The sequence below is a fragment of the Protomyctophum bolini genome, assembly GCF_963924005.1.
Source record: "Protomyctophum bolini genome assembly, chromosome: 17".
Taxonomy (NCBI): Eukaryota; Metazoa; Chordata; class Actinopteri; order Myctophiformes; family Myctophidae; genus Protomyctophum; species Protomyctophum bolini.
Window position 1 is genome coordinate 38,451,447 of NC_137878.1, and position 57,500 is coordinate 38,508,946.

Below are 57,500 nucleotides of genomic sequence, written 5' to 3' on the forward strand. Positions count from 1 at the left end.
CTCGCAGGTCTTCTGCTACATTGAATTGTATTGTCACTCTACCATTCGATGTCGTAGAACTTAAGACCTGCGAGTTTACACCTGCAGATATGTCGTCTCCGCCTACAGGAAATACCATGAGACCCGTTTCTGAATTCGTCTAGGCTTTGAAGAGTCCATAATACTCACCGATGAGGAGACACAGCATTCGGAGGTTGGCCATGTTGTTGACGGGTCAAAAGCTGAACAGTCGATGTATTCGTCCTGCTTCAAACCACGATCTTATATATATTAGTCCCGCTTATATAACACTGTTTGAGCTCAAACCGTCAGCATTGCACCGTCCTTAACACAATGTTTGAGCTTTGTAAAGAATAATGTTTTGCCTGTGGGCGCCCAATGCCGAGTGAAACGTTGCATTAAAAAGAAAGATACTCTTGTACTGAGCAAATATACAGTGTGGGAACACACCTTCTTTTACAATGGAAAACTATTTCTTATCATACACGCTCTCAAGATTATTTGATGCTTAAGTTGAGACCATACATGCCTCCACTACATCTGGAAAATCTGCCTTCAAGTGTGCTGCCCCGCACACTTGGAACACGTACCTTACAGACTTCACTAAAGTGAAGTCTTTTGTATAGGAAGGAAGAAAATGAACTTTTTGATTCTACTTTTTTGAGAAGGAGCTGTTATGATCACATTAGGTTCCATATCGCCTCAGGTGTGTCTACTGTAAGGAGATCCACCGTGTGAAATCAAATATGTACACTTCTCTGTAGGCATTACTTTAGGATTATTGACTTTACCCCTCAGGAATAGCACGAACACACACAGCAACATCTCTCACATGAATCATCTCTCGGTCCAAGACCTGCTTTTTGCAACAATATAGATCGCATTTACTATGAAAACCTGCATTTCTGTGTGTCACGGAGGTATATGGTCACGCCTCGTGACATCACGCCTCCATCTCCATATATGGAGCTGACCTGTTCTGACATTCCATATGTTGATCCTTCCCAACCCGTCCTTCCTCTTCGATGTCTCCTTTTTGACTGATGCCTGTGCATTCAAACTCTAGACGGGCCCGCCTCAAAGTTATTAGTGCAGCCGGCGAAGACTATAGAGTTCTCAACAGGCCCGAAACTTAAGGCCCGGCCCTACCTGGGCCCTCATCAAACCCTGTACACTCAAGACACTGCCCCTGCTGCCACCCTTAGATCAAGATGCGCCGTCCGAAACCATGAACTATAGTATGCTACAATTACAAACACAGGAAGTGACACCTTCCCATAGGTGAGATAACTTGGTCTGTACCATGTGATCAAACATGACTACATAGCCAACATGTACCAAAAGTGCAACCTTAAACCAATTCAGACACATAATAAATACTAGACATCAGAGTCCTTGAATACATTTACATGCATATTACATAATATCAGAATATCAGGGTCATTTGTTCCATGAAAAGGTTCAAAAAGTATAGAAAAAATATATCATATACACTGAGGCACTCAAACCCCCTATTCAGACCTAGCTTCATGGTCCCTTAATAAAACAATACGCACAAACATGACAAACAATAAGCAATAAATGAGGTATACGGTGCCTTGGTATCAATAGATCGCTGAATGTGAGGCATTTAAACCTCAGGGTTTTAAATCTGTGGGTGCAACAGATCTAATCTGACTGAGTTAATTAATACCTCATGCAGTATTTAAACCAGTTCAGTATTCGCCAGTGCGTAATAACCTTAATCCAAAAAAATACAAACACTTCACATTTACAATAACCAGGACAGTAAATCAAAACACATTAACATTAATAAACCCATACAACACTTTAGTGGCCATAAAAACATAGTTGTAAAAATATGTAGCACTGTGTTGTACTGTATGTTGTGCGTCTGTTTTCATCAGTAGGTCAAGTTGTGAACGAGCAGCAGGTGTGTGTGTGTGTGTGTGTGTGTGTGTGTGTGTGTGTGTGTGTGTGTGTCATGTGATCTTGCAGGCCGAAGGACACTGAATGATTTAACAAGCAGACATCCATTCATCTAAATAACACACACACGTACACAAACGCATGTACGCACCCCCCCCCCCCCCCCCCCCCACACACACACACACACACACACACACAAACAAACACAGTGAGAGAGAGGAAGAGAAGAGAAGAGAAGAGAAGAGAAGAGAAGAGAAGAGAAGAGAAGAGGTTATATTAAGAAAAGTGACCTCGCTTTTTACTGTACTTGTAAGTCTCTCTGGCTGAAGAGCATCCGCTGAATGCCTGAATTGTGTCCAACGACGTCTCGGCCCTGCAGTCTCCCTCAAGTTGTGACCCATATTACGCCTGGACCGAGGGTTATAGGGTTGACACGCGCCTCACCTGTCCCTGAGCCGGGACCAACTGGACACCTGGACCTTCTGACCAGAACCCCACACAGAACCCCTGGACCAAACGCCTGCTAGAGGGCACACGTCACGTTGTCCACAGAGAGGAGACCACCTCATAACATTTAAACCTCCTCATGGCCTTATGAGAGGTGAGTTCATTTTATCAAGTTATAATTAGCCTGTTTTTCTTGTGTGCTGGTTTGGGCTGAATAACACTTCAAATAAATCAAGGCAGGAAAGAATACACACACACACAGGTGTGGGCCTGTAAATAATTGCGCGCACACATGAATGCACGCACGCACGCACGCACGCACGCACACATACACACACAGATTTGGTGTAGATGGAAAAAGTAGCGGACCTAGTATAGAGCCTTGGGGGACCCCAGTCATATATGTGCAAATAAAAGTAGGGTTGAAATGTTTAGTTTAGTTTCAAATCTATGTAATTTGTTGCATGTGAAGCATTACACGGAAGCGGGGATTGAACTGCTCCCGCTCACCATACCAACTCGCAAACCTATACCGTGCCAATTATAGGGCTGAGCCTGATTGGCAGGGCTGCTGTGGGCTGGGTCTCGGCTGCATGGGGGCTACAATCACCCCCACGGTCTTTGAAGCGCGTCCTCGCGCTTCTCACTTCACACCGCAGACCTCCACAGTGTGGATATCACGCTCCACGCAGTGTGGATATCACACAGGAGGATATCACGCAGCTCCACGTCCGGCCCACTACGCCAGATTGTAGTATTTCGCATGAAGCGGGGATTGAACACCGGGGGCTGCATTCTGCGTGTCTTAAGTACCAGGTCTTATTACCTATAACTTGAGTAAACTAAAGACCTGGAGGCATGGTCAATGCTCTTTGGCCACTCAGAATAGCCAAATGGCATTGATGATCACGCCTCCAGGTCTTTAGTTTACTCAAGTTAGGTAATAAGACCTGGTACTTAAGACACGCAAAATACAGCCCTGGCCTGAACCCCTAATTGCTCCTGATGTGCTGTTCGGTGTGTGAACGGGTGAATGTAATGCACAATCTATGTAAAGGTGTGTGTGAATGGGTGAATGTAATGCACAATCTATGTAAAGGTGTGTGTGAATGGGTGAATGTAATGCACAATCTATGTAAAGGTGTGTGTGAATGGGTGAATGTAATACACGATCTATGTAAAGGTGTGTGTGAACGGGTGAATGTAATGCACAATCTATGTAAAGCGCCTTGGATGAAGGCACTATATAAATGCACCATTTACCATATTATTTAGAGACATTTGTTGAAATGTGAACTGAAGTTTAGTAAGAACAGATTGGCAAGACATAAATATAATAATGTAGGCCTATAGTAAAGCATTATATGATATGATACTATAAGATAAACTATAAAATATACAATATAAATCACTTTACAGTTCTCTCAAAACGACACTAGGAACGGAGAAAAGATACCATACTGATGGGTACGCTTAAAGGCAATCTGGGAAACCATTAGGTGTACACACGCGCACACACACACACACACACACACACACTCACACTCTCACACTATCACACTCTCTCTCACACACACACACACACACACACACACACACACAGGGGGTCCCTGGAACAAAACATTTTCAGATGGGCCAAATACACCTCATTCTGTGGGTTCGTGACATGAAATAGTTTGAACCACTGACATAGAAACATATACGTAGGTTTTTCAGAAATCTGGTCAGTCCTAAATGGGTTAACGTTAACTGAATGAAATATACATGATACCTACAGTAGCCTATATATGAGTCTATTTATGTGCTAATGGGACATACATTATGCACCAACCCTCCAGGAGCAGATCAGGTCAGGTCACATGTTTAAAGTCCTCTTATAACCAGGATTCATGATTCAAAATGAGACATTGAAGAGGATCAACATGTGGAATGTCAGAACAGGCCAGCTCCATATATGGAGACCCCAATGGGTTTGAGGTCAGATGTAGAGATTTATTAATAGCCAACCAGAAAAAAAATATATATAATGAATTGCATTTTTATAGTGCTCAAAGCGCTTTACAATGGTTCATTCTTTCATATATATATATATATATATATATGAAATGAAATCTAAAATGACGCAGATCCTTTCCCGGTTTTAATGGGTTAACCACTTGAACCCTGGGGGGGAACATTTGCCAGAACTAAACGATCTACAAGAGTTTTGTCGAAGGGGCAGAGGGTGAGGCAGAGACCAAATACAGAGCCAGAGGTCAAGTTTATCCATCTATGAATCTATGACTAAAGCACAGAGTTACTGTAGGAATGTTTAGCAGTAATGGCAGCAGTGTTGTCGGTTGACCTGGTTAGCGCCTGCTTAATATTTAAAACTCTTCTTCCACCCCTCGGTATAGGCAGTGTCTTTGCTTACAGTTTATAAAATATACAGGAAGTGATGTCACCACCCCTGTTGTTGTTTTCTCCAGCGGGATATCATGCTACATTCTGTCTGTCCGTCTCATTCAGCTGACCGCCTGTCTGTCTGTCTCATTCAGCTGACCGCCTCTCTGTCTGTCTGTCTGTCTGTCCGTCTCATTCAGCTGACCGCCTGTCTGTCTGTCTGTCTGTCTGTCCGTCTCATTCAGCTGACCGCCTGTCTGTCTGTCTGTCTGTCTGTCCGTCTCATTCAGCTGACCGCCTGTCTGTCTGTCTCATTCAGCTGACCGCCTGTCTGTCTGTCTGTCTGTCTGTCTGTCCGTCTCATTCAGCTGACTGTCTGTCTGTCCGTCTGACTTGGAGATACATGTGGCCGATGTTGACGGATCGTGTTACGTACTCTGATTATCCCAACCAGGCCAGAGCCATCGAAGGCGAGGGATTATGTTGTCACTCCTGTGAGTCCCTCCCAGGGGTCATCATCAACCACACCGCCCATTCCCTCTATAGGCCGAGGAAGAAATGCCTCCCCTTTTCACATGTTATAGCGTCACCACCAGCAGGCACATTTTTCCAATAGCCAATTTACAAGCTCAACAATGGTGCGCAGCGCGAGGCATTGTGAGCTTGTAGATCAGCATTTTTTCCCCCCAAATTCTCCTCTCAGAATAGGGTTTAATGCTTATATAGAAATAATATTATAATAATACGATATTGGTGGGCCACCAGTAACACTACACTATAGCAACTGTATTTAGGGTTTGTGTGTGAACACAATGTGATTTGAGACAATGTTTTGAGACAATGTTCAGGCGATGAGGTTACATTTTCAAGAAATGCATCCAAGCAGAGAACAGCATTTGTCTGTTTCCCTTGAATTTCCGTCTGTCTGTCTGTCTGTCTAGCAGTTGTTGGCCTACAGAACTACAGGAACCACATTACCCACAAATCCCTGCAAGATGTTCAGTGACAAACGGTCAGTAACACTGATGTTGATGAAGCAAACATAGGAAACTGTCTGAAACTTCTCTAACAACATTCTCCCTTCCCTAAAACACCCTGGACAACGCTCCACCCGTCCTAGACTCTTCTCCCTTCCCTAAAACACCCTGGACAACACTCCACACGTCCTAGACTCTTCTCCCTTCCCTAAAACACCATGGACAACACTCCATACATCGTAGAATCTTCTCCCTTCTCTAAAACACCATGGACAACGCTCCACACGTACTAGACTCTTCTCCATTCCCTAAAACATCCTAGACAATGCTCCACACGAGAGCATTAGAGTTGACATAGTACACATAGTGCATGCATAAACTTTCCTTAATAATTATGTGGTTTCAGTATTAATTTATGATATATTTTCTCTGTTATTTAGGTTATTCTTGCAATCTGTTTGTATTGATGGTGGGGAAAGGGGTCGGGGGTCGCGAGACATGGCCAAAGCATTTGGCCATGCTTCTCAACAAAAATGTTGAGAACCCCTGGCCTAAAACACCCTGAACAATGCTCCACACATCCTAGACTCTTCTCCCTTACCTGGTATAGTTTCAAACGTTTGTGTGTGCATGTTTAAAGGTTAAAGGAGAGGTCTATATCGGTAGAGATCGGCATCATGCCTCCCTTGCCCGTTACCAAGACAACGCATAGTGTGGTCGTCGAGACAACACCCGAAGAGCCGGAGAACCACTCCACCAATCAGAAGCTCCGAAACTGGCGGAGGGCGATGTTCAAGAGGGCCTTCACCATCGGTAAGTGTGTGTGTGTGTGTGTGTGTGTGTGTGTGTGTGTGTGTGTGTGTGAGCTTCAGCTCGTACAGTTACAGTATAGATGGGCTATATATTCAGCATGCAACCAGATCTAAAATCAGCCATTACAACGACATCAAGGCCCCACATTTCAGTCGACTAAATCAACTGTAGATTCAGTCAACAAAAATCTAACGATAGGACTATTTAGTCAAATAAAACTAGACCAACGCTAAAATATTTCAGATGACTATAAAATGTGACTATAAATGAAAATGTATTCAAAAGACTATGAGTAAAACAAAATCCAAATTTGCTGTCAAGTCCAACCAGGGAAACTCCCCCCTGTCAGGTTGTAAAGGAGCAACTTGGACACTCATGCATGAAGGAAGCACGAGTTCAAGTCCCTTGCTCTCCCCAGATCGGGTTGTGCTTATAATCTGTGGCCAACGTTAGACTAAATTACTCTATGGACTGTAGACCGCGACGGAGAGGCCTGCCGTGTCAAGCGAACTTGAGCCACGCGAGACGCCACCGAGCGAGCTGTCTCAGGGTAATGATGGAGGACGTGTCTGTCCTGGCTGTAACGTCTTGTCCGGTGCTTTGCTTTCGCCAGACGTGGGCTTGGGGACTCACGTGGAGAAAGAGACGGACAGAAAGACAGACAAACAGAAAGAGAGAAAAGACGGAAAACGGACCTCCTTCCAGCGGCCGGAAGGGACCATGGAGTACAACGTGAGTGCCAATGGTGTAAAGTAACAATAAGTGTACTGTAAATTTACTCAAATAATGTACTTAATGTACAATTTTTTTTTACTCTACTACAATGATTTGGAAACTTTCGTTACTAGTTACTTTGTATATTTGTATTATTACAAAACCACTACAGCCGAGTATTCTTGGCCTTTTGAAAATAACAACTTAGCCGAACACTGCTTTGAAAGGACTCTGCTGAGAGTGGTTGTCGTTGTCACGTTGACCCCCAGGTGGCGCCAAACGACACGCTGAACAGCATCGCCCTGAGGTTCAACACCACGCCCAACCAACTGGTGACCCTGAACAAGCTGTTCACTAGATCTGTGGTGCCTGGGAAGGTACGCACGCACACGCGCACGCTGGCACACGCACGCACGCACGCACACACACACACACACACACACACACACACACACACACTGGTGACCCTGAACAAGCTGTTCTCTAGATCCACCATAGATCTGGAGGTAACACGTACACACGCACGCATGCACGCACGCTACAATAATACTACTACTAATAATAAAGTGTGTGTGTGTGTGTGTGTGTGCGTGTGTGTGCGTGTGTGTGTGCGCGTGCAGATTCTCTTTGTTCCAGATCCAGAATATGTGTGCGCAGCTCCCCCCTCCCCCGAGCCTGACCAGGTCAAGGTAAAGTGAGCTTACACACTAAAATGGCACAATACGTCTTGTCACCACCTGGGCATAGGAGGGCGCTGCTTGTATAAATACTGTATGCCTGGTGGTGACGACGACACACACGCCTGCATTTCTGCGTGTCTGTCTGCAGCCACACCCCCGTCTGACCAGAGTGGCGTCGTCCCCTCACCCCCGTGTGTCCAGCCTGGCGCCGTCCCCATCAGAGGAGGACGAGGTCCCAACGGAGAAGTTCCTGAAGGTCGACTGCAAGTACATCACCGATGGCAAGGTAACAAACAATGTTGTACTACTAGTATACAATATACATCACTGATGGCAAGGTAACAGACAATGTTGTACTACTAGTATACAATATACATCACTGATGCATAGGTAACAAACAATGTTGTACTACTAGAATACAATATACATCACTGATGGCAAGGTAACAGACAATGTTGTACTACTAGTATACAATATACATCACTGATGCATAGGTAACAAACAATGTTGTACTACTAGAATACAATATACATCACTGATGGCAAGGTAACAGACAATGTTGTACTACTAGTATACAATACATCACCGATGGCAAGGTAACAGACAATGTTGTACTACTAGAATACAATATACATCACCGATGGCAAGGTAACAGACAATGTTGTACTAGTAGAATACAATATACATCACTGATGGTAAGGTAACAGACAATGCTGTACTACATTGGTTGGACCACAACGCTTATATGAAACGATTTTAAGATCACCCCCATGTTATTCTCCATAGAGAAATGACTTCCGTGAACCATGCAGGGGAATCGAAGGGATGAGCGAGTTACGTCAGGACTTTGGTGCTCTATTGTATTCAAAAAGGATATGACTAAATCAAAATGTGCTGTATAAACTGTAACGAGCACTGCTTCAAATGTCTTACAGTCTTAACAATAATTACTGTAGGCTACATCACACGTGGTGTGTGTGTGTGTGTGTGTGTGTGTGTGTGTGTGTGTGTGTTCAGGGTACGGTCGGCGGGGTGCTACTGGTCACTCCCAGCTTCTTGATGTTCGACCCGGATCGGTCCGACCGATTGGTCCAGCAGATGGGATGCGAGGAGTTTGGCGTCATGTGTTCCCTGGAGGAAGTGATGTCGGCGTGCGCGTGCACAGAGGTCACCGACCCCCAGATCAGACTGCAGCTGCCGAGGTGAGCCTCCCGTTTGATTTGATATGGTTATAATGTGGTTATATTCATGTAGAAAACAGAAGAAGACACGTGGGCTCTTCGCACTGGGAGGAGACCCCGGGGCAGACCAAGGACCACGTCCCACTGGGAGGAGACCCCCGGGGCAGACCAAGGACCACGTCCCACTGGGAGGAGACCCCGGGAGCAGACCAAGGACCACGTCCCACTGGGAGGAGACCCCCGGGGCAGACCAAGGATCACGTCCCACTGGGAGGAGACCCCGGGAGCAGACCAAGGACCACGTCCCACTGGGAGGAGACCCCCGGGGCAGACAAAGGACCACGCCCCACTGGGAGGAGACCCCCGGGAGCAGACCAAGGACGACGTCACACTGGGAGGAGACCCCGGGGCAGACCAAGGACCACGTCCCACTGGGAGGAGACCCCGGGGCAGACAAAGGACCACGCCCCACTGGGAGGAGACCCCCGGGGCAGACAAAGGACCACGCCCCACTGGGAGGAGACCCCCGGGGCAGACCAAGGCGCAGATGGAGGGATTACATCGCCTCACTGGCCTTGGAACGTCTCGGGATTCCCCCCAGGAGGAAGTCACTAATGCTGCTCTGGAGAGTGAAGTCTGGAGCACTCTGGTGGAGCTGTTGCCCCCGCGACCCGACTACGGATAAGTGGTTGAAGATGGATGGATGGCCCTCTTCGCCAACGTATGAATGGTTCTAGGTTGCTAAGCAACGGATACAACCGTAAATGAACCGGAAAGGTTCAGTGTATGTTTGCAATGACACACACACACACACTAAACTACACACTGTCTGTGCGTCTCCATAGCAACCTGGACCTGCCCACGCCAAGTGTTTCCCAAAGCAACGACAGCGCTAGCCCCGCCCAGTCCTGCTCCGAGTCAAAACAAACACTCCCACAAGACCTGACAGAGTAAATATATGCCACACGCAACCCCTATTGATTGAGTGACTGATTGATTGATTGGGTACTTAATTAGGCAGACATGTAAACACCACACCTGCTGGGGAGCCAGACAAGATTTCATTATCAAATGAGTGGGAAAAAACATACCTATATTAAATTGTTTATAGTGGAAGTAAATTAATATACGATAACCCTTCCACAGGAGTAGCTTTTTCATATATATATCACACATTTTCTTATTTTTTTACCACATTGATAGGTGAATAGGATGAAAACTAAATTGTTATCACTATGAACCTTCCCCAGTTGATTACTTACATCTATCTGATATCATCATCATATCATATCTGATATCATATCATATCATATCTGATATCATAACATCAAAGCTTGACTATGGTCTTGAACCTTGAGATTGTTAGTGGCAGGTGGTGATTTTTTTTAACTGTTTGTTTTTGTTTGTTTGTTGGTTTTACTGTTGGTACTTTAAGTACATTGATGTCAATAGTGTGATGTCTTTAGTATTTTATTTTTTACGCATGTACATTTTGAATGCAGGACATTTACTCGTAACAGAATATTTCTACATTGTGGTATTTTTGGGTGCTTTTACTTAAGTAATAAACAAAGTGCTCGTTGTTCTGACGCCATAGGTCAACGAGGGATGGTCCAGAACCTGACCCCAGGTCAGCCCCGGCATCCCGGGAGGACGACCAATCAGACTGTCAGGATGCCCCGGCCCCGCCCCCATCCCAGGAGGATGACCAATCGGAGATGGACGAGCTGAGGAAGCTGTGGAAGGCCAATGAGGAGCAAGCTGAGGAGCAACCAGGAAGTGAAGGTAAACGTCTCTGGGAGGCTATAGTGCCGAATAATGGCCTTCGCGTTTGAGTAAGGACGCGCTGTGATTGGCCAGTGCACTTGTGCACATACACGCTGTGATTGGCCAGTCGGCTACATTGTAGCAGTGCAGTGCATTAATAGAGTTTGTTATTATTCACATTGTAGCGGTGCAGTGCATTCATTGAGTTTGCGTGAATTCAAGCATAATAAAATGAAAAATGTTTGCTAGGCCAAGTCCTAATATGTAATAAGTTGTGAAACAACATGAAAGGAGCCACTACACACTAGCCACCACACACTAGCCACCACACACTAGCCACGACACACTAGCCTCCACACACTAGCGCCGTGTGTCCTACACACTTTATACAATAGATTATTTGTATTTTTCCGTCGTAGCGGTGCAGGGCAGCGCGGCAGCCGAGCGGGGCGGGGCTTCAGACATGCGCTTCCTGTGCGTGCGCGTCCTGAAGCCGATGAGGAAGACCTTCGTGTCTCTGGCCTGCTCGTCCATGCAGCAGTACGCCATGAGAGAGAGAGTCAAACACCAGTACTGGTTCTGTGTTCCACGAGAGAGGTACGCACGCACGCACACACACACACACACACACACACACACACACACACACACACACACACACACACACACACACACACACACACACACACACACACACACACACACACACACACACACACACACACACACACACACACACACACACACAGGGCCTCGTGCAGCAGTATGCACTGAGAGAGCACAGCAAAGACCTTACTGGTTCTGTAGCCTGGGCACCATTTCATTTAGGGTATATGATCCTGTCGGGAGCGGATGATATCGTTACGTCTTGTTGTAGTATTGTTTTGTGTAGTCGACAGGCAGGAACAACAGGCGGCAACTTCCTTTTCCCTCAAACCGATTTTTCTCAATAAAAGCTACAGGCTACGAGAGCTTTTATTGAGAGGGAAAAGGAAGGAACCTTCCTTTTCCCTCAATAAAGTTGACGCCTGTTGTTCCTGCCTGACCTGTCGACTACAAAACAATACTACAACATGAGGTAACGATATCATCCGCTCCCGACAGGATCATACAGACTTTTGAAACAGAGACCAGGCTTTCCTCCTCCGAGGTGGTGGAAAGCCTGGTGAGGCGAGGTTACTGGTTCTGTGTTCCGAGACAAAGGTGCACTCAAACACGCACGCACAAAATACAAACGCACACGCACACACACACACACACACACACACACACACACACACACACACACACACACACCACTATTATAAACTGTTAGGGAGGGACTAGTGGAGAAGAGATCTGCGCAGCACGCACACATATTAACTGTTTGTCTCCCTCTCTCTCTCTCTGTCAGATCACATCACATCCTGTTGTTTTTTCTCGGAGAGGGGGAGGGGAGGGGCAGTGGGCGTGGCTTCCTGGTGGTCAAGAGGAAGGGGGGGTCGGAGCCTGGCTCTGACCAACCACCTGTCGCTGATATCTCCACCAAGGACTGGGAGGTAAGAGAACGTCTGTGTGTGTGTGCACACATGCGATGGCTTAGATCTGACGCCAGAGTCAGCACAACAGTAACAGTTACAGACTATAGAAGTGCAATAGGTACAGATGAAAAACTGCACAGGTCTCCACCATGCCTGCAGGTCAGGTTGTGGCCTCCTGCTGGCGCTATAATAGGCCAATCGAGGGTGCCATTTCTTCATACGCCATTGATGGCAATTGGATGATTTGAGGCATTTTGTTCCAAAAATGCATTTAGCAAAACCCCACCTTGGTTGGTGGTGCTATAACAGCCCAATGTGAAAAGCGTGGGATATATATTCCTCAGCCTAGTTAGGAAAGTGTGAAAGATTTCACGTAAATGTCACGCTGCATTCATGATTTGAGGCTTTTTGTTCAAAACGGGCCAATCCTGCAAACTTTGAAAGCCAATGTTCTGGAGGAGTAAAAATTGCATTGTAAATGGCATTGTGTGTGTGTTTACATGCCTGTCGTGTTGGATACAGCATAAAATCCAAGCAGTGCAGCCAGGTGTGCTCTGTTGGTGCGTTCACACGGGACAGATGGAACGATGAAAAGACAGATGCATGGTTTAATCTGCCCCGTGTGTGAACACAACATGAGTCTTTGATTAGACAGCGGTCTGTTATAGAGCGGTCATTATGCAGAAATAACACACCGCTGAACTCAGCCATTGACCAATCAGAATCAAGCTTGAACCAAGCCGTGTGATGAATAGATACGCCATATACAGTACAATCCCCTCCCTGATGCAGACCATGACAGAGTGGCAAGGTAAAGCACATCGGCATAGACAACAGGTAACGTTACGCGTGTGTGTGTGTGTGTGTGTGTGTGTGTGTGTGTGTGTGTGTGTGTGTGTGTGTGTGTGTGTGTGCGTGCATGCGTGCATGTGTAGGTTGTATCTCAAGCAGAGTACCAGCGGAGGGTTGATGCGTTGAAGAGTGACGACCTGCGATCGCTCTGCAAGAGACTACAGGTATACCTGCTCACATAGAACCCCTTTAATACACCCCTACCATGGCATGCAGTCAAAAGTAAAAAAAAAAAAAAACATACATCTACTTCCTCTCGGGTGCTTCTGTATGCATTCCTACTAACAACAACACTACAGTAGGGCAGTGGTGGCGACAGATTTAGCTGTTAGCAGAATTGTATCACGGAGCTCTAGGATAATCCTATAGGCAAGGGTTCCCAAACCATTCAGGCCAAAATAACTGTCCGTCTGTCTGTCTGTCTGTCTGTCTCTCTCTGGCTGTCTGTCTGTCTCTCTCTCTGTCTCTCTCTCCAGATCAGTACAGCAGAGGTGGAGTCAGAACCCTTCAGACCCACTCTGAGCCAGACCAGCAACCTGCTGACCCAGGAGCATGTGCACAAGGTGTGTGTGTGTGTGTGTGTGTCTATTTGAATGTCAAATAGTCTATAGTCCCTGAATATAATACGTCGTTTCTTATTGGAAAAAAGACGTAGTCTTATATTCAGGCCAATAGGGTACATATTCTTTAGCAAATGAATGCCCGACTTTGTCATACTACACAAAAGTATAGCACAAATAGCATCGGCGCCTCTTTCCTGTCCTACAGCTGGGTAAACACCTCCCCCCGCGCACGATTGGCTACCCCTGGTCGCTGGCGTTCAGCACAGCCACTCACGGCATGAGCATCAACACGCTGTACCGAACCATGAGGACCCTGGAGACCCCCGTCCTGCTGGTGCTGAGGGACACCGAGGGACAGGTATACGCACACGCACGCACGCACGCACGGACGCACGCACACCCCAAACTACCCAAAACTACAGAAAACAGTAAGATACGGTAACGGCATCAAGGGAGAATATCTACCATGCCAGCAATACAGACTGTTTCCGATTATCTATGAAGAAGCGGACAGCTGCATCATGTCATATAATCACCGCCTGTCCCCTGCATTGACCTAGCGTAGCCAGCCAGCCTTTATCGCAACGCAAGGCTATAGAATAGACCTCCTTCAGAGGACAGCCTCTTTCTTGTTGGACCAGAGACGAGGGTGTGGCTACTGGCTGCAATATAAGAATAAGAAGAAGAGGCTCCAATGCTTGAAACAACAACTGATTGACGGGTGACACTGATGGACAGGTGACACTGATGGAAAGGTGACACTGATTGACAGGTGACAAAGATGGACACTGATTGACAGGTGACACTGATGGACAGGTGGCATTGATGTGCAGGTGACACTGATTAACAGCTGAGACAGACACAGTGAGAGCCACAAACGCATGCAATAGAAGTTGTAACTTGTTCCCAATGTGCTTACATGTATTGTGTGTGTGTGTGTGTGTGTGTGTGTGTGTGTGTCTCTCTCAGGTGTTTGGAGCACTGGCGTCAGAGCCTCTGAAAGTCAGTGATAGTTTCTTTGGAACTGGAGAGACCTTCCTGTTCACTTTCTGTCCTGAGTTTGAGGTGAGGTAGACCTACAGGTCCAACTCGGCTGGTGGTGACAACTCACGACAAATAAACACAATTGTTTGGGCCGGACAAATAATTAGAAAGAAGAAAAACTAAAAAAATATAAAAAGTGTTACCCTGCCCTTTTTTTTCTTCTTTCTAATTATTTGTCCAGCCCAAAAAAAAACATGTTTTTATTGTCATTAATGTATTGTCACCAGCTGAGTTGGCTTTGTCTGAGGCGTAAAAGGTCTTTAAATAAATACTTTTTGAAACGTCTATGGAAAAACGTAATGGGAAATTCTCTTCCTCAAAGGGGGCGGGACGCACTATAGATGGGTGGCAACCTTTCAGCCAATCAGCATAAAGTACCCATTGACCAGCTTCAATTGTATAGTGTTTCAGTTTGTTTAATTACAATTGGTATTTCCGACCGGAAATTTTATTTTCTGTTTATTAAAGAGCTGGAGAGACAGGGAGAACCTGTTACTGAACAAACGCTACATACCAATATATAACAAGAATATAAAGCAACTTATTTTAAAACGAGAAATATCACTTACCCTACCTTTAAATTATTATAAAATCGCCCCAGTGTATTAGGATTTAGGTATTAGGTATGCTAAATGGGTTATATCTCAGTTTTGAGACTGTGTGTGTGTGTGTGTGTGTGTGTGTTCCAGGTGTTTAAGTGGACAGGAGACAACATGTTTTTCCTGAAAGGAGACATGGACTCATTTACCTTTGGAGGAGGAGGGTGAGACACACTCTACTGTCCTACTGTACTGTCTGTTATAATGTTCACGTCCGTTTACAATTCTACCATCTTGTTTACACTATGCTTATAGTACATTTTAAGGTCAGCCATTCTTCTAGGTCAGTTTAGACGAGTGGAAAACGGAAGTACTTGAGTAGTAAGCTCCCCAATTCCGACCCCGCGCAAGCTATTTATCACTTTTGGCCACATACGACCGCAGTGATGCAGATTTATTCTTCGTTCTTTTGGTTAAAAAAATAAGGTTTCCAAAAATTGTTCACAAAAAAAGGTAATTAAACAATAAACTTACAAGCCTCAAATTCAAGCCCATGTCTATTGCTGTAGCTTTTACTGAGGGTGTTCTTGAAACAACACAACAGTCTAGCTATGAACTGAGCTGCTGACTGGTTTCCAAGGGCAGAGCTATCTAGGCATTATTGTGCCCTTCCCTCTATGAAAATGTCTGGAATCTTAACCCATTTTGGGGCGGGAACCCATTTTGTGCTTTAGCTATTGAAAAATAGCAGATCTACAAGCTCATAGCGCGCCACCGAGTGGCGCGCTAAGAGCTTGTAGGTCTGCTATTTTTTGAAAAATCGAAGAGCGACTGACATAGAATATTTTTTTTAAATCTGATCTCAGGTCAGAATGAAAACTGTCAGGAATGGATGTAGAAGACATTTTTTGAATCTGATCTCAGGTCAGAATGAAAACTGTCAGGATGTAGACAGTTTCTCAGGTCAGAATGGGTTAAGTGTTAACCACGGTGCTCTAACAGCCCGTCTCTCTCTCTCTCCCCACAGAGGCGACTCTGCCCTCTGGCTGGACGGGGATCTGTACCACGGACGCTCCAACCCCTGCAAGACCTTCGGAAACCCAAGTCTGTCCAAGAAGGAGGACTTTGTGCTCCAGGACATCGAGGTCTGGAGCTTCCAGTAGACCCAGATATAGCCCTCCAACCCAGCTAGGCTGCTCTGTCTGACCCGTTGAAGATGGACAGTCTGGCGTATGGTGTTGGGTGAAATCAACCCTCAGCTATATCTCCGAGAAATATGGGAGGGGGGGATGGGGGAGGGAAGCCTCGCCCTACAGGGGCGAGGTTTCCCTCCCCCAACCCCTCCCCTACTGGGCGGGATTTTCCCTTTTCTTTTACATGACTTGGGCGTTCAACCGCGTGTATAACTACAGTATCTAGTCTCTAGTCTCTCGAGACAGACTGTTGACTCACGTCAAGGAAAATAGGGTGCCGTTTTTCCTGATTTCTTTTTTTTTTGTTGCTGACGGGTTCTCAGATTGGCATATCTGTTATAATAAAAGACTTTTCAGTATACCAACAGACAGAAGAGAGACAGACACAGAGACAGAAACTCCAAAACAGTTACATTTTCTCCTGGTTTGTGTGGAAAAAAAATATATATTTTAGTGTCAGAATGTTCTATAGATATACTGTGAATGTGAATTGTGTAAAACAAAAACTAACAAAAGATCACACGCGTGTGAAGTGAGGGGCGCTCTTCATACGTCATCATACATCATCGCATTCCGGCCAATCACGATTTGCGTCCTCACTTTTGTCTTCAATGTCTGTGTAATACTTGTGTTTGCACAAACACTCAAAACTGGCCATTCATTATCAATGGCATTCAATGCTTGAGTTAGGACAATGTTTGTGTTTGCACACACCCTCAAAACTGGACATAGGAGGGGCTAGAGCCCCTCGAAAATAGTCGCAGCGTGCTGCTAGTCTCCGGAAGCGCCAGTTTTCAAAGTGGGGTCCTGGGGCCCTGCACGGGTCCTTGAGGGGATTCCAGGGGTCCCCAGCTACTTAATAGGAACCAAACGGACCCTTAAGGGTGCCATTTGTACCTTTAAATGGGTCCAATTGTACACTCTCATAGTTACAAGGATTCTGATGAAGGAATGATACGAAGGAAAGGATTTTAAAGTGTCTTGTCAGTAGCGCTCTGCTGCTCTCTGGTGGTTGTATAGGAATGCTGCAGGTAAACCGAGTACAAAATGCACTTACTATATTTTTCATTAATAGGAACAAAAGGAATATAATGAAGATGATATATCCATAAACATATATATATATATATCAGTTCTATATTTTATCACTGTAGAAAATAGACACCTCTAATAATAGCATTTGCTGGTGTGCTGTGCCCTGATGTTACTGATGATCAGTTCTGGTGTTGGGTGTTTTTATGTTCCTTTTATGTTTTAATGTTTCAATATATAATGCTACACCTGACATCACTTCCTTTACTGATGATGACCGGCCAGTTTCGGTGTCTCTGATGGGCGGGGTTTAATCATTCTGGGGACGATGTGATTGGCGGAGGGAAGAGAAGAGGATGAAGGAAATAAATAATTCAATACAAATGCAAACGTCGACCTACACGTGTGTGAATATTGTATGTTATGTTGTGTTTTCTTGTGTGACTACAAATTCAGATTAGGTGTGTGGATTTCAATGTAGACAACTAGACATGATGTGTACAGATCTTATCTTATCTAATCTCAATCAAATCTACAAGCTCTCAAATGTTGCATTTTGCACCATAGGCACCGCCCCAAACCCTTCTCTCTGTTTTTACTCACCACTGCTCAACGTTATTTCAGCTAGGGTGGTCACCTCACCACCGGAGCGGTGGTCACCTCACCACCGGAGCGGTGGTCAGCTCACCACCGGAGCGGTGGTCAGCTCACCACCGAAAATCCAGACTATGAATGAGCCTTAAGGCTCATTCATGACATGTCATGACAAAAATGAAAATGAACAAGTCCTAAATGTGCCATTTATGAGACGGCATGAAAGGAGCCGCCACACACACTAGCGCCGATTCCTAAACAATCAACACAATAATGTAAAATAAATGACGATGTTTTATTAATATTGTAAAGAAATCACAGATTGAGGCTTTAACCTCTGCATGATTTCATATGAGATATCCGACCAAGACTATTACAGATTTTATGGAAGATGATTCAACAAATTGCTAGTTAGGGTAGGGTTAGGGCTAGGGTAATGGCGGTTTTATGGTGTTATTTAACACTAAACGGTAAAGTCTGGGGAAACACTGTTATAAGGAGATGTATAGAGCAGCTATGGGAGTATATAGCAGCTGCATGTCTCTCAGTGCAGTGACATTCTATGATCATTTGCCATAATCATATTAAAAAAAATTATAATTCTCGGCCAAATGCAACGAGACATAGCGTTGGGACTGGGAGGTGCGTCAGCTAGGTCAGGAGGTAACAGGGCATGCACGGCCAAAAACGTTTGGGGACCGTCTATGTGAACAAACAAAGAGGTAGGAGCGCACGCCAACAGCGGGGAGGTGCTGACCATGGGAGACAGACTTGAACAAAGGAAGGAGAGGTCGCACAGCTCGTAGTCACGATGCAACAGAAACCTTTATTATAAGGCCAACGTTTCAGCAACAAAATGCCTTCGTCAGGGTATGATGACTATACTGTATGTACTGTAACAATGTTCTGCAGAATATGAACTTTGTAACTATTGTCTGAGGGCACTGCCAGTGTTCGTCCTTCGTACTGTACAAGGTGTTCCTGTACTTCTGATTATGTGGACATAAATAATCATTTCAAGTGTGTGTGTGTGTGTGTGTGTGTGTGTGTGTGTGTGTGTGTGTGTGTGTGTGTGTGTTATGTATGTGTGTAATGTTGTATAAAGTTCGACAGGGTGAATATTTGACCAGATCCTACGTTGGAGTCCATGCTGATGAAATCATCCAGATTCATTGTGCAGTCTGAGGAACGCGCACGCACACACACACACACACACACACACACACACACACACACACACACACACACACACACACACACACACACACACACACACACACACACACACACACACACACACACACACACACACACACACACACACACACACACACACACACACACACACACACACACACACACGTTATGTTTTTGGTATTATCAATCTAGTAACTAGTAATGTTCCTACTTCCTATACCCTTCTCTACATACAGCAAGCCAGTTGTAAACATCACAGATTGAGGCTTAAAACCTTTGCTTTTATTAAACTACACCGGTGTCCGGCTGTAGAGCACCGAGTCGGTAACGATGGAACCGACTCGCCGGCAGATGCCTTTTCTGGTGTGGGTCTGACCGACTCGACACCGGGCACTGCACAGTGTGGAACGCGTGTGTCGAATTTGAAGTCGGTGGGGCGAACGGTTCTCGAGTTACGTGCATTACAGAGGTACACACACACACACACACACACACGTACAGAGACTTGGTGCATTTATAGACAGATTAGTCTCACGTAGTAACTATTCCACTAGCCTCGGTAGTCGGTAGTACCCAGGCTTTCATTTATAGATAGATTAGTCTCATGTAGTAACTATTCCACTAGCCTCGGTAGTCGGTAGTACCCAGGCTTTCATTTATAGATAGATTAGTCTCACGTAGTAACTATTCAACTAGCCTCGGTAGTCGGTACCCAGGCTGGGGGCTGACGGACAGACCGGTGAACCAATCAGGGCGTGAGCAAATGTCACACGTGACCCACCCCCCTAGACCCTGACATTGAGGACCACTATATTTCCACACTCACCCCAGAGGGCCACACACTGCATATACTGTACATACTGTCTGGCAGCAACCTCCTATCTCCATATTTAAATGGAGTAATTAATGCCTATTTCACACAAATAAAAACAAACAAAAACAGATCTACAACTGCGACGCATTTTGAGCTAATATATCCGTATTCCAATATTAACCTGTGGGCCGCATTAAGTGAAGGTGGAGGCTTCATGTGCCCACACATGTGTGTGTGTGTGTGTGTGTGTGTGTGCGTGTGTGTGTGTGTGTGTGTGTGTACCTGCTGTGCGTATACAGGGGTAGGGAGGCGGGGGCATGCGCCACGCCCCCTCATCGTCCTTCATGTGGGAGCGGTCCGACGCAAACCTCAACAGGAAGCTGTCAGCGGGGTTGACTCGAAACTTCCTGTTTGAAAAAGAAGCAATCAGTGATGCAAATAGCCTGCATCCTGCATCCTTAGACTTAGACTCACTAAATTGAGGAAAGTATTTCTCAACATCCATTCCTGGGATGCAATACTGTACTGTACATTAAAGTAGGACTCATCAAATGTCCCTGGGACCATTACATTGAAAACATATTTGCATCACTAAAATGTATCTGTACCGTTACATTATAGAATAGAAATTAACATATAAATACTATGATATAGGGGGGGGGGGAACCGCCCTCTAGTTTACATTCTATGTGATAAATACGGTACCTGTGGTAGGAGGGTTTGAGGTCTCGTTTATATTCTATGTGATAAATACGGTACCTGTGGTAGGAGGGTTTGAGCTCTAGTTTACATTCTATGTGATAAATACGGTACCTGTGGTAGGAGGGTTTGAGCTCTAGTTTATATTCTATGTGATAAATACGGTACCTGTGGTAGGAGGGTTTGAGCTCTAGTTTATATTCTATGTGATAAATACGGTACCTGTGGTAGGAGGGTTTGAGCTCTAGTTTACATCCTACGTGATAAATACGGTACCTGTGGTAGGAGGGTTTGAGCTCTAGTTTACATCCTACGTGATAAATACGGTACCTGTGGTAGGAGGGTTTGAGCTCTAGTTTATATTCTATGTGATAAATACGGTACCTGTGGTAGGAGGGTTTGAGCTCTAGTTTATATTCTACGTGATAAATACGGTACCTGTGGTAGGAGGGTTTGAGCTCTAGTATATATTCTACGTGATAAATACGGTACCTGTGGTAGGAGGGTTTGAGCTCTAGTTTATATTCTATGTGATAAATACGGTACCTGTGGTAGGAGGGTTTGAGCTCTAGTTTATATTCTATGTGATAAATACGGTACCTGTGGTAGGAGGGTTTGAGCTCTAGTTTATATCCTATGTGATAAATACGGTACCTGTGATAGGAGGGTTTGAGGTCTCGTTTATATACTATGTGATAAATACGGTACCTGTGGTAGGAGGGTTTGAGGTCTCGTTCGGAGCGGAAGGCCAGTTTAGCGTACTGCGTCAGCGGGCAGGGGAACGGCAGCTCCGTGTCCAGGTCATAGACCCAACTCTGACCCCTGCTGGCATGGAGGAGAATCACATGGTAGTCCTGCAAACCGTGGGTGGAAAAACAAGTCAAGGTGGCTCGCAGCAACTCACTTTAAAAGTCTTTATTCAGTAACGGCAGCGGCAAATACAGTAACATTTCCACCTGATTTTGTCGACTACCTTTTTTCACTGACAAAAACTAAATGGAAACTAAATGAAAACTAAGCTACAGTATGATGACTAAATACTTAAATAATATATTGATAATTCCATCAACAAATAAAAGCTAGCCAAGAAATTGCCGATCTTAAGCCAATAATGATGCTGCTCTGACTAAACTAATCAGCACAACTGATGATATTTCTAATGTGATTAATCCGTTCTCAAATCTTCTATTAACGGCTAGGTGTGCAGTCATGCTCAGTTCAGCACGGCTGGATAGCCTAATTCAATCAATTTCCAGGTCATAAGAACTACCAGTAGTAGTAGTGTGTGTGTGTGTGTGTGTGTGTGTGTGTGTGAGAGAGAGATACCAACCCAGACTACAGGCTGATCCCCATGGCCTGACTTCTGTTTCCACAGAGGGATCTGTTGAAAGACAAACACACATTATTATTTTATTCTAGTATACATTCTTTCAGCGCTAGGTCTATGTGTGTTTCTGTTACTATTATGAAACCCACCATTCTGTTGTCGTTGGAGATGAAAACGGCGTGAACGTCCCCCAACGTGTCTGGTTTCTCTGCCTTGATGAACTCGCACAACTTCCACACGTTTTCTTCACTGCGTGACAAACAATTATACAGAATATGTTAATGTAAATGTTGCATTTATATATAGCACCTTTATCCGGCGGCGGCGGTGGTGGCGGCGGCGGTGGCTCAGGGGTAGAGTGCCTGGATGGGAACCGCAAGGTTGCCAGTTCGAACCCGGGCTCCCCCAGAGCTACTGTCGAAGTGTCCTTGAGCAAGACACTGAACCCCTAATTGCTCCCGATGTGCTAGTTGGTGCCTTGCATGGTTTCCGCTGCCATCGGTGTGTGAATGGGTGAATGTAATGCACAATCTATGTAAAGCGCCTTGGATAAAGGCGCTATATAAATGCACCATTTACCATTTACCATTTATCCAAGGCACTTTATTCACACACACATTCATACACCGATAGTGGAGGAAACCATGCGAGGCACCAACCTGCACATCAGGAGCAATTAGGGGTTCAGAGTCTTGCTGACAAGGACACTTCGACACTAACTCTGGGGGAGCCCACAGGGATCGAACTGGCAACCTCACGGTTGCCGTCCGGCTGTTCTACCGGCGGCCACTCTACCCCTGAGCCACTGCCGCAGAATCTCCCATTTAAAGTTTCCAAATGCATACAACATAATCTTTTGAAAATAGCAGATCTACAACCGCACAATGCGTCGCATCGTGATTCGCGACGCGTTGTGATTTGTGAGCTTGTAGATCAGCAATTTAAAATGGCCAAATATATATAAGTAACTAAAGTTTTCAAATAAATGTAGTCGAGTAAAAGTTAAATATTTGCCTTTGAGATGTAGTAGATTAGAAGTAAATATTGAAAATGTACTAAAAGTACAACAGAATTGTAGTACAGTACTTGAGAGAATGTACTTAATTACTAGTTTACATCCACTGCTAATTTACTTAGCTCTAGAATCTCTCATATCATATGATTCATATCACATCACACACAGTACAATAGGCCTACATGTATTCCATAATAGCACTGGCTGATATTCCATACTCATATTCCATGTATTATATTATATACCTCAGCAGCCATAACACAATAATAGAACACGCATACTATGGCTCTATAGTCTAGAATGTCTGAACGAACTTGTGCAAGAAAGAAGCAGAAGGTAATTTACATCATTATTATACATCAAAAACGTGGATCTTGTTGCTTGTGTCACAGGCATTCTAGGTCTAGACAGTCTAGTGCTGTATTAGCCCCTCTCGGAACCCTCCGTAAAGCTTTTCTGGGTCTAAAAAATGTCAGAAACTTCAGTAGCATTGGGTTCTGCTTGTAGGGCTAGTGCTGTATCTATGTCATTGTCTGTACAGTGTGGAATTTGTATGGAATAGAATCCGTTCTACGCCATGCATTTGACTTTGCAGTAGCCCTGGCTACAAGTCAGAACCCAATGCTACTGAAGTTTCTGACATTTTTGAGACCCAGCGGGTAGCCCGGTTCGGCACGAATCGATTGGGCTGACCCAGGGGGTTACGAGAAGAACTTTGCAGGTGATTTACACAGTAAACTCCTAGTCCTCAGTACTACATTTGCTAATACAACAAGACTAAAACGTCAAATATGATTATATTTATGGTACCAGTAGCAACTCGTGTAAACGCATTCCTCCCTCGACGGCGTGATGTTTGTGTAGTCGTCTTCATTCATTATGATTTTTTAAACTAAATACAACAACATAAAGCAGTGGAGCTACAACAACATAAACACAACTAAACAACCGTTCCGCTTGCTTGGTGTTACAGTAAACGTGCTCCGGCGGATGCCAACACGTTGCATAAGGTACTTTTTGGCCTTGTAGAGAAGTTTCAGCCACCATTCTGTTTGTGTGTGTGTGTAGTACTACTAAAAAAATATATATGTATATTTTAAATATATCTTTTAAATATACTTTCAATTAAATATCTTAACACTTGATAGTCAATGTTTTCACCAATAATATACATAATGTTTAGAAATCTCTCTGAGCTGGGTTGGTCTCTCTCAGTCTCTCTATCTCTCAGAAACCCGGAAATGGCTTTCTGGCCGACACGGCATTTGGCATCTTTGTGACGTGTAGAATCGACCACAGCCCCACACAGTTCTCAACCAGCCCGGAAATTAAGGCTTGCCTCGGCCCTACCTGGGCCCTCATCAAACCCTGCACACTCAAGACACAGCGCTACTGCCTGCCACCCTTAGATCTTCATGTATGGATGGAGCTGACCTGTTCCGACATTCCATGTTGATCTGACCTCATCAAACCCTGTACACTCAAGACACGCCCCATATATGGCCAGACCGACATCAAACCCTGTACACTCAAGGCACTGCCCCCGCTGCCACCCTTAGATCTCCATATATGGAGCTGACCTGTTCTGACATTCCATATGTTGATCTGACCTCATCAAACCCTGTACACTCAAAACACGCTCCATATATGGCCAGTAGATAATTCATTGCATGTTGATCTGACCCCCCCCCCCCCCCCCCCCATGCCAAAGCGCCAGCGCTCGCCCAGCAGTCTGCCGTCACCCAGGCGGATGCGTGCACGCGACTTCTCTCCCTCAGGGTGACGGGGGCGTCTTTACTGGTAAATATCAGACCATTTAAAAGCAAACTGAATGTTTTCAGCTCAGTTCAAAGTTTATTATCACAGACAACAGAATTTTTCAACATTTATGCCACATTTACTTTACAGTTTTCGTTCATTTTTTTCCTTTTTTTTTTTAAGAAGTTAACGGAAGAAACAGAAACATTCTTTGTTTCAACATCCTTTCCCCCATAAATAAAAAGTATATATATATATTTTTTCATTCTGTTGATAACGTCGCGGTGACGTCGTCATTGCATCATCCTTACTTTATAACAGGCAGCGTTAGTTTAACGCCTTTATCATCACTTAACAAAATAATAATGACAATAACAGTAATAATATAGAGCACAAGACAACTGGGACATGCATCTCAGGTACCAGCTACTGAAATTAATATCAATAATAATAATAATAGTAATAAATATACACACTCACACCAGGCTCATCAGAGTACCAAAAGATTTAACAAACCAAATAAATAGAACGTCTGGATTACTAGACCACTGGGCCGGTTGGGTTGACCAGTGAGCAACTAGTAGTAGACCAGTGGTCTACTGGTCTGGACTATTGACTAGTTAGTCCAGTGAACAAGTACCATTAACCCATTAAAGCCGGGTGTCATTTTAGATTTAAGCTATATATATATATAGCAAATTAGCAACATACGTTTTTCAGAAAACGCTAAGGATTTAGAACAGTAGTTCTAAAAAAACAAAACAAACAAAAATAAAACTGATATACAAGCTCACAGCGCATCACTTCGTGCCGCGCTGAGAGCTTGTATATCTGCTATTTTGGAACATTTTGGAAAAATCTGGGGTTGTAATAAAAAAATAAAATTAAAAAGAAGAAGAATGCAGCGGAATAATTTCAGAATAAAACATAAATATAAAAATAAACCGTAAGAAATGGTGAAAATAGCAAAAAAAAAGGCTATTTTCACCATTAAAACAGGCTTAAGTTCAGTGGTTCATTCAGGATAATACATTTTATTTGTAAGCTCCAAGAAGAGAGGAAACACTGGACTAAGTAGACCAGCAGGACTAGCTCAGTGGTTCTCAACCTGTGGGTCTAATAAGACCTTTTTAAAACCTCAAAAAAGGAAAGAAAGAAAAGACAAAAAACATTAACTGCATCAAAAGCAATTGACAAACTATATACTATAAAAACTGGATGAAACATTGGTCAAATTGTCAAATACTATGAGTAAGGGGGGGGGGGGATGGGAAAATAGGAGATCTACAAGCTCACAACGCCTCGCAATGCAAGGCGTTGTGAGCTTGTAGATCTGCTGTTTTCACCATATTCAAAATAAATAAATTAAATTGTAATACTTCAACTCAAGTGCTTCGCAGGGTGGGTATGGGTAGGTCCCCAGTTCAAATGTGATTATCCTGGGAGTCCCCACCGGAAAAGGTTGAGAACCACTGGACTAGTAGCTCACCACCACTCTGACTAGTTGACCAGGACCAGTTTCATTAGGGACGGTTCAGTAAAGAGGCAGTAGGCCTGTCACGATGATTACATCGCCGTCTAATTGCCCTTCGCTAAAACCCCACCACCCCAAAAAGCGTCTATTATTATTATTTTGCAGGGCAGTGTTGTTGTTGAAACACATACACAGCTTAACTTTGGGGTTAAGTTACACGACTCAGCCACCCTCCTACTAATTATTACCGTAGTCTTCCAATGCATTACATGTAAACGATCGTAAGAGTTGCATACCGTTGCACCCTACATTTCTAGTTTATTGAAATAATGCCATGCACATTCTGTCCAGTGCAAAGCCTACTGCAGGCCTGGTTGACTACATTTTGAAGCTCTTGCTACTGAAACGAGTCATTTACCATGCGTCTCAATGGGTGAGAAGAACAGCTTGCCGTGAATCCTTCTCTTGCCAATATTGGACAAGGACAGGGTTGAGGAAGGACTTAGCAAAGGGCTAAATTATTTGAGATAATTACTTTTGCATAATCGTCAATCATTTCCATGTTGAAAAATGTCCATAGACAGTGTTGTTGTTGTGCAACTATTTCCGCTTTGTTTTGTCACGACTATTGTATATTTAAGTTATTTCTGCCCTATGTAATTTGTGATTACGAAGCCTAAGCAGAAATACAAATTGTAACGTTCCAATGTTGAATGCAAAAAAACAACAACACCACACAATTAAATCGCAATCGTTTGTGTGAGAATGAATCGTCAACTTAAATGTGTAATCGTGACAGGCCTAGGAACCAATAGACCAGTAAACGGTACCAGCTAACCCATTTTGGGGGCGGGAACTCCTTTTGGTGCATTAAGCATCATGTTATGCTTTAGCTATGGGAAAATAGCAGATCTAGACGCTTGTAGATCTGATGTGGCGTAATATATCTTTGAATGTATATTCTTTCAGAGCGAATGTGTAAGCTGTCGTGGTCCCTGGAACAACATATTTTCAGATGGGGTTTTGGTGGCCAATTTACATTTCTGGAGTTTCTTGACATGGAATAGTTATGAGAAGAGAACCACTGACATTAGAAACATATTAAAGGTTTTTCAGAAAACTGTCAGGATTTTGAATTCATTTGTAGAATAAAATGGGTTAACACTAACAGGTCCAAATGCATTGTTGTGTTGTTCAGTGTTCGTTCGTACCAGTCCCCAGGGAGACGTCATGTATGACTGTAGTGTCACCGTGTTACACATGTGATCGTACCGCGTTGGGGAGGAGTCACTGATGGTACCGGGGGGGGGAGGGGGGGGGGCAATTAAAAGGACGGACCAGCAGGGAAATAAATGACCGTGTTTGTGTCGCCGTACCGAAGTTAGTTTTGTCCATCGTTCATCCAGAGTTGCAGGAAAAAAACAAGCCAGAAGCAGAGCCCGAGTTGAGTTGAACAGAACTCGTCAAGTCAAGTGAACAGAAGCCAGTCTTTCCATTCAACCTGTGGGATTGTTTTTTTTCTTTCTTTAGGTCGTCTGGTTCCCAACTCTGTGACCAAATGGACCCTTGAAATCCTTGAGGTCCTTGAAATGAAAAAAGGTTGATTTTAGCTTTTCGTACCGACTACCGAGAGATGGAACCGTAGTTGAAGTCATAATGGTTCCACTCTCCGGGGAGGGGGGGGGAGGGGGAACCACATTGTGTTTCAGTTCGTTAGTTAATAAAAGGTGGTGTTAATTAAGTTTTCTTTTTAAATCAGTCTTAATTAGCAGAGCAGCAGCAGCTCGTCATCGCTGCTGGCGGCCTCCAGACACTGGTCGGGGATCTGCGCCGTGTGGACCTTCCCACAGCGCTCACACGGCCCGTCCCTGTTGCTGCCGCGGTGGTGGTGGTGCTGGTGGTGGTGGTGGTGATGATGCCGCTGGGGGGTGTGGCCTAAGGAGGAGGAGGAGGCGGGGCGAGGCAGCAGGGGCCGGCAGATCTCGGCCACGCCCCCCAGCGAGGAGGAGGAGGCGGAGTCGGAGTCGGACGGCGGGATGAGGAGCTCCACGTCGTCCTCCTCGTCTCGGCTGCCTCTCCTCTCCGCCGCGGCCACCGAGGCGCCGCCGCCGCTGTCCACCAGGTGGCGCAGCGGGCTGCTGGCGTTCTGCTGGACGTGGTGGTGGTTCTGGACGGGCCGCAGCCTGCAGCGAGCCCAGGCCAGGCTGCGGGCCAGCCGGCCCAGCGCCGAGCTCAGCTGCCCACTGCCGCCGCCCGCCCCCGCCGCCGCTGTGTTGTGGTGGAGCTGTGAGGAGGAGGCGTGGCCCGCGGTGGTGACATCAGAGGAGGCGGGGCCGCGGGGGGACGCCGCCGCCGGTCCGACCGCCGCGGTCACGGCGGCGGGAGAAGACCCGGCCGGGTCCCTGGTGGCGGCGGTCGACGTCACCGAGACGATGGCGGCTTCCACCGCCACGGCCGGGGGCGTTTTCTGGGGGAGCGGGGGCGCCACCGGTCCCCCTCCTACCGACGACGCTGCGCCCCCTCCTCCCCCTCCTCCTCTCTCCCTCTCTCCGTCCCTCGCCCCTCCTCCTCGGTCGCTCTCGGTGTCCGTGTCGTCGGAGTCCAGCGGCAGCGGGCCGCGCCGGCTCCCGGTGCTGCTCCCGGTGGTGGCGGTGGTGACTCCGGCGCCGCTGCCATCCTCCGGGTCGCCCGAGGAGACCAGCGCCAGGGAGCCCGAGCGGCGGGAGCGGGACAGGCGGAACAGACGCCTCCAGAGGTTACCGCCACCGCCACGGCGGCTGGACGAGGAGGAGGATGACGAGGGGAGGCGGAGGGAGGTGAAGCCCAGCTGGGAGCGGACGGCCAGACGAAGGTTCTCCAACACGGACGCCTGGACGGACAAAACGTTTAGCATTAAGACCTCTGGACGGACAGACGGACACACAACAGTTAGCATTAAGACCTCTGGACGGACAGACGGACACTGCTATGGGAGCAGTAGGCAAAATAGTAGCACAGGATATGAAAGAAATTGTGGTGTGCATTGATTGATTTTTTTAATGGCGATTAAACTCAGGATTGCAAAATGGCTCATTTGAACTCTGCCAAAGGCATTGAAAATATGTGTGTGCTACCTAAATAATGACCAGAAGAAAGTAAAACTGTTCACAGTGTTGCCAAGTCTAGTATAAGCTACTTTGACGGTCAGCACTATAGTTGCTTATTTTAGAATAAGGATCCCATTTGAGCACCTTTTTAGTACCATTATCACCTTTTTACATCTCTGGTGAGCACCTGGATATCCCCTCTTTTTCTCATACACAACTAAAGCAGCTGTGTATTGTTGTTGTGTAATTAACGTGTGAATAGACATATAAAGGTAGACGCTTCTTCCGGCTCTGGGCCGTCTGTATCTCAACAGAAGGCAACGGGATGCATTGGCAAGCTTTCCCGAGATTCCTTGCGAAGCATATAGTGGAAGCAAAATGGAAGAACGATTATAGGCCAATCAGAAGCGGCGCGTTCCTTCAAGATTCCACCTGACTTCCTCCTCCCGTTGCAGACACGTTGCTCCAATGAACTGCAGCCACCGATGAGGCATCTGTATTTTTATTTTGTATCTATGGGTGTGTGTGTTTACCTGGTTTAATCTATGGGTGTGTGTGTTTACCTGGTTTAATCTATGGGTGTGTGTTTACCTGGTTTAATCTATGGGTGTGTGTTTACCTGGTTTAATCTATGGGTGTGTGTTTACCTGGTTTAATCTATGGGTGTGTGTTTACCTGGTTTAATCTATGGGTGTGTGTTTACCTGGTTTAATCTATGGGTGTGTGTTTACCTGGTTTAATCTATGGGTGTGTGTGTGTTTACCTGGTTTAATCTATGGGTGTGTGTGTGTTTACCTGGTTTCCAGAACACACGGGGAAGTCCTCTACGGGCGGGATGAGTCCCTGGGCGATCAGCTGACCATAAGAAGGCGGGGCCTCCCGCCGCAGTAACTCCGCCTCCACGCGTGACAGCTGGGTCTCGAATGACCTGAAACGACCAATCATCATCAGTCACAGGGCCAGAGATTAAGCGGAGCCGCTAAGCAAGGTCCAATCACAGATTTAGATGACCTGTCATTGCAGTAATACTGTGGTAATACATCCATGTTGCAGGTTAGGGGTTAGGACGGTTGAGTTAAGGTCTAAAGCTAGTATAAGTTTAGATTTAAGATAGTATTAGTTGGGTTTACGTTTTAAGTAAGTATAGGTGAGAGAGGGTTATACACATCTTAAATCTGAGGGGGGTTTTCTATACTATTTAAATAGTCTTGCTGCTATTTGTCCCAAAGTGACAAAGCCTTATACCCTGTATAACTTCAACGATGCAATGTGACATATCTCTGTTTACAAAATGCTGTACCCCCTCCAACTGTACATACTTTCCCGTTTTCAACAGTTTTTGTTTTATATTTTGACACTAAAAGGTGGGTGCACACTGGAAAAAAACGCGTCCAGTGTGCAGCCACCTTTACTTTGGACATGTAAACGTATGTTTTCTCATGCCAACAAAGCTCAATTGTATGGGTTTAGGTTAAAGCTAGTAGTGTATGGGTTTAGGTTAAAGCTGGTATTGTATGGGTTTAGGTTAAAGCTGGTATTGTATGGGTTTAGGTTAAAGCTGGTATTGTATGGGTTTAGGTTAAAGCTGGTATGAGATGGGTTTAGGTTAAAGCTAGTATTGTATGGATTTAGGTTAAAGCTAATATTCTATGGGTTTAGGTTAAACCTGGTATGAGATGGGTTTAGGTTAAAGCTAGCAATAGATATGTTTAGGTTAGAGATTATTGTATGAGATGGTTAGGTCATCGTACCTGCGTTCGAACATGCGTAGGGAGTAGAGCTTGCAGGTGCAGCCCAGAGCGATGACCAGCAGTAAGCCACAGATGAGGCTTCCGATCACGGCGGCCGTGATCACTCTGGTGGGGACGATGACGGGACAGTTGTCCTCGTCACTGCCGTCGCCACAGTCGTCCTGGGCGTCACACACCCACGACTCAAACACACAGCGGTTGTTCTGAAGACAAGACAAGAGAAGAGGAATGAGCCCACAGCTCATCCTTTGACTGTACATGCATCTATTGTTAACGTATCAATCAATCAATACCGTACAGTGGACGTTGGGGACTATAGATCACCTTCTAGTTCTCAACCTTTTCAGGCTGTTTTCTGTTTACTAAACTAAAAAATACTAGAGCGGTGCCAGTTGGGCACAGGCCTACTTGGAACGATGCCAAGTTGGAAATGCAAGCTTGCCCCACTCAGATATTATGTCTGTGTCCCTTTTATGGCCAAATATGGAGTTCTTTGTCAGGCATGCCCAAATATGGAGTATAAGCCGACGTCAGAATCATGTCAGAACAAGCCAGCTCCCTATGCCCTCTGCCCTGTCCAGAGCCCGGGCAGAGGTTTTTTTGGGGCGGTTCTGGACAACTGTGGGTCTGACCGGACACTGGGTCACCCCCTGTGGTAGTGTGGAAAACGTGTGTCGAATTTGAAGTCGGTCGGGCGAACTGTTCTGTCTGTACACACAGATGTACAGAGAGACAGAGACTGCATTTATAGATAGATATTATTTCAAAAGAAAAAGGTTTAATGTAACAAAAAATTCACAATTTGTCATCAATTAAAAACAACTCCAAGATTTTTCTATAATCTAATCATTTCCTTAAATAAACACAACAACAAAACATAGTGAAAATAGCAGATCTAAAAGCTTCGTGCCCCGTTGTGACTGTGAGCTTGTAGACGTGCTATTTTCACCAATTTGGGTGCCCTCTTTTGGGTCTTGATCTTAAAACGTTTAAGAGGGAACCGCCGCCACCGGGCCTAGTACAAGTGGTCACCTTGCAGTGGAAGTTCCCCGGCTGGCAGAAGAAGCAGTTCTTCTCGTCGGAGCCGTTGGGGCAGCGGTTCTGGTAGTTGCAGCGGTCCGAGCGGGGGTAGCAGGCCCCGTTCCGGGAGCAGGGGAACTCGTCCTCCTGGCAGGACGAGCAGTTGAGCTCGTCGCGGCCGTTGGGGCAGTGCCAGTAGCCGTCGCAGCGCTGCTGCTCCGTGTAGCAGCCCCAGTTCCCCCCGCACGGGACCTCCCACGGCAGGCAGAACCCGTCCACCTGGACCACACACGCACAGACGCAGACAATGAGTCATTTTAAACTTGGTTGCATGCTGAAAATAGCAGATCTACAAGCTCTACAACGCGTCGCACTGCGACGCGTTGTGAGCTTGTAGATTGGCTATTACGACGGCATCAAGGCCCGCCAAAATACATTTTAGGTGACTAAATCAACTGTAGATGTAGTCGACTAAAACTAGACTAACTCTAAAACATTCTAGGTGACTAAAATGTCACTAAAACTAAATGAAAACTGTTCAAAAAACAAAACAAAAGACTAAGGGCCGATTCATACTCCTATTTTACCGCTGTTTCAGCGCTGTAGTGCCGAAATGATTTCGGCTCGTCAGAAATTTTCAGTAGCACCGAAGAGCCGACTTTAGGACGGTACCCGCCCCCCCCCCCCCACCCCCCTGAACCTCAAATGACGTCACATTGTAGGCTCTGGGTTAGGGTTAGGCCGAACCGACTTTTATTCGGCTCTAAAATAGGAGTATGAATCGGCCCTAATATATGACTAAAACTAAATTTTGCTGCCAAAAACAACACTGTCTCACACACACCAGGGCTCGAAATAGCGACCATTTTGGTCGCAAATGCGCCTGAATTTTAATCTGTGCGATCTCAAAATATAACTGGGCGCACCAGTGCTACTGCATATAATTACTGTAGTGCGACCAAAACGATCGCGACCGAAAGTGTCGCGGGCCGGTTCCCTCCCGCGAGATGATTTAAACTTGTAGAGCATAAAGATCTGAGCATGTAAAAAAAAAAGTAAGTTCCTAGTCCATTCCTGTCCAGAGTTATGATTGTTTAAAGAAATATCTCCTTGGCTTCTTCTACTTCCTCTAACCTCCCGTCAGTTCGTGGACTGATTGGGTGATCAACATCAGCTGGACCTGAGGTCCTCAGCTGTGAGAGACAACAAAAGGGCTCAATTGAATGGAATGTGTGGAGTCACACACACATTTATGATGACGTTATGAAAATAACTTCTCATAAATATATACAGTAGGCCTATATATATATATATATATATATATATATTTTTTTTACTTCAATCAAAAAGCAGGCCTACATAAAACAAAGGGTTTTGTAGCCATTTACAAATTCAGAAATTATAGCAGAGACAGTATTTAGAATTTAATTATATTTTCAACTGGTTTATTGCCACAAAAATAGCATCTCATACCAACTGGCTTGTAGGCCAGTGGTTCCCAAAGTGGGGTCCGGGGATCCCTAGGGGTCCTCGGTTAAATGATAGTTAGGAACCAAATGGACCCTTATGGGTCTGAAACTCTGAGAGTGTACTACATACTATGGGTAAACCAATTTCACTGTACATTTGTACACTCAGTTAAATTAACTTTGATTTTATGGGTCCCAGAGATAGAAATGGGGAACGGTAGCCTAATTCAGGTCAAACTGGGGGTCCTTGAAATGTAAATAACTGAAAATCACTGCTAGAGCCGTAAAAATCTTCTCATATGGGGGTCCCTGGCATATATTTTCAAATGGGGGTCCGTGGGCTAATGAGTGTCAATTTGAGGGTGCTTGACATGAAAAATGTTGGGAACCACTGCTGTAGGCTACAAGTGTAATAATAATGAATGTAAAAAATCGATTACATATTGGTGCTCGTAAAATTTTGGTGGGTGCTCCTAATTTTTTTCTGGTGCTCCTTCATTCTGAATTTGGGAGCACCAGTGCTACCAAGTAAAAAAGTTAATTTCGAGCCCTGCACACACACACACACACACACACACACACACCTGGTAGGTGACGTTGAAGCCGCGCGCCGCGTTGATCTTGTCGGCGTAGAAGTGGATGGTCAGCTGGCCCGCCGAGGAGACGACGCTGAGCGGCGCCCGCGAGTCGAAGGCGGTCAGGACTCGGAGCAGGCGGCGAGGAGATGCGTCCAGGCCGTCGTACACCTTGACGTAGTCCCCGTAGCCCGTTCCGTCCAGCTTGAAGTCTATGAACCGCAGGATCACCTGGTATAGAACACACAGGGGAGTTCAAAATGTACTCGAGTAAAAGTACAAAGGTATTGGCATCAAAATGTACTTAAAAGTACCAAAAGTAGAAAGTACTCATTGTTCAAACACAGCTTTTGAAAATAGCCGATCTTACAAGCTGACAATGCTATGAGCTTCTACAAGCTCATAGCGTGCCACTCGGTGGCGTGCTATGAGCTTGTAGATCTGCTATTTTTCAATAGCTAAAGCATACATGGGCAACTGGCGGCCCGGGGGCCACATGCGGCCCTCACCATCATGTAATGAGACCCTCAGGTTAATAAGCGAACATTGATATATTATTGATTTCAGCTAATTACTAAAGTATTAAAATGTTATTGTCTAGTTTTTTATGTCCAATGTATTTGTATTTCATTCATAAAGTTAACATAACTATAACTAAATGCATTTGAAATTTTTTAAAAAAAAACTTCAGGATTCCATTTAAAAAATGGCAAACATAAAAAAATCTGGATAAACATGGACACTTTTTATCTCTTGGTAACTGGACTGATGACTATTATCTTGATACGGTGACACACTGACTTTTTACCTTCCATAACCGAGAAAGAAAGTGTGTGTGATTTTAAGAGCGGAATGAATGTGATGTGACATTCCGTGCTCAACCAATCAAATCATCACTGTGATAATAATAATGAATTGCATTTTTATAGCGCTTTTCCAAGTGCTCAAAGCGCTTTACAATGGTTCATTCATTCATACATTGGGAGGTGAAGCGGCGAACAGTCGCACACCAACGGTGGCGAGCTCACACCGACTCATTGGAGGCAGTGTGGGGTTCAGTGTCTTGCCCAAGGACACTTCCACATGTAGACAGGAGGAGCCGGTATTCGAACCGGGTGGTTTTTTGGATGGTATGGTGGGGTAGGTAGGGAGGGGCAGTTGTGACGGGTTCCCCAGACAAACAAGTCAAAGGCACCGCTCACGTCCCACAAGTGTAATTTGTTTTTGCCGTTTTATGAATTTTTCAGATTTTTGAGGGGCCCTTCCTATACACAGGTTTAATGTTTGTCTTTAGTTCAAAGTTTGTTTAGTAAACGCATTGACAACGAATGTTGTGTCGTTTACGCCATATTGTCTCTTTATTGTTAATGGCGTTTAATGTTTAATCAACATATTTAATATATTAGCGTCCCTCACTTCACACGGGTGTGATTTATCGTAGGCATGCTTTTATCATGTCGGCGTCGTGGGGTTGTTATTGTTGGTTGTCATGGCTGCCAGTTCCCACCTGATGTCGTGTGTGAGCTCCGACTGCTCCAGACCGTACTGAATAACTGCTAGCTTACATAATGTCTTGAGGCTAGGATTGAAGTCTAAGACATACAGGTTATCAGGGTTGGTGTTTCCTCCAAAGAGGAAGATACGATCTCCCACCATGCATGCAGCAGCATATCTCATACATCGGACCCGGACCTTTCCCTTGGGCTCAACCTTCTTCCAGGAGAAGGTCTCTGGACTGAATTTACACACATTAATATTGTTCCAGCCACCAACTATGTACAGCTCTCCATTGTAGGTAAATGCTGAATGATAGAACCATCCTTCTGGATGAGGCTGGGGAGATGGTGTGCTCAGCCAGAGGTTGGTCTCTGTGTCAAACACTCTGAGGGGATAGTACTGGTAAAATACAAACATCTTTGTCCCGATGATGGTGGCAGAGTGAAAGCATGTAGCAGTAGGTTGAGTTCCTCTGGTGTTAATTAAAGTCCAGACCATTGTGCTGGTGTCCAACTTGTACATGTCATTAGTACATCCAGTCAGCATGGGGAGTCCTCCATGTATAAACATGACCTTCTCCAACACACAGGCTGAGTGGTACTCCCTCTCCTCTGGAACAGTGCCAGAAACCCTGGGTTTGAACCATCTGTAGGCGTCAACATCAAATGCATAAAGCACATTGCAGTAAGGGCTCCCTCCCCAGATGTAGACTATATCTTCAACCAACACAGCTGTGTGGCCAGAGCGCCTGGATGGAACCTCTAGGTGGCGTCCTCCTCCTCTTCCTGGGCTCAGCTTCCTCCAGCATAAAGACACTGTGTTGAAGACGTGAACATCAATTGGATCACTGTTTCCTCCAAAGCAGTACAGTTTGTCCTGCAGCACCACAGCTGCATGGCGACATCTCTCTGCTCCTCCTTTCAGACGGACGGTCCAGTCGATCATTCTAACATTAGGTTCTTCTTGCTTCTCTGTCCCACAATGCAGTTCTGTCAACCACACGCTATCTCTTATATCTCTACAGTGGTACAAACGTCATGTGACGCCTCTGGCCAATCCGTGAAGCCGGTGTGTTGCGTCAGCCAGACATACATTAGTCTATCTGTGTCCGTCACTCAATGAAAAGGCTCCAGTTTTCAGTGTGACTCTGTGTGTGTCTATCAAAAGATAGAGACCGAACCGGAGCGTTGATATATTATTGATTTCAGTTCATTACTAGTACTAGCCCTTACCCGTTGTGAGATATTTGCCCCCCTCTTGTGGCCGTGGGGGGGTACTGCGCCCGGTGTGTTTTTAATTCACTGATAAATGTTGCATCCTTTGGTATTCTTCTCCTGATAAACTACACGGTTTGCACACATCTCACCATGCACAACGGCGACAGGTAGCCTGTCCACACATGGACCGCTACTTTGCATTCATATTCATGTGATATTGACAGTACAATACCCATTTTTGCATTTTTTAATCCACTAATAAATTCATTATAAATCATTAATGTGTCAAATTGGAAAAAGGGCTCCAGGAAGACCTCCATATAATTATGGTCCATGCCTGTGTGAAAAGTGGGAGTGATTGGGCCAGCCAATGTTGAGATAAAGCGCTGTCAGGGACATTCATTCATTCATTCAGACATTCATTCAGACATTCGCTGAATTTTAGTATGATTACAATGTTTTTGTCTTGCCAATATATTTGTATTTAATTCAGAATTCCAATTTAAAAAATTGTAAAATAAATATTCAGGATTTTAATTCAAATATAGCAAAAAATATTTTTGCTACGACATTAATATGCATTGTGGCCCCACTGGAGTGAGTGTGGAAGTATTGTGGCCCTCTCTATCGTCAAAGTTGCCCACCCCTGAGCTAAAGCATAACATAATGCTAACACCGAAATGTATTCAGAGGTCAGGGTCATTGTGTACCTTCCGGTGGTCTCCGGTGTCTATCGTCCAGGTGCAGTTGCTTCCCGGTGGGTAGAAGTCGGGATAGTTGGGAGAGGAGAAGGATCCGTAGAAGTTCTTCAGGCGCTCGCCGCAAGAGGGAACGTCACAGTCGATCTCGTCGCCCAGGTCCTACACGTTGCCAGGACAACACAACATCAATATGTCATCATCATCAACACCGACGTCGTACAAACAGAAGGTCACGGTCTATTAGTCTAAGATCCCAATAATGTATACTGTCAATATTGTAATATGTTATGTCTGGCAGAAACCATCTAACTACAAAAAGTTCATTTTTCAAGGAAATTAAGAAAACCATATATTTTTTAAATAAAGTAATACTGCCTCTTCAATGTTGGCATTGTGACTTTATATATTGTCAGATACGTGCATGAGAGGGGAGATGGGCTGGAGTTCGCTGCTTTAGCAGACAGTTTGAGGGTCCAAAGGAGTTAGCCAATTTTTGTCAGAAGAAACTTTTAATACTTCCCAATTCAGTTAAATTCAATTAAAATGGCTTTATTGGCATGATAAAACACACGTTTATATTGCCAAAGCAAAACGTGGAACAATACAATCAAAACAAAATGATTGATGTTACAATTGGAAATCAGAATTTCCAATAAATCAATTTCTATGTATCAAGTTCACTTTTCATTGGTTCAATATTTTTGAGGGGCACTAGCCCCTCCTATATTCAGCTATTAGTGTAGATTATTGTCTTACACAAACTTTCCCATTGACAATGAATGGAGACGTCGTGATGATAATAACGCCCTTCACTTCACACGGGTGTGATTTTATTTAACCCACACAGACGTAAAAGGTGTTCAATATCATTGATTTATGGGGGGGGGGGGGAAATACAGAATAAAAATGGAGTCAGCTGGTTTCTGCCGGACAGCGACAATATTTAATAAATACCCTTTTTATTTTTATTTGACACAGAATCAAATGTTGTGTGGTCATGATTCACCAGGAGCCTGGAGTACTTGGTTCCATGCTTAAAATAATTTCCATATTTTTCACCAAAAGTCTGACGTAATTTACACATCTAGTTCCAGGGGGTTCCCAGGACCCAGCTAAATGATACTTAGGAACCAAATGGACCCTAATATGGGTCTGTAACTCAGAGTAGAACCAAATGTATGAGTCTGTAACTCGGTGTATAAATATAGGACCCAAATGGAACCAAATGGGTCCATAACTCAAGAGAGTGTACAACATGGTTCCATTTGTGTAATTTGTTAAATTAACATTGTTTTTACATTATATACATTTGGGATCCCAGAGATGGAAATGCTATGAAAATAGTTGAGAATCACTGCTAGAGCCATAAACATGTTATGGGGGTCCCTGGCATATATTTACTATTGGAGGGTCTGCAGGCTAATAATAATTGTCAATTTGGGGGTCCTTGACATGAAACAGTTTGAGAACCAGTGTCCTACAACGCCAGACGCACCACGGTGGATTAAACCCTCCTCCCAGGCTTCACGGTGGTGGGCAGGGACATGACCGCTGATCCACCCCAACGCAATTATCTGCATTCTGAGCCTCGCTTTAAGGAATGGGAGATCGCTCCTCGCTCAGTCAGCATCTTTTTGAAGGTACGGCCATTAATTTTGACAACACATGGCTGGATCGCAATTGATTAGCATACATTAACATAAATTACAGCGTGTGTCTCTCTCTGTCTCCTTTCAGGCTGGCAGGCAGACAGGGCGGCAGTGGCTCAGGGGTAGAGTGGCTGGATGGTAACCGCAAGGTTGCCAGTTCGAACCCGGGCTCCCCCAGAGTTACTGTCCTGAAGTGTCCTTGAGCATGGTTTCCTGTCTCTCTGTGTGTCTTACCTGACAGTCTATGCTTCCGTCACACTTGAGGCTGGCAGGCAGACAGGTGTACAGCCTGGTGTAGCGAGACAGGCACGGGAACTGGTTGTAGGCGCACGGCTGGAAGGAGAAGGCAGCCGAGGGCTGCGATTGGTCGAAGGCTGCGGCGGCGCGCTGCGATTGGTCCAGGCTGGCGTCGTCGGACGGCTGCGATTGGTGGAAGGCGTCGGCGGCAGGCTGCGACAGGTCGCCGCACAGCTCCTCGTCGGAGTTGTCCCCACACTCGTCCTGAGAGTTGCATCGCCACGACAACGGAATGCACTTCCCACTGGAGCAATGGAACTGGTCTGAGAGACAACTGGACTCTCCCAGTTTACCTGAGACAGACAGACAGACAGACGAAAGTTAACACCCCAATCGCCCAGGACAAAGTTCACCGTCCTTTCTATTAGTAACACCCAGTTTTATCCAAAAGACGAAGGTTATTGATATGAAAAACCGATCGCATCGCTCTACAGCCTAGGAGCACCTGTTGTGCAATCCTCGGTGTTGCACAACAGTGGGACATCATCGAAAATGTCCCCCCCCCCCCCCGTTTAGCCGACGACAACGAAAATCTTAAAACATTAATTACTCGCCATCTAAATCATCCCATCCATACAGATTGATGTTTCTACATCCGTTAAGTGGTTTAAGCCGGGGACAGTGACTTGGTCTGCAGTGTCTCACCGGTCACGTAGAGCAGTCTGAAGCCCTTGGCGGTCAGACTGCGGTCCGAGTGGAACTGGACCCACACGTCCAGGGAGGAGATGAAGGGAGCGGGCAGAGACGAGCCACACACCCTGAAGGCGTCCAGGTTCTTGTAGCTGCCGACGGACAGCCAGTCCGACCCGCAGCGACGGGACGTCTGCAGCTCAAAGTCCTGGAAGCTAGGAGAGGAGAGGAGAGGAGAGGAGAGGAGAGGAGAGGAGAGGAGAGGAGAGGAGAGGAGAGGAGAGGAGGGTTGATTTTTTGACAGCACATTTGCATTTGGTTTCAGTGTCTTGCTCAAGGGCACTTTGACAGTCACAAAGGGGGAGAGGGGGGCGGGATGGAACCAAGCGGGAACCTTTGTATTCCCATGACGCTCTACCTCCTGCCGTTAGGGTTGTCACAGTTATTACATAAAAGTATAATCGCGATTATTTGAGATAATCGCGATTATTTTCTCATAATCGTTTCCATACAACGGCCGTTGCAAGCTTGTGGATCAACTATTTCAGCTCATTTTGAGTGGTGGCTAACCACTCCTATAGACAACAATGTGTGTCTCTATGTGTAACATGTCCACGTGTCCAAGCACGGAAATTGTGTCACTGTTGCGCAGTCTAACAAACACACACACACACACATGTGAATTATAAATGCAGCTTTTACAATGAGCTGGCATCTTTACGGGAAGTTCCTGACATTCATCTAACCCAGTGGAGCTGGGGGCTCCTTCTTACGTTGGACAAAAGCTGCAAAGGCTGACACACAAGTACACATGGTTGCTGTGGCGCGCACGCACGCACGCATGCACACACACACACACACACACACACACACGCCAGGGAGGAAAGCTTGTAGAGTACAGTACGTACAGCACAAGTACAGTACAGCACCACTCAGTTCAGACTGGTCTGATTTATGAGCGTCGTGCCTGTCACAGACATGCACAGAGCAAGTTCAGTCAGGAAACTCTAGTGCAGTTGCTGCTGGCCGTTCATTGGGCTGCCTCAGCATCACGTTCTCATTCACATGATTCACTTCATCCAATCACACACTCATTCCATCTTCACACCGGCAACTTAAACTGGAGGTTTGCACTGCTCATCCTGCTGCACACTGATACTGCTACGCTGCTGTCTGCTTAAACCTTTGCTGCTCACCCTCCTCCACCCCAGCTACCACCTGTCGTTTTGGATCTGCTGTTACGGTACGGGGGGATTCAGAGTCCCTGTGGTTGGGACTGATGCGCATGATCTGAGTACCTAAAAAGCGGATCCAATGCATCGCCAAACCATAATATAATATATTGCAATAAATATATATTCCATCCATTGAGTTGTCCTGACTGAAATAAAATGGACAATTCTTGGTATAGTTCAGTCGTTTGTCATATCTGCCCTGCCCTGTGCACTTATTTTAAATACGATGCCAAAAAGGCAAAACAGAAATGTAATTCCTATTCATAATGTTCCAATTTCCGATGCCAAAAACACGATTAAATAGTTAATCGCAAATTACATGTGACAATTAATCTGCAACTTAAAATGTGAACGTGTAACGGTGACAGCCCTAACTGCCGTCCGTGCTTGCTGGTGTGTGTGTGTGTGTGTGTGTGTGTGTGTGCGTGTGTGTGTGTAATGTATGTCTGTGTGTAGTGCACGTGTACCTGATGGTGATAACATCTCCTAGCGGCGCTCGTATGTTCCAGGAACAGTTGACACTATCGGGATACTTGAAAGGCCAACCTGGACTGGTGATGACGCCACTGTTGGACACCATCTGCAGAGTCTGACCACAGCCTGCGCGCACACGCACACACACACACACACACACACACACACACACACACAGACACACACACACACAGACACACACAGAAACAGGTGTTTTTTAGAATCGGCCTCAGGTCTAAATGGGTTAAAAGGAAGAAAATCTTTTGAAATAAAAATACGAATCATTCCGCGACTCAATGAACTCACCGGTCGTTTGTCCTGACACGTACACATTGTCATTATGTTGAGAGCCGACTGACTGACCTGGGAGAGAGAACACACACACACACACACACACACACACACACACACACACACACACACGCACAGTTATTAACAATTGTTCAAAATGAAAACAAGTCCATAAATAGAACACATTATATATTTCCTGTGATTTCTTTCCTTAAATGTATAATTTATGGCCCGCCAGTATAGTCATATATGAATTTAATATTATTATTCTTAAGTAACACAAATCATTACTTTGATGATGACCAAACACTGATGATAGTGCTGCCAAACAAGGCTTTGAAGCCATCTATGCAATGAAATCTATGAAAAGGTTTAATCTGAAACACAATGTTGTACGTGCAACTTCAGTGGGGACCCCTGCCTCATCTCTCTCTCTCTCTCAGCTATGGAGTCCTTGGTCTGGAAAAACCTTGAAGACACCTGCTATAGACCAGTCTTTCTCAAACTACCACCAGACCAGAGGTAAAGGCTCACACATAGTCTGGATTTACGGTGGTGAGGTGACCACCAAACTACAACATGACTTCACGAGCCGCGGTGAAGAGCAAACCACCGCCACCGCCGCTCCAGCCCTTCTCTCTGTTTTTACTCACCACTGCTCAATGTTATTTCAGCTCCGGTGGTCAGCTCACCACCGGAGCGGTGGTCACCTCACCACCGAAAAACCAGACTATGAATAGGCCTTTACAGGTCTGTAACTCAGAGTGTATAAAATAAATGGAACCAAATGGACCCGTTCAGATTTGATAGTGAAGATTTTGTGATAGAAAAGTTCAAATATGATTATTTTGGCGGTGGCACTGAAAGGTTTGGGAAGCCTTGCTAATAGACAACACTAGATATAGGCTATAGATAATTAGTGGTTCTCAACTTTTATGGCTATTTTCACTACTTCTTAAACATTTGTTCTAATTCATGGAATTTCTTAGATTTCTTGCATTTCTTCATGACATTACTGGGAAAAAAAGATCATTGGATTTTGTTATGAATTTATGAAAAGTTTTTCTTTTACATGTTTTGAGATAATATGTCGGGACTGATTTGTCAGTCCCGACCCACTGTTTGGGAACCAGTGGATTATCCCATTCTGAACGGGAACCCATTTTGGTGTTGGCATCATGTTATGCTTTAGCTATTGAAAAATAGCAGATCTACAAGCTCATAGCGCGCCACCGAGTGGCGCGCTACGAGCTTGTAGGTCTGCTATTTTTGACATTTTTAGAATCTGATCTCAGGTCAGAATGGGTTAATCAGACCAGTGTGTGTCCAGTGGAAACCTCGTATGAATCTGATCTCAGGTCAGAATGGGTTATACGACATCCCAAAATAATAATAATCTTACCAGTGATGCAGAGCAGCAGGATGAGCAGTGGTCTCCATGGTGACAGGGTCTCGCTCCAGGCCATAACTAACCACCTTGACCACCTTTCTACTCATTAACCGACCAATCACCTCGCTTTGCGATGCATCTAGTTGAATAGTTAACCAACCAATCTCCTCGATGATAACCAATTCATCTGATTAACAGTTAACCAGCCACTCGCCTATTCACCTCGATAACCAATTAATCTAATAAAATAGTTATGACAAATTAACCGATTCATCCAATATTCTGAAAACCTGATCACCTCCAACGATCGGTTATCAATAAACCAGCAAACATGTATGTTATGAACTGTTTAACTGGAATATTCTATTGGTTATTAATTATTATGTTACTATGGACCTTATGTCTTTCATAAAGTTTGGTTTATTATTATAATTATTAGTATACTGGTTAAGCAGTATGTAATGGAACTGGTAAGCAGTATATTATACTGGTTATTATTATTATTATTATTATACTGGTTAAACAAACATCCAACTCTTCCAGAAAACAAGTGAAGATAAATGTGGAATGATATTCAAGCAGTCATCGTTGTAATCCTGTAGTGTCACAGTAATCTACCACAGTAGTCTGTCGGGGTCCTTATCATAAGAGTTAAAAATTGATTTATTTACCTTCACAACATCCTCACAAAAGACAAAGGCTAATAACAGGCTAACGGTGGCTATGGGCTATAGCTTCCCGTTGCAAAATAAACAAACGGCTACGAATAACAACACACCGACCGTCACGCAAACGTGCACACGCAGCGCCATAAACCGTCCATAATGTGACTGTGGTGCACGAATAAAACAGCAAACTAATAAAAAAGGAAAATATAGCGTTGCTGTTAGCAGAGCAGCGTTAGCATGCTAACCTTAGCTAGCTTCCTGGGCTATTACAACAACAAAGCTAAGCTAAAAGAAAAAAACCCTGGTCACGTGACGCAGTAACGGTACATCATGTTACTACTGTGGTTGTTTGTTGAGATGTCGTTTAAATTGAATATGTGGTGAAATGCTATTATTTATGAGATGTGTTCTATTTCTAACACACTGTGTGTCGCCATTTGCATCCCATCCCATCTCTGCTCTGCTTTCTTCTCTCTCTCCCTCTCCCCTCCTGGAGATGAACAGCTGCTCAGTGCTCACTCTCTCTGTGAATGTGTGTGTGTGTGTGTGTCGTGTGTGTGTGTGTGTGTGTGTGTGTGCGTGCGCGTGTGTGTGTGTGTGTGCGTGTGTGTACGTGTGTGTGTGTGTGTGTGTGTGAGTGAGAGAGAGAGACAGAGAGAGAGAGCGAGAGAGTAGTAGTTACTATAAATTGTCTATTTGTATTATACTACATCTTAATTATTACCTTATCTTTACTTACCGGTATAGCTGCAGGCTATGTCTTTTCTGACAGAAAAAGCATACAATTCTATAGCTCATATATATAGGCTATGTTTTTATTTATTTACACAGCTCTGTTTACATATTTCATTATTCTTTATTCTAATTCAAGGTTGCTACACATTTTTTCTTAAACTACCGGTAATTGTTCCCACTCAGTTTTATAGCAACGTTTTATTTTCATTTTGCCACTCAGTAGACAAAGTCAAGTTATGTAAATGGAGAACGCATAACTTTCAGTTATGACAACACCATAGATATGTAGAATGGTAGTTACGTTTATGATGTACATATAACACCATACATGTATACATTTTTTTATTATTGTTTGGACCCAATGTTTTATACATTTGTGTCAATAAAGTAACTAACTAAATATACTCTAATAGACATCTCGAATGGTGCAGTGATTGTCATTGCGTCTTGGCTGTGGCCGACCAGGTCGCAGTGAAGTTTGTTTCACGTATGTGCTGCTATGATGATGAATCTGATGCTGCTGTAGTCCAGATAGTTTATAACAATGGGAATGCATAATAACTGCCTCCCCCCAAATGGCATATGGTCCTTGGTGGTCCTGGAGTGTGATTATGTCCATTTGTGTCTGTTTTGTGTTCTTCTGTCTGTCCAGTAGTTTTAGCTTTTTATGTGTCACAAAGTATATCTCATCTCATCTCACTCGAGACTATGATGATGTTGTAGTAGTACAGATAGTGTCACTCAAAACAGACTGTCGACTTGCGTCAAGCAAATTCAAAGGAAGGAATTTCTTCCTTATTTTTTTGACGATGGGTTCTCAGATTGGGTTGTACCAGACCATGAGTGACATACAAACACACGTATCAGGAGACTCCTTACTCCTGCCGTGCTTCTGCATTTTTAATTCCTTCTGCTTGAAAATATCCGTAGAATTTTGGACAACTCAAGCCAGACTTTATGGTAAATGAACATGCTCATAGGTGTTACAATCACACTTGATATTTATACAGGGCCATAATGGTAATATTAATTCAGTGAATACTAACTGAATAATATAGTTCGGAGCACTCAGTCATACACTGAAACGTATCCAGGGCAAAACAAATAATCAAAGCCTGTAGAGCGTGCCGCTTATCAGAAATGAAAATGCTAAAATCTTAAGAGGTTTTAACATATATTTTCGTGAACGGAAATGACAAATAGATGACCGCTTCCTTTCTTGGCTTTTGGGAGGTGTAGCTCCAGACTCTATATATATATATAGCATTTGGTGATTATGGATTAGTTGTCTGGCTAAACGAGACTAAAGCGGAGATAGTAATCATTTTAAACATGTACAAAATCAGAACTCCCAACTCTGTACTCACTGTGAAGCACACCAATAAGATTGTCAATAAAAGGTTTTTCAAAAAAATGCCAGCAAAAAATAAATATAGCCGATCTACAAGCTCACAATGAATCACTTCTGTAATTCCAATGCTAGCTTGTAGATGGACTATTTTCAGCACAAGACCATAAATTATTCACGACGATATCACCCAGCAATCAGTGTGGAAAAACCATTTATGTCTAAAACGTACTTTTCAGAAAATGAAACAAGGTACATGTGTGGATCTAATGTAGTCTTTTTGATCATTTTGCATTCATTAAATATTTACAAAACCCACACTGTAAGCACTTTTGATCCTACTTTCAATAGTTTTTTTGTTTGTTTTAATACAGGTCACTCACAACATGTCACATGGAAAAAGGGAAGAAAAACAAATCCTGTGTTTATAGCTGGCTTTACATTTTCTAATGAAACAGTACAGAAATATTCAAATAAAAACTCAATGTTTCCTTGTACAAAAAACGTGTCTCAACTCATTCAGTGCCTGTCATTCACTCCATCAGTAAATCTGGATTGTGCCATTCACTCTGTGTGTGTGTATCAGTCTATCGGGATTGTGCCATTCACTCTGTGTGTGTGTGTGTCAGTCTATCGGGATTGTGCCATTCACTCTGCATGTATCAGTACGTCTGGCAGTCAGGAGACCTTCTGGAAGGCAAACACCAGGTATATACCTACAGAGAGAGAAATAGAGAGAGCAAATTGCCAGTTATGTGTCAGTAAACAACATATATTCAAAGATAATAGTGAGTACCACAGACGAAAAACAGTCTAAGTCCAAATGTCATTCTGACCCCTCCACGAAAAGGCCTCGTTGTCCTGAACCCTTATCTATCATTTATACATTATGGATGGATCAATAGTGTGGACTTAAGACTGTTTTTCGTCTTTGGCATTCAATTATGTACAACATAAACAAACTTCAATATGATTACATAATAATAATAATACGTTTCTTATTTCTAAAGGTAATCTCATAGCTGAGTCTCGATCTCAACAGAGACCTGGTCAGACAGCAAAGGGGGGCGGTGGCTCAGGGGTAGAGTGCCTGGATGGGAACCGCAAGGTTGCCAGTTCAAACCCGGGCTCCCCCAGAGTTACTGTCGAAGTGTCCTTGAGCAAGACACTGAACCCCTAATTGCTCCCGATGTGCTAGTTGGTGCCTTGCATGGTTTCCGCTGCCATCGGTGTATGAATGGGTGAATGTAATGCACAATCTATGTAAAGCGCCTTGGATAAAGGCGCTATAAATGCACCATTTACCATTTACCATTTACAGCAATGATAAGTTACAGACCAGAAGAAAAAACAACTCATTAAATGTATGCCAACACATTTTACAACATATTCATTGTCAATGGGAATTTAATGTTTGTGTAAGACGAAGATCTACACTATAGCTGAATATAGGAGGGGCTAGCACCCCTCAAAAAATGGAAAGGGAGTCAAGTAGGGAGGCACTTTGCTGGTGCTTACCGTGCTTTGTGCCTCACAACTCAGCCATTCTAAAATACTTGGTAAACTGTGACATCTAGTGGCCAATTACTTTATGACACCTTTATATGTAAAACAAGGATTAACACCACAGATAGAAACAACAGTACTAGGACTGCAATAAGAAAAAATATAAGAGTAACTAAAATGAATGAGGATGAATCTAGATCTTAATCTTTTTTTTTTTGTTTAATTGTGCAGCACTAAACAGTACTACTAGCGTGCAGCTCAGAGGAGCAGACCAAGATTTTGAGTGTCTGTGGTCCGTTAGCAATTACCAGTGAGTCAGAATATATCAGTACAAATTTCAGACTGACCCCTCCACGAAAAGGCCTCGTTGTCCTGACCCCTTATCTATCATTTATACATTATGGAGAAATAGTGTGGACTTAGACTGTTTTTAGTCTGTGGCATTCAGACTAATGGCAACACCAATACAACAGAGTAAAACATTCAACTCACTTGTTGCCTCCCACTCGGACTTGCTCAACGTTCCCTGCAGAGAAAGAAAAAAATTATAAACAGTCAGAATTTTAGGATCAATGAAAATGTATCAATTTTATTTTCATTTCACTTTCCCCCCCCAACCGAGACAGAGTGAGTAGCCTTGGACGCCAATATATGTATATCTAGTCACTTTGGTTCGTCGACAAGAAGTTGAAGGAATGGAATTAAGTCTGATAATGATGGACTGTGCATGTTCACATCATGTATACTTTACAGTTAAGGCCTATTCATAGTCTGGATTTTCGGTGGTGAGCTGACCACCGCGACCACCACGAAATAACGTTGATCGGTGGTGAGTAAAAACAGAGAGAAGGGCTGGAGCGGTGGCAGTGGTTTGCTCTTCACCGCGGCTCGTGACGTCATGTTGTAGTTCGGTGGTCACCTAACCACCGAAAATGTATGAGCCTTAAGTTAACATAATAGATGAAATAGCCAATTTTACATGATTGAGGTGCCAGGATGTCACAAATGCCCACCTGTGCTGTATCCATCATAGTTATGCAAAATGTTAATGTTATTACAGTATGGCAAACATAAGTAATATGAACCGTTTACTAGACTATAGTGTAAGTTGTACCAATGGAGCCGTGTATTAGCCCGCAGCAGTGGCTCAGGGGTAGATTGAACCACAAGGTTCCCCCAGAGTTACTGTCAAAGTGTCCTTGAGCAAGACTCTGAACCCCTAATTGCTCCCGATGTCCAGGTTGGTGCCTTGCATGGTTTTCCTCCGGCATCGGTGTGTGAATGTGTGTGTGTGAATGTAATGCACAATCTCTGTAAAGCGCCTTCGGAAAAAGGCGCTGTGTGTGTGTGCGTACCAGAGGCAGTGACGCTCCAGAGTCCTTGTGTTTGGCAGCGTGGTCGTATTCCCCTGGTGCCTCTGTGGCTGGAGTGTTGCTGCCTTCACAAGGATAGGACTAGACAGACAGACAGACACAGACATACACACAGAGACAGACATACACAGACACAGACACAGAGACAGACATACACACAGACAGGGACAATGGGGTCCCAGGGGATCCCCAGCAAAAGTAGTTAATAATACAGCATCACAATCATTTTAACCACTTTTATCCATAATGTTGGCTCTTCAAAAACAGCAGATCTACAAGCTCACACTAGCACGTCACAGGCCCCATCAATGTCACCTAAAATCACCTCTGATGATCTTGTAGAGCAGTGGTTCTCCACCTTTTCAGGCCAGGACCGCCTACAATAATCATATTTGACCCTCCCACCCTGACAAGCACTTGGAATGTAGGAGGAGTGGTGCGTTCGGAAATAGCGCACTGAGCACACTGTGCAATGCAAACTAATAGGTGAGTGCGCTCCGGTGTGGTATTTCCGAACGTGTCCTTAGTTAGACTCAGTTCTACAGCTAAATATTGAGGATTGGCCAGTAGTCACTTGAGTAGCAGTGTAGCGTGTGTGGACTGAAAATTGTTGCAAAACTTGCAATGCTTGGTTACTCTGCATGTTGTTGCTATGGCTAACTGTGTGAGTGGTTGCTGGGTGGTTGTCGTGGTTACCTCCAGGCCCATCATCCTCGTCAGCAGGTTTCGGTTCTGTTGGTTCTTGATTTTGTCCTCAAAGAACTCAGAGAATCTGTATTTAAACAGCAGCTTCATCCCATAGCGTTTAGCAATCCTGGAATATACACCACACATTGATTGATTGATTGATTGGACACACACAAGAATTGTGCACAAACGCACGCGCACACACCTTTGTCAAACTACATTTAGTGTTAAGATAAATACACAAGACAGACAGACAGGCACTTACTCTTCGAGCAGAGGAAAGTAAACCAGGAACTCGGGCACATCGACCACGCCCTCCAGGTTGAAGTTATACTGACATCCAAACAGAGGATACTGGCCCTTTTGGTCGAAACGAACACTGTACACCTCGTTACCAAACGACAAGCTATCGGACAGCTCCAACCGCTTCCTGAGAGAGAGAGAGAGAGAGAGAAAGACAAACAGAGAGAAGGGGAGAGGGAAATGGATGAGAGAAAGAGGACAGAGGGAAACAAATGGTTTACTTGATTTCATCAGCTAGTGTGATAAAAAAATCACACCCGTGTGAAGTGAGGGGCGCTAATATATGAAAGTCTAACTCATGTTGATTAGGTGATGTAAAACAAACGATTCAAACACAAACATTAAAAGCCATTAACAATAAAGAGACAATATGACGTAAATGACACATTGACTTAAATCCGCTCTTAATCCTGAGCGATTTACAGTTATCCCTTTAATTCACAAAAACAGGTGAAACCAGACTCACACGGACGGGGGACCAAATTATGATTAATGTCGTCGTCATCATTATTATTACAACTTACACCAGTTCAAAGGCGTCGGTCGTGGTTCCGATGAAGAAGCCTCCGGGCTTCAGGGACTCACAGGCGTTCTTCAGCAGCGTGTCGGCCTGCTGATACGACTCGAATGAGTAGTGACACACAAACTGACAACTGCACACATCGAACAGCAGCTTCTTCTCTTTGAACCGGGCTGACAACACCTCCTGGAGCGACAGAGAGAGACAGACAGATAAAGAATACATTACATCAGTAATGCTCCCCCTTTCTGTGTGGAGTTTGCATGTTCTCCCCGTGTCCCCTATAGGGTAGGTACCCTCACAAAAAACATGCAGTAATCCTGGTCTCTAAACTGCCTCCCCCTGGCCAGCCGGGGCGCCTGATGGAGGGGAAAGGAACTGGTTGGAATAACGTGTTCCTTCCACGCGCTACGTCCAACCAGGGAAACTCCCCCCTGTCAGGTGTAAAGGAGCAACAACTTGGACACTCAGGTCTGCGTCTGCTAAATGCCTAAATTGTACATTGTAGTAGAAATAGAATGCCGTGAAAAGCTACCTTGGTGCAGTCAGCAGTGATGAAGTCAGCGACGAACATCCGGTCGCCACGGTAACATTTCTTCTGCATGTCCTCGTAACGACTCCGACATTGTTCTACCGACACCCCAGCGATGTCTAAAGATCATATAAAATAAAATAAATAATACATCAATAAATACACAATACATTGACAGTACTACACAGCTCCTCTCTTTGTAGAGAAAGGAACATAGAAAAGGCTACAAGTCATATACAGTAGTTAGGAAGCATCACTTTACATTTTATGCAAATCTGAGATGGGGCCCGTTTGTTCAAGTCCTTTCATCCCCCTGTGGGAGACAAATGATCTTGAAGCCCTAGCCTGCAACATTGGCTACATCGTCTATCAAAACACATACAAAACATGTGATGATAAAAGATGGTATTGAGTCTATCGACTGCATTCTATTACCGGTATATCCCTAGTAATAGCTTTCGCCTTCCTAAACCACTTTAACCATACATTATACTTTGGCTATTCAGAAAGAGCAGATATACAAGCCATTGTGTCTCACTATGAGCTTGTAGATCTGCTATTTTTTTCAAAATTGTGAATATTTGTGTATAATATTTACAGTAAGTATTGGGTCCTTGGCATGAAACGTTTTGAACACTACAGCATGAAGGTTATTGCCAGGAGGCATTGTTAGCCAATGGAGAAATGATTTACCAAACAACACATTTTCAAACATAGGGCTATATCTTGCTCCAGATTACCCTTTAAAATAGTTCAAATAGCTGATCTACAAGCTCACAACGTGTCGATGTTGATCGGCTAGTTGAGCAGATCTACAAGCTCATAGCGCGCCACCGAGTGGCGCGCTACGAGCTTGTAGGTCTGCTATTTTTTGAAAAATCGAAGAACGACTGACATTTTTTTTTATCTGATCTCAGGTCAGAATGGGTTAATCGGACCACTGTGTGTGTCCAGTGGAAACCTGGTATGAATCTGACCTCAGGTCAGAATGGGTTAATATACACTGTACATATCTTACCTGCACAGACTAGATGTGCGATGTTTCCTTTCTTCCATTTGAGCAAATCACCTCCTTTCCCACATCCCAGGTCCAGCACAGAGACGTCTACTCTGTCTGTACTGCTTTCCCTTACTTGGTCCAATATGTTACCTACAATGCAACAACAGTACAATAAGCAAATCACCTTTCCCACATCCAGACATACCAGTGTTACCTCTACTGAGAGAGAGATGAAGCAGGGACCCCCCCTATACATGTTGTATACAATTTCATGCAGATAAAATTCATTTTTCATAGATACCGGTAGCTTCTTTGACTTGTTTAACAGCAGTGTATGTTGGATTAATGCGTATTCTTACTTTCTTAAATAAACTCTGGCTCTGTACTTGGTCTGCTCCACACGTGCTAGACTCTTGTGTATGTTTGCAAAGTGTACTGTTCTCACCAATCAGGATGCTCTTGAGCCAGTTGTTGAAGTTTCTCATGTGAAAGATTCGACTGTGGCTTCGAACCGCCAACCCCGTCTCCTGTAGGCTGTTATAATGACTGGCGACTTTCTGACTGTGTCCTGTATACTGGCAGACGGAAAGACACACAGACAGACAAGTAAAGATGTGAGAGAAAAGTACAGTGTGTGTGTGTGTGTGTGTGTGTGTGTGTGTGAGAGATTGAGAGAGAGAGAGAGAGTAAATCATATGGAACACGAAACTGCTGGGCAGTTGGGCAACCAAACATTACATTTTCTTTTCTGACTCTGAGGGCTGTATTTTGCGTGTCTTAAGTACCAGGTCTTATTACTTAACTGGTAATAATCAAAGCCATTTGGCTATTCTGAGTGGCCAAAGAGCATTGACCACACCTCCAGGTCTTAAGTTAAGTAATAAGACCTCGTACTTAAGACACACAAAATACAGCCCTCAGAGTCCCGGCAAAAAAAACTTACAGGTTTCATTGTAGGCGACTCCTCCTCATCTTCATTGGTCTTCCTCTTCACTCCTTTCTCCTCCTCTGCTGTGGTGGCTGGAGGTTCCATCACTCTGGGGGTCAGAGTGGAGGTCAAAGGTCATCAGAGCAGAGGTCACAAAGGTCATCACTAGGGTTCAGACCATTGTGGTGTGGTGTTAGCTTTCATGTACACCCCAATTACCTCTGAGAACATTTGTGCCTGCTATCGAGGTGAAGAAACTTAACTAACTGAATGTATGAAATATTCACACATTTCTCAGTTTTAGCAAAGTACAGCAGTGGATTTTTCAACCTTTTTCATATCAAGGTCCATTATTTATTTGGCATTTGAGCCACGGATTTAATTTACCCTCTCGGACCAAAAAGTGTTAATATTTTGTTATCGTTGGGATAGTATTTAGTCCACAATTCCATGCTGTATTGATGTTGGTACCATAGAGGACAGATACGTTAACAGGCAAACGTTCATTCATTATTATTCAAAATAAAATTCTTCTACATTCTCCAACTGTGTAGACTTTAACAAATAATATTATATAATAATAATATTAATATACTGAATCAAGCAACTTAAAAACCGACTGTCTACACAAGACTGAGTAGACAATGAAATTTCAAATTACCCAAAGTCTGAAATATGTGTAATATCCCTTTAAGTCCTATTATAATACCGTACATGTCAGACATTTGTTAAGCATTGCTGTTTTTAAAATATATTGTACTTTATTTGAAAACTTAAATGAAACATTCTGCATAATAAGTACTTCGAGTACTTAAGAGCTTTTCTGGTTTTATCCTCTTAGCAGTTTTTGTATTGACCTTAGCTGAACAAGGCATTAGAGCTATGGACCAGAGTTATATTGACCTTAGCTCTGGTCGGTCCATTAGCTGAACAAGGCATTAGAGCTATGGACCAGAGCCATACCTTCACCTTGGACTGTAGCCATCTGTTAATTAATAACATTTTCAATCAATCAATTTCTCTAAAGTCTTGAATGCATGATTTTCTCATTCAATGGAGTTCAGTTGAGCTAACAGTTGAGGCTAACGTGCTAGCTAACGTAACGCAGCTGATTCATTCCAGTGGCTTTGTTGTACTGAATGAGCTGTTCAACAGTCATTAAATAAGAGTTAGGGTCTTCTGTGGCCTTTGCGCGACATTCAATTATCCCCACACGCATTAATGAAGTCGTTGTACATCAATAAACAGAACGTGAACACTCACATGTACGCGCGGCTTCGTGTTGTTCTGGAAGGAACAACATCCGGGTCAACCTTCTTTGGCGTTAAGGACAGCGCAGCCTGCCTGCCGTCCTCACCGTGACATTACTGCCACCTGGTGGCTGCAGATGATAAAGTCCTATACACCTCACCACCAAACTATGAATAGGCCTTTAGTCATTAACCAAGTACATTTACTTGAGTACTGTACTGACTGTGACTGTTTGTACTTATTGTTGCATCGTATGCAAAACATAAAACTTATTTTTGTTTGGCTTCCTTCAGAAAATGCAGCAGGATATATATATATAATAACAACAGAAATGTGATCAAATCAAGAGTGCAAAGAGCAAACAAAGAATAAAAGAGCACGCTCATATACATTTGTGTGCATATAATCTTGATATATTGTATGTAGCCTACTTAGGGTTAAAAAAAACACACCTGTGTGAAGGCGCTATATACATCAAGTGTTTTTTTTAGATTGATTGATTGAAATATTTATTAACAGTTTGCAGAATTACAGTACATTTCAAGCACAAACTCAATACAAAGACTGTTAACTGTGAGTGGACGACCCAATAAAGCATTACACTTGTTTACAACAGGGTCCACCTTGTTTAATTCATCAAAACATTTAGAGACGTACAATTGTACAGATGTACAAATGTAAAATTAAACCAAATTAAACCAAATGCGGACCCTCATTTTCTCAAGAGTTAAATTATTATTAAACATCTGCAAACACCTGCCTGGTGGCCTCAAAAGTCTAATATCCCCCCCCCCCCCCACCCCTACTGCCCCATAGCAGATCATGTGACTCTTGCTGATTGGACGCACGCCTCCATCCATCCATCTTCAACCGCTTATCCGTAGTCAGGTCGCTGGGGCAACAGCTCCACCAGAGTGCTCCCGACTTCCCTCTCCAGAGCAACATTAGTGACTTCCTCCTGGGGGATCCCGAGACGTTCCAAGGCCAGTGAGTCGATGTGTTTCCTCCAACTGCGCCTTGGTCTGCCCACACACACATTTATATAATGGCGTAGGAAACCATGCAAGGCACCAACCTGCACATCGAGAACAATTTGGGGTTTAGTGTCTTGCTCAATGACACATTGACACTAACTCTGAGCATCGAACTAGCGGCCACTCTACACCTGAGCCACTGCCGCCCCATGTGAGTGTAAGAGTAGGCCTACACTATTTTCCTCTGAGATGTAGTGGAGTAGAAGTACTCCAGTATAGTTATATGGCTGCTATGTTGTTGTATATACGGTCATACAGCACAAAACCAAGTGGCGCAGATTGATATGCGCAGGTGGCGCTCTGAGTCTTTGATTATAGGCAGCGGTCCATTATCGACTTCAGCGGTCATTATCCAGTAAATAACGGACCGATGATTTCAGGGATTGGGCAATCCCGAATCAAGCACCTCAAACGAGCCGTGTATAAATAACAACGCCAGGGTAATATAGTGGCTAGAGCAATAATAATGGGCTGGTCCGTTTCCAAGCCGCGGTAATGACAGAGTGTCTGGTTCTAGTGTCTCCATCAGCGGAGGGATTTACACAACATTCCAGAACATTCCAGACGGGATATAAAACTGTGTATGAAACCGATCCACTGCGGTAACCCGAGGCTAACGCCTGCTGACAAACACACAACACACACAAGCACGCACGCACGCTCACACGCACGCAGAACATTTTAGATGTGATGGTGCAAGATGACATGGTTCTGATCTGTGCCTTCACAGTTATTCAATCACTCACTCACTTTCACTCACTCACTCACTTTCACTCACTCACTCACTCACTCACTTCAAAGAGCTTTATTGGCATGAGAAAACATAATTATGTTTACATTGCCAAAGCAAAAAGTGGAACCATACCATACAATCAAAACAAAATGTATGTGGGTCAGTGACACACCCCCAAAAAATACTTTTTGCCGTTTTATTCAAGTTCCTACTTTGAGAAACAAGGCCGGGACAGTCGCACCATATGAGTTTTGCTATGTTTGGTTGAAAATTCTGAATAAATGAAGGAATGAAATGTTTTAATCTTGAGTTTACATAAAGCATAATGTCCTGCCCAATATTCAGAAGGTTTTTGACAAATATGATTTTTTATTTATATGTTTTTGACACTGAGGACAGCAAAGGACAGCATGTCACGTCACCCACCACCCATGTACAATTGAAAGTCAGAATCTCCAATAAATCAATGTACCGAGATCACTCAATGCAGAGTGCAGGAATACACAAAATGATTAGTCTTTATACTCTTTAGGGCGGTTATGTTCCATTTGATATCCTCCTCCTACCTCATGAATCCGCTGTGTTTGCGCCGGGACTCGGTAGAATGAGCCACACATCCCAAACCCTTCTCCCTTCTGGCCCCAGAACTATGGAATGCACTTCCCATAGCAATCATCAGAACTGCAGACTCACTCCCAATCTTCAGACTTCATCTTAGCCCATATAGCACTTGCCGTAGCACTTGCCCTAGCCTCAATGACCTGCAGGTGTATGAATAGGCTCAATTTATGTAGCTTAAACAGCACTTTATGTAGACATAGCACTCTATAGTGTACCGGTATATGCATATAGTTTAATTATTCCACTGTTTTCTTTAGTTTACATTATGATTCATGATGACTATTTTATGTATTTGATAAGATGTTTCTTGTTCTTGCTTACTATAAATCGCTCTGGATTAAGAGCGTCTGCTAAATGCCATTGTAAATTGTACTTTTTTTTGTCATTTTTTGTTTGTTTGTCATTAGTCATGTTTTCAAAATCCCTGTGGGTGATTGTAATCTGTGGGAAGTAGCCTAGTGTCTCTGT

The 57,500-nt window shown here is 44.3% G+C and overlaps 4 protein-coding genes across 6 annotated transcripts; 1 reads left to right on the plus strand and 3 right to left on the minus strand.

The window, feature by feature from the left end:
• Positions 1–6,412: 6,412 nt before the first annotated feature.
• LOC308332467 (oxidation resistance protein 1-like) lies at positions 6,413–16,571 on the plus strand (the record flags this gene model as incomplete). The annotated part of the gene is made up of 15 exons (XM_080788373.1): positions 6,413–6,548; positions 7,162–7,280; positions 7,532–7,639; positions 7,883–7,951; positions 8,091–8,228; positions 8,960–9,144; positions 10,721–10,908; positions 11,310–11,487; positions 12,284–12,428; positions 13,346–13,426; positions 13,739–13,825; positions 14,031–14,183; positions 14,795–14,890; positions 15,559–15,632; positions 16,436–16,571. 15 exons carry the CDS (start codon positions 6,413–6,415, stop codon positions 16,569–16,571), a joined length of 1,893 nt encoding a protein of 630 aa, XP_080644499.1.
• A 2,475-nt stretch (positions 16,572–19,046) lies between these two features.
• ntaq1 (N-terminal glutamine amidase 1) lies at positions 19,047–24,230 on the minus strand. Of its 2 annotated transcripts, none has more exons than XM_080787674.1 (6): positions 24,090–24,230; positions 22,414–22,508; positions 22,268–22,318; positions 21,646–21,791; positions 20,521–20,645; positions 19,047–19,408 (listed from the first exon to the last, which is right to left on the minus strand). In XM_080787674.1, exons 1-6 carry the CDS (start codon positions 24,151–24,153, stop codon positions 19,305–19,307), a joined length of 585 nt encoding a protein of 194 aa, XP_080643800.1. In that variant the 5' UTR covers positions 24,154–24,230; the 3' UTR covers positions 19,047–19,304. The 2 variants fall into 2 exon arrangements, with proteins under 2 accessions (XP_080643800.1, XP_080643799.1); XM_080787673.1 differs by having other exon boundaries at positions 22,414–22,513.
• Positions 24,231–26,374: 2,144 nt separating this feature from the next.
• Positions 26,375–44,930, minus strand: lrp12 (low density lipoprotein receptor-related protein 12). Its single transcript, XM_080787669.1, has 12 exons — positions 44,016–44,930; positions 43,806–43,960; positions 42,419–42,475; positions 42,106–42,238; positions 40,419–40,618; positions 39,711–40,066; positions 37,837–37,986; positions 34,422–34,643; positions 32,381–32,647; positions 31,349–31,551; positions 30,393–30,525; positions 26,375–29,380 (listed from the first exon to the last, which is right to left on the minus strand). Exons 2-12 carry the CDS (start codon positions 43,867–43,869, stop codon positions 28,277–28,279), a joined length of 2,889 nt encoding a protein of 962 aa, XP_080643795.1. The 5' UTR covers positions 43,870–43,960; positions 44,016–44,930; the 3' UTR covers positions 26,375–28,276.
• A 1,811-nt stretch (positions 44,931–46,741) lies between these two features.
• Positions 46,742–54,678, minus strand: rnmt (RNA (guanine-7-) methyltransferase). 2 transcript variants are annotated; one of them, XR_013965662.1, is made up of 12 exons: positions 54,657–54,678; positions 53,409–53,502; positions 52,911–53,040; positions 52,484–52,615; positions 51,469–51,584; positions 50,938–51,119; positions 50,376–50,540; positions 50,120–50,237; positions 49,406–49,504; positions 48,543–48,576; positions 47,170–47,260; positions 46,742–47,126 (listed from the first exon to the last, which is right to left on the minus strand). XR_013965662.1 is itself a non-coding variant. In XM_080787672.1 (11 exons), the coding sequence occupies exons 2-11, from the start codon at positions 53,496–53,498 to the stop codon at positions 47,223–47,225; spliced, it is 1,104 nt and encodes a 367-aa protein (XP_080643798.1). In that variant the 5' UTR covers positions 53,499–53,502; positions 54,657–54,678; the 3' UTR covers positions 46,742–47,222. The 2 variants fall into 2 exon arrangements, 1 of the variants encoding a protein (XP_080643798.1); XM_080787672.1 differs by having other exon boundaries at positions 46,742–47,260.
• Between the last annotated feature and the right edge of the window lie 2,822 nt (positions 54,679–57,500).

Excerpts from the sequence above, each read along its gene's own strand:
- ntaq1 (XM_080787673.1), bottom strand. The coding sequence starts at position 24,157 with ATGAATGAAGACGACTACACAAACATCACGCCGTCGAGGGAGGAATGC. Across the intron at positions 21,792-22,267 it reads GGGATCAGCCTGTAGTCTGG|GACTACCATGTGATTCTCCT; the intron begins GTTGGTATCTCT and ends CACGGTTTGCAG. Across the intron at positions 19,409-20,520 it reads CCCCTGTATACGCACAGCAG|ACTGCACAATGAATCTGGAT; the intron begins GTACACACACAC and ends CGCGTTCCTCAG.
- lrp12 (XM_080787669.1), bottom strand. The coding sequence starts at position 43,869 with ATGGCCTGGAGCGAGACCCTGTCACCATGGAGACCACTGCTCATCCTG. Across the intron at positions 32,648-34,421 it reads GCTTCAACGTCACCTACCAG|GTGGACGGGTTCTGCCTGCC; the intron begins GTGTGTGTGTGT and ends TGTGTGGTCCAG. Across the intron at positions 30,526-31,348 it reads CTACGCATGTTCGAACGCAG|GTCATTCGAGACCCAGCTGT; the intron begins GTACGATGACCT and ends TGGTCGTTTCAG.
- rnmt (XM_080787672.1), bottom strand. The coding sequence starts at position 53,498 with ATGGAACCTCCAGCCACCACAGCAGAGGAGGAGAAAGGAGTGAAGAGG. Across the intron at positions 50,238-50,375 it reads TACTTTCCTCTGCTCGAAGA|GATTGCTAAACGCTATGGGA; the intron begins GTAAGTGCCTGT and ends TGTATATTCCAG. Across the intron at positions 48,577-49,405 it reads CTGGAGCGTCACTGCCTCTG|GGAACGTTGAGCAAGTCCGA; the intron begins GTACGCACACAC and ends CTTTCTCTGCAG.